At 49.5% G+C, this 71,619-nt stretch overlaps 2 protein-coding genes across 2 annotated transcripts; both read left to right on the top strand.

Moving 5' to 3' along the window:
- The first annotated feature begins 48,537 nt into the window (after positions 1 to 48,537).
- Positions 48,538 to 68,486, top strand: LOC125508908 (DNA polymerase alpha-associated DNA helicase A). Its single transcript, XM_087526025.1, has 8 exons — positions 48,538 to 49,583; positions 49,683 to 50,021; positions 50,173 to 51,188; positions 51,470 to 51,753; positions 52,509 to 53,552; positions 60,444 to 60,612; positions 67,490 to 67,647; positions 67,815 to 68,486. The coding sequence occupies exons 2-8, from the start codon at positions 49,996 to 49,998 to the stop codon at positions 68,061 to 68,063; spliced, it is 2,946 nt and encodes a 981-aa protein (XP_087382151.1). The 5' UTR covers positions 48,538 to 49,583; positions 49,683 to 49,995; the 3' UTR covers positions 68,064 to 68,486.
- On the top strand, positions 53,560 to 56,347 carry LOC147971346 (uncharacterized). The gene is made up of 2 exons (XM_087522407.1): positions 53,560 to 56,206; positions 56,275 to 56,347. Exons 1-2 carry the CDS (start codon positions 55,875 to 55,877, stop codon positions 56,345 to 56,347), a joined length of 405 nt encoding a protein of 134 aa, XP_087378533.1. The 5' UTR covers positions 53,560 to 55,874.
- Positions 68,487 to 71,619: the final 3,133 nt, after the last annotated feature.

The raw sequence follows: 71,619 nt of genomic DNA, 5'->3' as shown, positions 1-71,619 counted from the left end.
TTCAAATTTAAAACTATAGCTCTTTGGAGTTTGGTTAAGATCAGAGTCCGAGAGCAAAGGAGTGTGGTCACTACCACATCTGGGCAGAGCTCTACAACTAGAAAGGGGAAAGAAACTATCTAATTCTGTGTCACAGAAAATTCTGTCAATGGTGGACATAATCCTAGAGCAGCACTTCCAACTTATGTAGCAGAACTGTGGGTTTTCCTTCTGACAGGGCAATTCTCAACTTTTATGGGTAACCATTTTGCAGATAAAATAACTCTTGGGCTTGACACATTTATCCAAATGATGCCCTAGTTCCCCACAGTTGTAGTAGATCACCTCAGAGTATGCCATAAGGCCCGAAGCAGGGGCAGGGGCAGTTTTCTGTATGTCCTATCTCTTCTTTTGTTGATTCTTGCCTTGAGATTTCCCGCTGATCTGAGAGTCAGAACCACCAGCAGATTGATCTTGGGCAATTACAGGAGCCTGCCCAGATTGTGCCCCCATTTGGGGCGGAGATGGGCCGTACCACTGCCCAACCGGCGCTCCCCCCCATTGTGATAGGGGAAATTCATCGGAGTTCCTGGTTCCTTCTCATCCTCCAGCCAGATGTTGTCTCTCAGGAAGTAGAAATAACCACCAGACAGCTCAATTGAAACAGATTGCAAGCCTAATTTCAATCTTCTGCGGGTTTGGGGGAGAGGTAAGGTAGGGGATCCACCTGCTCCGGCTCCGGTGGCGTGCTGGTGGGCAGGAGTCAAGTCAAGCATTCCCATCTCGCAGCACGACGTGGATCTCCCGAATTCACTTATCCTTTTGCCCATCGAACGAACACAATCATCGGCTCACTGGGGTGGGGCATCCTATGCTTCTCCGAGAAATCTCCTTCGAAGTAGATCCACAGGGCTAGATTCAGCAGCTCCCAATCCACATGATCCTTGCACATCCGAGCATACTTGCGCGAGTGAGAGAACGGATTCGGTCCCTCCTCGGCTTCCTCCCTCGCAGCTTCCTCCTCTGCTTCCCTCCATTCGCACGTGCACTAGGTCTATGAGAGAGCGTCGTCACGGATCCGCATCGCCCGCTCCCTCCATCTCCTCCCTCGAGTCTCCCGCAGCACCGGCGGCGCGACGGAGTCGAGCAGCTGGAGCATCCGTGGGAAGGCTTTGTAGACATGTGGGAGATGCATCTTGTACATCTGCCTGTCTTCCAGCCATTCCCCCGTGGATATGGCCGGCGACTCCATGGGGCGCGCGAGCGGACTTGCTGAGGGGGGCAGGCGCGCTCGGAGTCAGGAGGCGGGGGTGGCGGCGAGATCTATTTGCCAATTACTCCCTCCTTTTCGGTTTATAGGGCTCAATTCAAAAATCTCACCAACCAAGGTAGATGATGAATGGTGGAATAATTTTTGTAGTTTGCAAAAGAACCTAATTAATGCACTTGTTTTCCTCAAAAAATTATGTTTATCAATGCATAAATTGCAATGCATGCATGCATAAAGTACATGCATGGGTCAATTTTCTCTTAATACTTGCATGCAATGATTTAATGCACCTTGGAATCTGAACATGTGATGGAAAACAACCAAATTGAGCCTTATAAAATGGAAAAACTAAAATTTTGAGATAAGCCCTATAAACCGAAAAGGAGGGAGTATGTGAACTAAACAGTCAACATATAAAATAATTTAAATATATATAATATAGTTAGAAGGGAAACATAAGTTGGACTTGGCGTTCCTATTCTTATATAGAAAAATAAAACAGGCCTCTACGTTTTCTTCAAAAAAAAATACATAAATTGGGCTACCAAAAATAAAACCTCGGATGGGAGGTCCATAGGCCGGTCGATACATGAAAGCCCTAAGAAAATACAAACAAGCCTATGGACCTCCCATCCGAGGTCGTGGGCTGCGCATGTTAAAAATGAAAGCCTAGACGGGGCATCCCAAAACCACGTCCAACACTTGCCAAAACTTCGTCCCTCGTTTTCTATGTGTTTCGCACACTCGACATTGCGTGGGCATTTTGACTGTGCATCATATGAAGATGTGCTATGCATGAATGTTGATCAGCATGGTGTTAACTGGCTGGTAGTTCCATTTTCGACCATGAATAAAACTTCCAACATGATGTTAACCCTGTTTGAAAAAGGCTGTGTTAATATAAATGCTCTGCCTCTGAAAGTTGCAGTTTCTTATCTGAAATTGAACTTGCAGTTTCTTATCTGAAACTGAAACTTGATATTTCTTCTCTGAGAATCACATTGTCTGCACTTTTATACTCCTATGAAACTACATTTTTTAAGTGCTAAAAATAGATCTCTAAAATTCATAAAATACTATATATGCTCAATACTGCAAATCTGAAATTCAAAAGACATTCATATATGAAAGTACTCTCAAAATACACAACACAAAACACAATTCACAACCTGCAAATACTGACAACCCTAAGCTCCTCCTGACAATTCACAACCTGCCCGACTATTGGGCTGGGGGGGCAGCCCCCTCCTATTCCTCGGTGGCAGACAGCCGCCCCGTGAGACGATGTGAACGGCGAGGGAGACGATGGCGGGGAAGCGTCGTCGGGCCAACTGCTTTTCTCCTCTTGCAGTTGGGTTCGGTCGACGAAGACTCCACCGGCTCGCTCTGGCAGGACACCCTCACAAACGGCACCTATAGATGCTCGATCCTTCAATCTCTGGTGGATGCTCCATCTGGGATCGATACTCCCACCACCGCTCCCTCACGATCAGATTCGGTGAATCTGTTTGCTCCATGGCCCAGAGGAGCAGCTCTATGTACTCCGGCGCGACTCCCTCCGGGAGTATCACCGCCTTTTCGCTCTGTTGCAGATATTTGGCCATGGATGTCGCCATCGCCGCTAGTTGGTCCTTGTTGTCAAACCAAGACTGTATCTCCAACATCCTAGCTAGCTTCACAGGGTCGCCGTCTGCGATCCTCACGTATCGGTTGTACTCCTCCATCGATCTACTTCTCCACATCACCTTCACTCGCCGGCGGTGGTTTTTGAATGGAAGAGGAGAGGAGCAGCGCTGGTTTTGGATTAGAACGGGAGAGGAGCGACGCTGGTTTTGGACTGCAACAGAAGAGGAGGGGTGGTGGTTTTGAAATGGAAGAGGAGAGGAGCGGTGCTGCATTTAGATTGGAACAGGAGAGGAGCGACGGTGGTTTAAGAGGAGAAGAGCGGAAGAGCGGCGCTGGTCTTGGAAGTATTTTTTTGTTGTTTCGTGTATTTTGGGTCAAAGTTTGACCACGTACTGTATTTAACAAGCAAAATGTGAATGCATGTCACCAAAAATTGTATCGTTTGGTTCGTATCTGAATGTACTTTCAAATTATACTCCCTCCATTTTTGCATACAAGGCCACAAACTCATATTACAGGTACCAAGGTAAAAATCAATGCTACGTTTAAGTCAATGTTGCAAGTGTCGGATTTCGGGTTCCGGCAGACCTTTGAGGTTCGAACACTGGGGTGCGCGCGGAGATCTCTCCCCTACCGATCTGCGTCCAATCTCCTCGCATGATCTAAGCTGGAAACAACAAACAACACAAGGGACACAAGGTCTATACTGGTTCGGGCCACCGTTGTGGTGTAATACCCTACTCCAGTGTGTGGTGTGGTGGATTGCCTCAGGGGCTGATGAGGAACAGTACAAGGGAAGAACAGCCTCGCGAGAGGTGTTCTTGAGCTGGTGCGATGAACTGCTTGGGTGAGTTCAATCGCCTCTCTCTCTCTCTCCCTCTATCTCTCTTTTTCGGTCCCCCCTTGTCCCTCCTTTTACTCTATGGTGGCTAGCTCTATTTATAGAGGCCCTGGGACTCTCCCCAAATAATGAGCGGGAAGGGCGCCAACAATTGGCCATTTTGAAGGGGAACATCTAGTACAAGTTATCCTGACCAAAGGTGGTCTTCGGCTGCCAAAAGTACTGATGATGACGCCGTCTTGGGCTCCACGGTGACCTCCGTCGTGCCGCTCTGCTGGTCTTTGTCTCGTTGCACCGGAATGGTAACCTTTGCCCAGTTCCTTGGCCTGTGCTTGCCCCCTTTGCACCAAAGGGGAAACAAGGACACTGTGCAGGCCGGCGCCCGCCTAGTCTCGATCGTCATGGCTTGCGTCACGGGATCCTCGCGAGGTACCCCTGCCTTGATCTCTCTGCCTCCTCGCGAGCCTGCCTGATGAGGCTGCCTCTGAGGAAGCTTCCAGTCGTCCGCCCCACGAGGCTTGGCCCCTCACGAGGGTCTTGAGCTTGAGCTGATGAAGATGGGCCGTGCTGGGCCCCCACTTGAGCCACGCCGCAGTCCACAAGCAGGCAAGTCTGGGGACCCCCGTTCCCAGAATGCTGACAGTAGCCCCCGGGCCCAAGGCGCGCCTGGGCTTGGCCTAGCAGGGAAGCGAAGGGGCAAGTGCGAAGCGCCGTGGGCCCTAACAGCCTGCGGCCTTGGGCGCCGCGTGGCGATTGATCGGACATGGGCGTCTGCGCTTCCCCACGATGCCTCGGCAACCGTGCGACTTAACATGTCCCTGCATGCAGAGAATCCGGTCATGATTACCTGCGATCATGGTGTTTGACGGTTGGCCTCCTTCGGCTATAAGTACGGGGCTGCGCGAATCCCTTCAGTCCATCCCTTGTTGCCGCTCCTTTCCTTCTTCTTCCTCGTTCTTGATTCTCCTTACGCCAATGGCACCAATCCGCCGGTTTTCTGCAGAAGAGAAGGGAAAGGCCCCCCGAGATGGTCCTGACCCACTTCCACCGAAGAAACAGCTGGTCCTCTGCCACCGAGATGTGGGTGCTCAGCTGGAGGCACCGAGGCCCTGGTACGAGCTGCCGCCGCCTGGGTATCCGCTACCCTTGTATGCCCGCGTCGTGGGTCCTGGGGGAGAAGGCGTCGAGCGACATCGACGGTGCCGCCGTCGACGCCGGCGAGTCACGGTGGTGCGTGTCGTTCCTCCTGGAGTCCACGCCGAGCGCTCCTCACGCGAGCTCGTGCTCCACACCGCCATGCCTCTGAGCTCTTGGATTCTCCTTCCCCCCTCCTTCGCCTTCGAGATGCCACCGAGCGGGGCTCTGGAGCTCTGGCTGCAGCATGCTGACTGGGGTACCCTTGCGACCGGAGCGGAGGTCGCGGTCGTCGCTCCGGGCAAGGTCTTCATGACCCGGGGCTGGGGCGAAATCGCCCGGGTCTGCCGGACGGTAGGTGCCCTCGTGATTCATCTTGAATACGATGGCGCCTCCATGATGTTCTTCAAGGTCTTCGATGCTGAAGGATGCCGGCTGGAGTGCTGCCCCAGGGAGAGCGGCAGGGGCGATGAACCGGTGAGGACCTGGCCCGCCCATCGGCCCTCCAGCAGCTCCTCAGGCGGCAGCAGAGGAGCTGGGGAATCCAGCGGCTCCCCCGAGCTCCTCGCGACTCCGGAGACGAGCGACGACAGCTACGAGCCCCCGAGCTCACGCCGTGCTCGGGGCAGGGCTGCTGCGTCCAGCCGCCGACGCCACTGATCTGGATGGGGTTGGCGCCGGCGTTGGGCAGCCCACTGTTGATGATGGCGTCCCTTGCGGAGGTGCGGGCGATTAGCGTTCCTTAGGATTAGTACATTTGTTCCCTGCGAGGAATCGAAGCAACACCCCGTGGGGGTATGTAAGGCGCCTGCCATGTCTTTTGTGAACATTATATCCTTAATATGAATCAAAGCGAGGTGCTTGCTCTGTCCTGGCTCGGCTCCCCCTTTCTATCCTCGCGAGGACTCGGCACTCTACGCTGACAGGTCCCAGTCTCCAGGCAGGCTTCAGCCATCGCTGGTATGCCAGGTCGCGATGTCGTGGTCAAGGCCAGGAGGTGAGCGGCCCGAGGTCCGGTAAGAGCCCCCGAGTCGCGATGCTCGGGAAGTCTCCTTTAGCGCTCAAGCAGCCCTCGCTGGGCGAGAAAGGAAGGCAACGTCGCCATGACAGAGCAGCACTGGGCGAGGGTTTGGCGCTGCGTTGGTCCAACTCTTGTAAGGGCGTGACTTATCTCTTGAGTTTGGTGTAATTCCTCGATGAAGCGCCCGGCCCGAGTGGCAGCTGATGCGCTGCTGGGTTAGGTCCTCGTGAGCTCCTTCCCACTCCCCTGCACTTTCCTTAATGCTCTACGTCCTCAGGTCCCGACCCTCGAGCGAGCTCAGCCTCCGCTGGTATGATAGGTCGCGATGCCGTGGGTCAAGGCCAGGGGGTGAGGACTGGAGAGCCAGTAGGAGCCCATGAGTCGCGATGCTCAGGTACCCCCTCTTTTAACGTGCAAGCGGTCCGCGCCGGAGAGAGGGTGAGGCAGCTCGCGACGTCCCTGACATTGCTCCTGGAGTAGGTCCTGCACACCAATCATGAAGAGAAACAAGACCTGTTGTTACGGTTGCTAGCCAACCTTCGGTCGCTCCGAGGGAGTGATTGGGGCACTGAGGGCCTGGTGAGGTGGTGCCTTGCGGGGCTGCCGCGACCAGAGCTAGACCAGTCAGGTTTATCGGTGTTGCAGGGGCGGACCCGTGCGCAAATGCCGTGCCAGAGCGAGCAGCTCCATAGGTAGGCGTCAATCAAGCAAACGATTAGGTTGGGTGTGTTAAGCACGCAGGAGGAAATTCATTTAAATAGACGCGAGAAAAGAAAACGCCGCTGGGCCAGGCCCGAGCAGCTCGGGGATGATGCAGCCCGACGGGCGCCCCCAATAAGGTAAGTAAAGAGCATAAGCAAAACGGATACTTGCGGCAGGGACGGACCCACACGGCCTGGGAATGATGCGGCCCTGTGGGCGCTCCCAGCTAAAAACGGGACTTAGAAAGATGTCACCTGGTGCCGTTGAAGATGAAGTGATGCTGAAGAAGCGGGCGATGCGCGATGAAGACGTCGATCCTCACGAGCCCCCAGGCCTAGGAGCCTCGGGAGGCTTCGGGGGCACAGGTGGGTTCCCGAGGGCCATCTCCATCTCCGCCAGGACCGCACGATGTCTGACCTCCCGAGCCTCCAGAATGCTCCTCAGTAGGCGCTAATGAGTGGCGACCGCGTTCGGCAGGCCGAAAGGCATGCGAACGTAGCTATGAGGTGGACCCTCGCAACGCCCCACACGTGAAAGCCAGAGGCGCTCCTGAGACACGGCTCGGTTGAGCCCTGGCACGTCGATGCAGACGCGCAGCCCACCATCCTCGCCTGGATGTGGGGCTACGGTGGGCAAGCGGCGGCTGCCGCGCATGACTCTCGACTCCTGTAGCTCCTGGGTGTTTCTTGCGATGAACTCCTGAGGGTTTGGTCTTCCTTGCCTTGTATCTTCCTGAGGGAAACTTACCTGGAAGCACCCCTCCAAGTGGTGCCCGAGCGCCTCCCTCACAACCTTGGCAAAGTCGGTGGCTCTCCAAGAAAGAGCCCCGAGCCCTGCCTGAGGAGGGCGCCAGGCATGCCTTCCTATGCGAGAGAGGGTGGCGCTCCCTGATTGGGCGCAGATCCTGACGCAACACCTCCGGAGGCGCCTGCCTCCTTATGGCTTGGGTCAGGCGAAACCTTCTTCTTCTTAAGGGTCACCTCTGGAAGCCTTCCGTTCCTGTGGTCTGGGTCTTCGATTGCTGCGGCTTGGAACGTGCGCCCAAGTGAACACACTGCGTCCCTTTCTTCATAGGGTACGGTGATGACTCCACCACTTCCTGGCATCTTGAGGACATTGTATCCATGGTGAGTCACCGCCATGAACTTGGCCAGGGCTGGGTACCCGAGAATGGCGTTGTATGGCAGACGGATGTGGGCGACGTCGAAGTTGATGAGCTTCGTGCGGTAGTTGTTGCGCTGTCCGAAGGTGACTGGAAGGCGAACCTGCCCTATGGGAACAGTGGAACCATCAGTGACTCCTGAGAAAGGCTTGGTCGGCTGGAGCTGATCGTACGGCACTTGGAGATTGTCGAACGTCTCGACGCACAGGACGTTGAGTCCTGCTCCGCCGTCAATGAGGGTCCTGGTGACCTGCACGTTGCTGATGACTGGGGAGCAAAGCATCGGGAGGACTACGGCCGTTGCCGTGCACTTGAGCTGATCCGCTGAGCTGAACGTGATAGCGCACGCAGACCACCTGAGAGGGCGCGTGGCCTCAAGCTTGGGGAGGACCGCATTCACCTCGCAAGCAAACTGCTTGAAAATGCGCTGTGAGGCTGGGGCCTGCGCACCACCGAAGATGCAAGCGATTGCGCGCGGCTCCTGGAAGCCCCCAGCCCCCTCGTCTTGACGTTGGTCCTCGTTCCTCCTTGGCAGTGGCGGCAGAGGAGGAAGGCCTGAGTTGCCGTACGGGCGATCCTCACGAGGCTGATCTCTCCAGCCTCCCTCGCGAGGCTGGTCCTGCCAGCGATCCTCACGAGGTCGGTCACGCCACCCTTGCCGAGGGCCACGGTCTTCCCATCGTCCGCCACCTCTTGCTCCTCCTCGGCCATAGCCCCTGTCGTTGCGCTCGGGGCGTCGGCCGACACGTCCATCTCTCACGGCCCTAAGCTCTTGACATTCATTGGTGTTGTGGGTGTGGAGGTCATGGTACTCGCAGTACTGGCTGCCCTTGGATGACTCAGGCTGATCCATGCCTCGCTTGGTGTCTGGTTCCGCTGCAAGCACGGCAGCCCCCTTGCTTCACGTCCTTGGCCTTGGGCTTCTTCTCTTCTGGGTCGGCAGCCGGGAGTTCGAGGAGGGAAAGACGCCCTTCCTCAGCCCTGGCGCACTTGGTCGCCAAGTTGAACAGCTCCAGAGATGTGCACATGTCTTCATGGATTACTAGCTCCTCCTTCATCTTGATGTCACGTACGCCATCGGAGAAGGCCGAGATGATGGCTTCTTTAGTCACCTTGGGGATCTTGAGTCGAGCGTTGTTGAAGCACTGGATGTATTTTTGCAGGGTTTCCCCTTGCTGTTGCTTGATGCAGCGCAGATCGCTCACGGCCGGGGGCCGGTCGCGAGTGCCCTGGAAGTTGGCGATGAAGCGAGTGCGCATCTCGTCCCAGGAGGAGATTGTGCCAGGAGCCAGGTTCAGGAGCCAGGTGCAGGCCCCGTCCTTGAGCGCCATGGGAAACCAGTTCGCCATGACCCTTTCGTCTCCGTTGGCGGCTTCGATGCATAGCTCGTAGAGCTATAGGAACTCCGCGGGGTCCGTCGTGCCATCGTAGCGAGGGGGCAGGTCAGGCTTGAATTTGCCTGGCCATGCGACGCCGCGAAGCTCGGGGGTGAGGGCGTGGCAGCCTGCCGTGGACACCGGTGCCTTTTGCTGGTGCTGGGCTTGTTCCTGGGGATTACCGCGCGCCGCCGCTTGGAGCAGTGCGGGGTCTTGGCGTGGAGGTGCAGGGACGCGATGTTGGCGCGCCGGCGCTGGGAGCACGCGAGCACCTTCTTGGGGATGAGGGATCTCTTGGCAGCTCCGTTCTTGCTGCGCACGCACCGGACGCGGAGGGTCTCGCCCTGGGGCTGCGCGCCTTGGAGCCAGGGCGCCTTCTTGGGGATGAGGTGGTGGAGGCGCCTCCTGATCCCCGCCTCCTGCGTGGATTGGAGGGCGAGGCAGCAAGAGGGACGGCAAGGAGGAGCCCCCTGCAGCGCTGACGAGCTCGGTGATGCGGGCGAGCCAGTCCTCGTAGAGGTCGTCGACGGGGCGGTAGGGCAATAGCTCTCTTGCCAGGAGCAGCGCGGCGTGCGCGTCCGTGGGGGCGCGACGGGCATGGGACGACGAAGCGGCTGGAGTCAGCGGCGGTGTGGCGGTGCGGCCCTCCCGCCGCACCGAAGGATGCTGGGAGGAGGCCTGCTGCTCATTCCCCGCCGGGCCGGTGGCGGCGTTGGTGGCAGGCGACAGGGAACGACAAGGACGTCCGCCGACGGGCGCCGTCTGGGCGATGCAGGTGGCAAGAGCAGCCCGGTGCTCGGCACGAGCCCGACGAGTGTCAGCCATGGACACGACGGAAGATCATACGCGAACAGCGGAAGAAAGATTCTGGCGCCCCACTACCTGGCGCGCCAAATGTCCGATTTCGGGTTCCGGCAGACCCTTGAGGTTCGAACACTGGGGTGCGCATGGAGATCTCTCCCCTACCGATCTACGTCCAATCTCCTCGCGTGATCTAAGCTGGAAACAACGAACAACACAAGGGACACAAGGTTTATACTGGTTCGGGCCACCATTGTGGTGTAATACCCTACTCCAGTGTGTGGTGTGGTGGATTGCCTCAGGGGCTGATGAGGAACTGTACAAGGGAAGAACAGCCTCGCAAGAGGTGTTCTTGAGCTGGTGCGATGAACTTCTTGGGTGAGTTCAATCGCCTCTCTCTCTCTCCCTCTATCTCTCTTTTTCGGTCCCCCCTTGTCCCTCCTTCTACTCTGTGGTGGCTAGCTCTATTTATAGAGGCCCTGGGCCTCTCCCCAAATAATGAGCGGGAAGGGCGCCAACAATTGGCCATTTTGAAGGGGAACATCTAGTACAAGTTATCCTGACCAAAGGTGGTCTTCGGCTTCCAAAAGTACTGGTGATGACGCCGTCTTGGGCTCCACGATGACCTCCGTCCTGCCGCTCTACTGGTCTTGGTCTCGTTGCACCGGAATGGTAACCTTTGCCCGGTGCCTTGGCCTGTGCTTGCCCCCTTTGCACTAAAGGGGAAACAAGGACACTGCGCAGGCCGGCACCCGCCTGGTCTCGATCGTCATGGCTTGCGTCACGGGCTCCTTGCGAGGTACCCCTGCCTTGATCTCTCCTCCTCCTCGTGAGCCTGCCTGATTAGGCTGCCTCTGAGGAAGCTTCCGGTCGTCCGCCCCACGAGGCTTGGCCCCTCGCGAGGGTCTTAAGCTTGAGCTGATGAAGATGGGCCGCGCTGGGCCCCCACTTGAGCCACGCCGCAAGCCGCGGGCAGGCAAATCTGGGGACCCCCGTTCCCAGAACTTCGACAGCAAGCTAGCTTTTCACCTTGATTGTCGTGTTAATTGATGTGGTTTTCTTCTCCCAAGCACAACAAACCAACCCTCTTACTCCTCATTGGTTGATTAATGTTGGGAATGCAAGCTAACCTTCTCACTCCCGCATGCACACAAGGGATATTAATGTCCTCGGGTGCTAGTACGAGGCAAACGCCATCAATTTTGCCTCGATTAATGTTAGTAGCCTTGTATAGTTGCAAATTGTAGTTTTGATAGTGGCCTTGTATACAATGTATAACATATATTTTATGTGCGAAAATCATGGTCAATTATGACCCAGAATAAAAGGGAGACTAGTTAATGTGGGTTCGCTTTCTTAATTGAAGGGTAAATTGATTTTGATTTTGATCCAGTCAGAGCGCGCAGGCCCTCTCGTCCAATCCTAAATCGCTGCCGCATGCTCCTCTCCCTCTTCTCCATTGCAAAACCACCTCCTCTCCTCTCCATCATCTCCATTCCAAAACCACCGTCTCACCTCTCCCTCTTCTCTATTGCAAGACCACCGTCTCTCCTCTGTTTTCTAGACGCTTTGCTCCATGGCGCGGGCGCAATCCGTGGATACAAAATTAGTATACTGTATACTATTTAAAAGTCGAGGGCGGGGATTTTCCTGCTTGGTAGGCAGCGGGGCAGTTCCGCCTAGTCGGTTCGACAGAGAGCGAGAAGACGAGGGAGTAGGCTGCTGTAAACGTAGGGCTGTGTGATTTGACAGCGAGTTACTGCTGGACAGGTGGGGCCCCGTGATTTTACTTGCCATTATCATTTTAACTGCGGCGCTACGACCGGCATGAGTCTCCCAGATTCCTGACCACCTCCATACAGGTGCCTCTCCCAATGCTCCACCATGTAGTAGAGGCTGGCTCTTGCATGAGAGCCCACTTCTCCACTTTTTCCTTGCCTCTCTTTCCTCCACATATGCAAAAATGCCATGTAAAGCACACTATTGTACTTACTTTTACTTGCTCCTACATGTTCTTAAGCTTGCCACATAGGCATAAAGTCTGATGTGGCAAGTTAATCAAGAAGAGAGAGACTAGTTTGGTGACCCGAGGAAGAAACGGTGCTAAGCGCGTGTACCTAGGTGAAAAGACAATTTTGAGTCTATAGCTAATTAAATGAAGCAAACTTAGCAACACCATTTCATTGGAAGAGGTCACTCCTTGGCAAATGCAATAAATACACGTGCTTAGCACCGTTTCTTCCTTGAGTACGAAGAAAGAGATAGAGAGGAGTAAAAAAATACACTTATAGCCAACCTTGTTGTAGTATGAGTGACTAAGTGATGACTATTTATGACATGCCAACATCAGATAGCCTAACGCACCGTGTTAAATCTCTAAGGGCGCGACCGCGCGAGCGACGCGACGGTCGTGGTAGGCGCGACCATGATACGGGCTGCTGGCAGCCCTTGGATCTGAGATCAAACGGTCGCATGCTAAGTTGCTGAAAATTTGTAGAATAACCCTCCAGGATAGGATATTCACCCATAGGTCTAGAATCACGCCATCCAACCGTTCGATCTCAGATCCAAGGGCTCTCAGAAGCCCGTATCATGGGAGAATGGAAAGCCACTACCTTGCCGTTCGCACGCTGGCATTTCGCTCCTACTCGTCCCCGCACGTCCTTCAATACTATGGCGGTTCGCTCCTAGTCGCCTCGTCCATTCACATTACGGCAGTTCCACTAATCCTAACCCTCCTCCCAAATCCATGGCGTCCCAAATCTCCACGATCGACGGTGAGTACAAGGTTAGAACCATCATCGACGATGAGTTCGACGTCATCTACACCCGTTCTTCCGCGACGGTGAAAGGATGCCTTTCTCGCTTCAGCCGCATGTTCGAAAACTCAGATGATGAGTGGGTCGCTGGGCTAGATGTTGAGTACACCACAGTCTTGGGACGAGAGAAGGATCTAAAGGACGAAGAGAGGAAGAAGCCTGCCGTGATCCAGGTTTGCGTAAATAACATGATGCGAAGCATCCTATGGACATCACCATGTCAAGAGTCCATTTGGCAAGTGATATGTGCCACATCTACTTCATACATACAAAGGTGAATCATCTCCTTTACACGTGTCCACTTGTATCTTTCGAGGATGGTATACTACTTGACCCCTCTCTCGTGTGCATACATAGGTGTGAGCGGAGCTACACATTCATCGAGGAGGAGTCGAAGAAGAAGAGAACATCTACACCATCCAAGAGGGAAGCCTGGAAGCGGAGAAGGAAGCGCCAAGAAGAAGGCAGCAGCTCCCAGGCAACCCCGTGCGCACGGGCCCCTCCGACCCCGTGCCCACGGGCCTCCCAGGCTGGCGGTCCTAAAGACCCCATGCGCACGGGTGTGTACCATGCGCACGGGCTCATGCGTCAGGTCTCTGGATACCCCGTGCGCACGGGCTCCACTTACCCCGTGCACACGGGGCCCCTGTGCGTGGCTGTTGGGCTTGGCCCTTGTATCCCCATCTCGTCCCTACTTACCCCTTCATCCCTTGGACCTATATATACTCCCCTTTCTCCTCCATTTAGACTCAGCAAAGAATAGATCTAAACACTAGAGCTTAGCTCCTATATCTCCCCTTGTGGGATTCCTCTTGAGAGAGAAACACTCCATTGGAGTTCAAGGCCTCCATTGGAGAAGATCCCTAGTGGATGAAGCCCCCTCTTGAGGGAAGGATCAATCTAGATCATCAAGCCCTCATCTCCTTCATAGGATTTGGGATGAACTCTACCATGTATCTTATTTCCCTTTGATTGTTCATGTATCTTGTGGATCTTGTGTGTTTGATTGTCTAGTGGATGTGTGATTGGACTTGTTCTTGAGTGTTCCTCTTGTTTTTCCCTCTTGTGTTCATCTTGTTCTTGGGGATTCCCCCTCCAATTCGTGAAAGATCTCCACTTAGGGTTCCACCCTATATCATTTTGGTATCATGAGCCATGGTTTCTCATGAAATTGGAGCCCCCCTCTTTGTTTTCTAGCCTAGTTTTGTTGATTTCGTCGTAAATTCGAAAATCCCCACCAAAAATAGCCCCAATTTTTTTTTGTGATTTGTTGGTTTTGATGATGTTTTGTTGGATTTAATCCATGGATCTGCTTGGTTTCAAGTGGATCTAGCATTCCCCCATCTTTTCCCCACCATCCATCCCCAAAATCTCCCCAATTTTGCCAAAGAAATCTCCATTTTCCGCCACGAAATCGCGAAATTTCCGCCCACCCCGTACCCACAGACCCCATGCGCACGGGCCCCTGAAAACTCTCTGGACACCCCGTGCCCACGGACCTGTACCGTGCGCACGGGACCCCGTGCCCACGGGCTCCTACCCCCGTGCGCACGACCCCCAGGACAGCCGCGAGTGCTTCACCGTTTTGCCCATAACTTCCACATCCGGAGTCCGATTTTCGCGTTCTTTAGCTCGTTGAGTAGCTATTGACATCCCCCATCCACCTAGATAGGTTACATCACCATTTGACTCCATCAAAATTTTCACATTTTGGCAACTTTGCATAGGTCTTCCACCATATCATCCGCAAAACCCACCATAGCCTTCCGCAACCTAACCCATTTTGCTCCATTTAGCATCTGTGGTTGTTTGAGTGGTGACTTGAGTATCCTAAGGTGTTTTGGCTACTTAGTGATGGTTACTTCTTCATCAACCACCACCACCACTTCCGCATTGCCATCCCCGCTACTGTCATTTCACATTTTCCTTTGGAGATTTTGAGTTCGCGGTTTTTCCATTTCCTAAGGTGTTTCAGCTACTTAGGGACGAGTCTCCATCATCTTGGTATCTACATCAAGAACACCGCCACTCACCATCTTCAAGGACGGTAACCTCGACGACACCATTGTACAATCACCCTTGCAATCATTGATAACCCCGAGCCCCTTTTGCGTCACTTGCCTATCGAGACTAGCCATTTGAGTATTGCCGGCAACGTTACTTGTGCACATTAGTGATCTACACCTCCCATTGCATACATGCCATATCATATTGGTATCATATCATCTCTTGTGTCACAAGATTGTTCCCGCATATACACAATTGCTATCTTGGTTTGTGCATTTCGCATAGTGGCCATATCAAAAAAGAAAGAAAGAGAAAAAGCTTTTAAGAAAAAGAAAAGAGAGCAAAGAGCTTGTAAGCAAGTGCCATAGCATCATACCACATTGCACATAAGATTGTCATATCCGATCATCTTTGATCATCTTGAGAAGAACAACGGGAACATCATACATATAGCATACTTGGGATAGAAAGCTCATACATTTTCCATCTTATAGGTTGTGCACAAGTGTCGTACCCGCCTATTGAGCAATCGTGCTAGCGTCTCTCTTGAGTTGTGCAACACGAGCGTTTTCCATGGATTCCACATTTTGTGCTCATTCCTTGGTCGCACGACCCCATTTATCTATTCGTGTGTGTGTTTCCATGTGCCACATATTGCTATTAGTCTACTTGTTTCACTTGCGAATTTGTGAATCTTTTTGTCGGCGTTCTGGGAACGGGGGTCCCCAGACTTGCCTGCCTGCAGCCTGCGGCGTGGCTCAGGTGGGGGCCCAGCACGTCCCATCTTCATCATCCCAAGCTCAAGACCCTCGCGAGGGGCCAAGCCTCACGGGGCGGACGACAGGAAGCTTCCTCAAGAGCGGCCTCATCAGGCAGGCTCCCGAGGAGGCGGAGAGATCAATGCAGGGGTACCTCGCGAGGATCCCGTGACGCAAGCCATGACGATCAAGGCCAGGCGGGCGCCAGCCTGCGCAGGGTCCTTGTTTCCCCTTTGGTGCAAAGGGGGCAAGCACAGGCCAAGGTATCAGGCAAAGGTTACCATTCCGGTGCAACGAGACCAAGACCAGCCGGACGGCCGGACGGAGGTCACCGTGGAGCCCAAGACAACGTCATCACCAATGCTTTTGGCAGCCGAAGACCACCTTTGGTCAGGATAACTTGTACTAGATGTTCCCCTTCAAAATGGCCAATTGTTGGCGCCCTTCCCGCTCAATTATTCGGGGAGAGGCCCAGGGCCTCTATAAATAGAGCTAGCCTCCACAAAGAAAGAGAAAAGAGAGAGGGAGGAAAGAGAGAGAGGGAGATAGAGAGAAGAGAGGAGAAAACCCAGTAGAGACTAAGTAGAACATGCCGCACCAGCTCAAGAACACCCCTCGCGAGGCTGTTCTTCCCTTGTACTGTCCATCATCAGCCCAGAGGCAATCCACCACACCACACACTGGAGTAGGGTATTACACCACAACGGTGGCCCGAACCAATATAAACCTCGTGTCTCTTGTGTTGTTCAACATTTTCATCTTAGTTCGCATGAGAGGATCGGACGTAGATCGGTAGGGGAGAGATCTCCACGCGCACCCCAGTGTTCGAACCTCAAGGGTCTGCTGGAACTCGAAATCCGGCATTTGGCGCGCCAGGTAGGGGTGCGCCGGAATCTTTCTTCCGCTATTCGCGTGTGATCTTCTGTCGTCTCCATGGCTGACGCTCGTCGGGCTCGCGCCGAGCGCCGGGCTGCTTGCGCCCCTCGCGTCGCCCAGATAGCGCCCGTCGGCAGCCCCCCTCGTCATTCCCCGTCGCCCGCCGCCAACGCCGCCACCGGCCCGGTGGGAAATGAGCAGTAGGCCTCGTCCCAGCATCCTTCGGTGCGGTGGGATGGCCGCACCGCCACCCCATCGCTGACTCCAGCTGGCTCATCGTCCCATGCCTGTCGCGCACCCATGGATGCGCACGCCTCACTGCTCTTGGCGCGGGAGCTCCTGCGCTATCGCCCCGTCGACCACCTCTATGAGGACTGGCTGGCCCGCATCACTGAGCTCGTCAGTGCCGCAGGGGGCTCCCCCTTGCGGTCCCTCTCGCTGCCTCGCCCTCCGTCCCGTGCAGGGGGCGAGGACCAGGAGGCGCCTCTGCCGCCTCCTCCCCAAGAAGCTGCCTTGGCTCCAAGGCGCGCAGCCCCAGGGCGGGACCCTCCACGTCCGGCACCTGCGCAGCAAAAAGGGAGCTGCCAAGAGATCCCACATCCCCAGGAAGGTGCTCGCGCGCTCCCAGCGCCTGCGCGCCAAGATCGCGCCCCAGCGCCTCCACGACAAGACCCCGCACTGCTCCCAGTGGCGGCGCGTGGTGACCCGCAAGAACAAGTCCAGCACTAGCAAAGGGCACCGGTGGCCACGGAGGGCTGCCTTGCCTTCACCCCCGAGCTGCGCGGCGTCACATGGCCAGGCAAGTTCAAGCCTGACCTCCCTCCCCGCTATGATGGCACAGCGGACCCCGCGGAGTTCCTGCAGCTCTACGAGCTAGGCATCGTAGCCGCCAACGGAGACGAAAAGGTCATGGCGAATTGGTTCCCCATGGCGCTCAAGGATAGCGCCCGCACCTGGCTCCTGAACCTGGCTCCCAGCACGATCTCCTCCTGGAGCGAGATGCGCACCCACTTCATCGCCAACTTCCAGGGCACTCGCGACTGGCCCCTGGCCGTGAGCGAGCTGCGCCGCATCAAGCAACAGCCAGGAGAAACCCTGCAGAAGTACATCCAGCGCTTCAACTACGCTCGCCTCAAGATCCCCAAGGTGACTGAAGAAGCTATCATCTCAGCCTTCTCCGACGGTGTGCGCGACGTCAAGATGAAGGAAGAACTAGCAATCCATGAAGATCTGTGCACATCCCTGGAGCTGTTCAACTTGGAGACCAAGTGCGCCAGGGCTGAGGAAGGGCGTCTCTCCCTCCTCGAGCTCCCGGCAGCCGACCCGGAAGAAAAGAAGCTCAAGGCCAAAGACGTGAAGCGCAAGGGGGCTGCCGTGCTAGCAGCGGAACCGGACACCAAGCGAGGCAGGGATCAGCCTGAGTCATCCAAGGGCGGACGGTACTGCGTGTACCACGACCTCCACACCCACAACACCAACGAATGTCAAGAGCTCAGAGCCATGCGAGATGGGTGAATCGGCCGACGCCCAGAGCGCAACGACAGGGGCTATGGCCGAGGAGGAGGAAGAGGTGGCGGACAATGGGAAGACCGTGGCCTTCGCCAGGGATGGCGTGACCACCCTCGCGAGGACAAGGCTGGAGGGACCAGTCTCATGAGGGAGGCTGGAGGGACCAGCCTCATGAGGGCCACCCACACGGCAACACAGGCCTCCCTCCTCTGCCGCATCCACCAAGGAGGAACGAAGACCAACACCAACGATGGGGTTGGGGGCTTCCAAGTGCCGCGTGCAATTGCTTGCATCTTGGGTGGCGCCCATGCCCCAGCCTCACAGCGCATCTTCAAGCAGTTTGCTCGCGAGGTGAATGCAGTCCTTCCCAAGCTTGAGGCAATGCACCCTCTCAGGTGGTCTACGTGCGCGATCACGTTCAGTTCTGCAGACCAGCTCAAGTGTGTGGCAACGGCCGGAATCCTCCCGATGCTTTGCTCCCCAGTCATCAGTGCAGGTCACCAGGACCCTCATCGATGGCGGGGCAGGACTCAACGTCCTGTCCGTCGAGACGTTCGACAATCTCCAAGTGCCGTACAACCAGCTTCAGCCGACCAAGCCTTTCTCAGGAGTTACCGATGGTTCCACTGTTCCAATTGGGCAGGTTCGCCTTCCGGTCACCTTCGGGAAACGCAACAACTACCGCACCGAGCTCATCGACTTTGACGTCGCTCACATCCGCCTGCCGTACAACGCCATCCTCGGGTACCCGGCCCTAGCCAAGTTTATGGCAGTGACTCACCATGGTTACAATGTCCTCAAGATGCCAGGAAGCGGTGGAGTCATCACCGTACCCTGTGAAGAAAGGGACGCAGTGTGCTCGCTTGAGCGTGCGTTCCAAGCCGCAGCAATCGAAGACCCAGATCACAGGAGCGGGAGGCCTCCCGAGGCGACCCTCAAGAATAAGAAGACCTCACCTGGCCCGAGCCACAAGGAGGCAGGCACCTCCAGAGGTATTGCGTCAGGATTCGCGCCCGATCAGGGAGCACCACCCTCTCACGCGTAGGAAGGCGCGCCCGGCGCCCTCCTCAGGCAGGGCTCGGGGGCTCTCTCTTGGAGAGCCGCCGACCTTGCCAAGGTCGCGGGGGAGGCACTCGGGCACCACTTGGAGGGGTGCTTTCAAGCACGCTTCCCACAGGAAGGTACAAGTCAAAGGAGACCAAACCCTCAGGAGTTCATCGCAAGGAACACCCATGAGCTACAAGAGTCCAGAGTCATGCGCGGCAGCTGCCGCTTACCTGCCATGGCCCCACATCCAGTCTAGGATGGAGGACTGCGCATCTGCGTCGACGTACCAGGGCTCAACCGAGCTGCGTCCCAGGAGCGCCTATGGCCTTCGGCCGTAGGGCGCTGCGAGGGACCACCTCACAGCTACGTTCGCATGCCCTTCGGCCTGCCGAGCACGGTCGCCGCACATCAGTGCCTGTTGAGGAGCATTCTGGAGGCTCAGGAGGTCAGGCATCGTGCGGTCCTGGCGGAGGTGGCGATGGTCCCCGAAGACCTGCACATGCCACCCGAGCCTCCTGAGGCCCCTGGGCCTGGGGGCTCATGAGGGCCGACGTCTTCACCGCGCATTGCTCGCTTCCTCAGCATCACTTCATCTTCAACAGCACCAGGTGACATCTTTCAGAGTTCTACTTTCAGCTGGGAGCACCCACAGAGCTGCACCATACCCAGGCTGCGTGGGTCCGTCCCCGCGGCATGTATCCATTTTGGTTATGCTCTTTATTTACCTTGTTGGGGGCGCCCCTCGGGCTGCATCATCCTCACGCCGCTCGGGCCCGACCCAGCGGTAGTTGCTTTTCCAGCATTTACCTTAGGATGAAGTTGTTCTTTCACGCTTAATCTGATTCCCATAATTATCACCTACTGCTTGTCGTCATGCAAAGCGCTTTCACGTTAAAAGGGGGGCGCCTGAGCATCGCGACTCATGGGCTCTCACTGGCTCTCCAGCCCTCACCCCCCGGCCTTGACCCACGGCATCGCGACCTGTCATACCAGCGGCGGCTGAGCTCACTCGAGGGCCGGGACCTGAGGACATAGAGCATTTGCATTCTAACAACCCTGCAAGAACACACCAATTGATAAAGGCCCAGAGCCAGGCGCAACCCGCCTCGAGGTAGGGCCTCGTGAGTCCCACGCTGGCTCACGGGTACCTAGATACACCTCTCCTAGCCCTACTGTGCCGGCCACGTATCAGGGCGGGGCTGTACACGCCCCGGGGGCTCCTCCCGGAGGGGAGCCCCCTCCCACGCACCAGTGGAAGCACCATGCTCCGCGCTGGCTGACGACACTGCCGAGGAGCGTCTATGCCCGTACACATACGAAAGCGCTATGCTACGCGCTGGTGAGCCCACGGCCGTACCAACCTCAGGGAGCCCAGAGCTTAGTGTCCGGCACCATCGCAACGCCTCCTCTCGGGAGTGCCGCGCGAGGGGGCTGGACACGGGGGCTACGCCCGGGCCTCGCCCGAGCGCACGCCACCCAGCCAGGTCCCTTGGACCTAGTCGTCGCGCGCCACTCCCCGAGCAGAGCCAAGGTACGAAACCCGTTTGAGCGTCAAGGGGGACTCCTGAGCATCGCGGCTCAGGAGCCTAACTTGCCACGTAGCCCCTCACTCCTTAGTCCCATCCATGGTTTCCGGTCGGGGCTAACGCTGGGTGAGGTACGCGCGGGGCCGGGCCCTGCCGACGTAGAACGATCAATCCACTCCTCGCTCCCCCCTTCCCTACTTGTTGCTCACGCGTCAAGGGGGACTCCTGAGCATCGCGACTCAGGAGCCTAACTTGCCACGTAGCCCCTCACTCCTTAGTCCCGTCCATGGTTTCCGGTCGGGGCTAACGCTAGGTGAGGTACGTGTGGGGCCGGGCCCTGCCGACGCAGAGCGTACGCAAGTAGGAGAGGAAAATGCAAATTCTAGGAAATTCAAAGCAAATATTACAAGCCATAAGATTGTTCCACAACGCCAAACACAAGTTTAAACGCCTCCGCGAGGAATGGTGCATGTGCAGGAATAAAACATGATGGAAGTCGCAAAGGGATCACTCCCCTGTAACGTCGTCACCGGTGGTGGAGTCATGCTGGACGGCTTCGCCTCTCGAGGTCGCGAGGCCGGCGGCACCGCGCCCAGGCAGGACGCTGGGGGAGCGGAACTTCCCCAGCAAAACCTCGGCTCGGCCTCTCACGGCCTCAGCGGCGGCAGCGGCACGGTCGCCGCTCACGGGCTCTAGCAGGCTGTCGAAGTCGACGTTGGGGTCGCGCAGGTAGACATGGCTGAGGACATGCGTCAGCACTGGAGAAGACAGGGCACGCGCCTCGGCCTTGACCGTGGGGCCAAGGCCGTCTGCGACGTCCTCAAGCGCATCAACCAGGAAGGGGAGCAGCTTGGCGGGGCCGTCCTCCGCACCAACCAACGGCTCCTCCAGGCCGCTCTCATACATCGTCTTCAGTATGCCACGAGCCTTCTTCTCCAGCTTCACGAAGGCCACCCGGTCCTCCGTCAGGACCTTCGCCCTAGCGTCCAGCTTGGTCCTCTCCGCCTTCAGCGACCACTCCAGCATCTCCAGTTGGCCGTGGCAGTCATCAAGCTTGGCGTCTCGGTCCTTGGTGGCGGCCTCCCTAGCCTTCATCTCCTTCTCCTTCTCCTGGCGGCTGTGCACCTCCTTGGCGAGCTCGTCGCGCAGGCCTTGCAGCTCGGCCTCAAGCGTCTTGCAGCGGCCCTGGGCAGTTGCAGCGTCGCCCAGGGTAGCGTCGCGAGCGGCCTTGGCTTGGTTAGTGGCCCGCTTCTCCTCATCGGAGGACGACACGGCCTGGCTCAGCACCGCTCGGACGGAAGCAGCAGAACGGGCCCAGCCAGAGGCCAACTCCAGGCGCCCGGCCACCAGACGAGGGTCTGCGCTCAGGAGATCCTCCCGCAGTTGGCTCAGCTCATTGGCAACCTGGTCCAGGACAGTGGCGAAGGGAGCAGAAGAGACGAGAACCTGTGGAGCAGGCAGAGAAGATGGCAGCGTGACCATGGCTTGGCAGGAAGGGACCTCCTGAGCCTGGGCCGCCACGGCCGCAGCATCGGGCACAGTCGACTCCAGGTCCAGCGGGGCCACGCGGGCTGACTCCTTGCCGGGGTGCCCCAGTTGGCCTCGCGAGGGCGGTTGGGTCAGAGAGGTGTGGGCCTCGCCGTCCTCTCCCCCAACAGCCGAAGGCGTCGCCCCAGCAGACGGATTCGCCTCAAGCGGGGCCGTAGAAGTCTCTTTCAACCTCTTGGCTGCAGGTGCCGGCCTGGTAAAAGAGCGCAAACGTCAAGCCTCAGCAGCAGAAACCAAGCAGAGCACGAATCGAGCACTTACTGGATGTCGTCCGTGGACTCAAGCAACCTCCGGCCAAACTTGAAGCCCGAGAGCCTGCAGCGGGGGTCAGCCTTGGGGGGGCCGGAAGCAGAAGGCGCGTCAGGAGGGATGGAGCTGGCCTTGGACCCCCCCAGGGACCAGAACAGACCCTAGGGGAACCAGGCTCTCCCTTCCTCTCCTGGCGCTGGCCTCGTCGTCGTCCGGCATGGAGCGGAGGGCCTGGGAACTGCGCCGAGGGAAGGACTTCCCCCAATCCTCGCCAGTCTCCTCCGAGTCGGACGCTTCCTCCTCCGCCTCTTCTTCCCCCTTTCCCCCGCTGGAGCTGCCGGAGGACAAGTTCACCGTCGCCAGGACCACCAGATCTTCGGGAGCTGCTGCGGGCACCAGCCCCTCACCGTTGAAGGTGGGCATGACCTTCACCACCTGCTCCCAGTCATCATGAAGGAACAGGGGGACGGGGGCGCCCACCGGGCTCGCCACGTCTCCCCCAACCAAGGAATGGAGGGCTACAGTCAGATCGTCGCCGATCAGGGCCTCGAAGCTCAGGCGCAGGGCGGCGTCTGCTCCTCCAAGCCTCCACAGTGGGAGCGAGTGCTCCCGGAGCGGAGCCACCCGGTGCTCCAAGAACTCCCTCGGGAGCGTGGCCCCGGTCAGCTTCGCCGCCCCCAAGTTGCTTGGCCTCAGGTCCGCGTTCATCCTCCTCAACACCGCCTTCACGCGAGGGTCGACGAGCTCCGTGCGGGACCATGCGTCAACGTACTTAGGTTGCCCCGTGGGCAATACCAGACGAGGGTGGAGGCGCCGACATCCATCATGACCTACTTGCTCCGGTAGCCTTCGATCCTCTTCCCAGGCTTCGAGATGGCGTTGGAGATGGAATATGCAATGAAGCTCGTGCATGCGGAGACTTGAGCGCCAGAAACCCGGAGGGAGAAAAAGTGGCGTAGCAAGGCCACCGAGGGCTTCACACCAACATGAGCCTCGCAATAGTAGGCGAAAATCGCTAGGAGAAGGACAGAGTTGGGGTGGAGATGTAGGGCTTGCAAGTTGTATTGGCGGAGAACGGCATGGAAGAACTCAGAGAAAGGAGGCACCAGACCAGCGGCAATGGCGCTCAGGAAGAACGGGTAGAAGGTGCTCCCCTTGCCCTCAGGTTGGTCAGAACCGACCTTGAGCACAGTCGCTCCCTCGCTGCCTTCACTACAGGAATCCAGTACTTTGCCGTCTGCCATGGCGGACGGCAAAGGCAGGGACGACTGACGGCAAAGCACTTTGCCGTCCGCCGCGGACGGCAAACAGTGACGGCAAAGATAGGGTCAGCAAACAGGTCCTTTGCCGTCGGCTTTTTATGGCGGACGGCAAAGAGCCCTTTGCCTACAGCGGCTGACGGCAAAGAGGGGGGACGGAAAAATGTTGCACGTCCGCCAGCGTCACTCCGTTAGGCGGCTAACGGCGGCCTTTGCCGTCCGCCAGACGACGTCAGCTATACGTCAGCGCCCGCTCTTTTTTGCCATCCGCCCGGCGAACGACAAAGGCAAAGTCTTTGCCATCAGCTTGGCTTTGCCGTCCGCCACGGTAGGCAAATTGGCCAAATGGTCCATCCCCAGGAAGCACAGGTGGGCGCCACGTGCCCCCTTTGCCGTCTGCCGCGGATAGCAAAGAGCCTGCACTGCCTCTTTTTTGTTCTGTTTTTCTTATATCCAACAATTATCACAACAAATATTTCACAGCACATATATATCCATCACATAAATATCCAGCACATATATATCCAACATAATAAATATCCAGCACATATATATCCATCCATACATACATAGTAGGTTGCACATAGTTCCATCGATCCATACATATTACAATATGCAAAGTTTCATCATAGCAAGCGAGCAGAATACAAGAAGTGCATCAAAGGAAAAAAACAGGAAAAAGCAAGCAATCCATCATAGGAAGCTGGCTTCCGTGAAGTGAATGAAACCTGCAAAATGACAAATACGAAAGTTAGAAAAAGAAGACTAGAAGAAGAATCAGACTAGAAGAAAAAGAATAGAAGAAGAAGTATATGCCATATATTAGCTAACTTAGGTGAAATGCCACGTTTATGAGCTAACCTAGGTGAAATGGGTAGTTTATGAGCCAACCTAGGTGAAATAGGTTGTTTATGAGCTAACCTAGGTGAAATGGGTCATTTATGAGCTAACCTAGGTTAAATGGGTCGTTTATGAGCTAACCTAGGTGAAATTGATCATTTTGGAGCTAACTTAGTTGAAATGGGTCTTTTATGAGCTAACTAAGGTGAAATGCCATGTTTTTGAGCTAAGTAAGGTAAAATGGATCGTTTTTGAGCTAACTTAGGTGAAATGGGTCGTTTATGAGCTAACCTAGGTGAAATTGATCATTTTGGAGCTAACTTAGTTGAAATGGGTCTTTTATGAGCTAACTAAGGTGAAATGCCACGTTTTTGAGCTAACTAAGGTAAAATGGATCGTTTTTGAGCTAACTTAGGTGAAATGGGTCGTTTATGAGCTAACCTAGGTGAAATTGATCATTTTGGAGCTAACTTAGTTGAAATGGGTCTTTTATGAGCTAACTAAGGTGAAATGCCACGTTTTTGAGCTAACTAAGGTAAAATGGATCGTTTTTGAGCTAACTTAGGTGAAATGGGTCATTTTGGAGCTAACCTAGGTGAAATGGGTCATTTTGGAGATAACCTAGGTGAAATGGGTCATTTTAAAGCTAACGTAGGTAAAATGGATCATTTAGGAGCTAATCTACGTAAAATGGGTCATTTTAGAGCTAACTTGCATAAATTGTATCACTTGTAAGCTAACTAAGGTAAAATAAGTCATTTTAGAGCTAACTTAGGTAGAATGGATGGTTTATGAGGTCAGTAAGCTTATTAAGTCATTTTGGAGGAAAAGAAGCTAACTCTAGGTCATTATGGTAAGCATATTGAAGGAAATAAAGCTAAGTCTAGGTCTTTATGCATTTGTTAAGCAAAACACTAGAGAAACTTACCATGATCACGGAGATGTAGGAGCGGGCTGGCTCGCGCCGGTAGCTGGAGAAGGAGCGGGCTGGCTCGCACCGGTAGCTGGAGAAGGATCGTGCGATGCGTTTCTGGAGTTAAGCTGCACCAAAGATCATTTCCAATGTCTCGTTAGCATTATGACACTCAAATGTTAAGACTAGCAAGTAATGTCCATTCAAATTAAACTCACCGTGCTCCCAGGAGCAATCACTGGCATCAGCGGAGCAGTCTGACTGGACTTCTCGCACACAGACTACACATTTGGTTTTCACAACAGAGTCATACTAGTTAGTAATGAGACTCAAATGTTAAGACTAGCAAGTAATCTGCAGAAGAAACTTACCACAAGGAGCTCGTACATGGCCCTTGCCTGCATGTCATTCCGTGCCCTCTCCTCCTCTAACATCTTTGTCATCCTCTCCTCCAACTCCCGCTGCCTCTCCGCCGCCTCCGCCAGAAGTTTCTCCGTTCTATCTCTCTCACTCTGTATAGCAGCCTGCAACACCACTCACATGACCATTTGTAATCATTGATGGAAGCGCACACAATGTAATGGAGAAGATAGCTGAGTACGTATAACTAACCTTGAAGGCGAGTTCGGCTGGCCGTTGACGAGGCCTTATCTCAGGAGCGGAGCTCGACTGGCGCGCCTTGATCTCCGGGAGAGTGCTAGGACAACGGATAAGTCCATCTCCCATGGCTATGGAGCCATGGGACCTCCCTCCACCAGATATCATGAGCAGCTCTGTATCAATGGGACCCTGGCTCGGGTTAAAGTCCTCCCCTTTCCTCGCCTTCCCCTGATCTCTATATTGCACGAGCTTGTCGTGGGCGGAGATGTTGGTGAAGTTCTTTGGATCATCGAGGTCAGACACAGAGAATGCCTTGACTTTCTTGTAAGGGCCAGTGTGGGCCATGGCATACAGGTCGTACACCTCTGGCACCTTATCTGCCTTATTGTAGCGTGCCTGAAAGAGAGAAACAAAGTAAATTAGTAATTAAAGGGCTAAAGCTAGCATGATGAATGAATTGCATGAATCATGAAGCAAACCACATACCCAGTTCCACCCGTACTGAAATAAGTTGGAGCTGCCTTGGTGGTGTGGCACACCTTCCATTTGGGCACATTTGTCCTTGGCCTCTTTGTGGGTGGCCAGCCATTCTTTTGAGCACCACTCATTGACCAACACCTCCCAACAATCCATCCGATCCGCACACCATCTCGGAGGGGCCTAAGTTAGCAAATAGAAACTTGAGCGCTACGGCTATGAATTACTAAATGAAGGAAGTAAGTATAAGGCCTTAAGAATTACCTTCATGTACTTCTCCTTACTCAAGAACTTATCGCGGCACTCCTGCTTGGGCTTCTTGATACCACGCCCGGCGTAGTAGTCTCGAACAGCCTGCACCCGAACCTCATGCCGTAAGTTCTGAAGTAGGCGCTTGCACTCCTTGTGGATAACATGATCCGCCTCCTCCTCGTATCCCCCCTCACACCTGTAGAATGTCTGCAATCAAATGAGACAATATTGATTAGTACAATTAATAACTAGCTAGTTGAAGATTTTTAATTGTGTAAAGGAGCAATTACCCAGAACTTTCTGATCACGGCGTCTACCCTCGTCTTGCACAAGACACCGTCGATAATCTCACCCGGCGGGGCCGGGGCAGCCAAGTAGTGCTCCCAAGTCAATCCAACCTCTGGAAGCCGACCCTCACCAGGCAACGTGACAAACCTCGGGAAGTTTTGCCAAATCAGAACTCCAAGGACGGAGTTGGGCCAGCGAACACTTTCATGGTGGTCCCAACCCCTGCAGCATGACAAGGCCAACACATCAGTTATTTGAAGAAACGTGAATGCAGAAGGTACAAAAAGATTAAATGCACTTACCTCTCCCCATCAAGGAAAATCAACCACCTCTGCTCACGGGTCGCCGGCACGGACGGGAGCCGTGTAGCACCACGCTGGTAGACGTTGCCCCCCTCCTCCCTCTCCTCATCAGTCGGCTCCCCGCCATCATCAGCATGGCCACTCGGCTCCCCGCCATCATCAGCGTGGCCACTCGGCTCCTCAGGCCAGGTACCCCATCCAGACGTGTGCTCCTCCGGGGTCTCGTGGGTCGAAGGCCCATCAACCCGAGGCTCGTGGGCCGAAGACTCGTGGACCGGAGGCTCATGGACCGGAGTCCATGCAGCCTCCTCCTCAGACGAGTCCACCCTAGCAGTCACGTGCTCGGGTGAAACAGCTGGGGGCGGCGGCGAGGAAGGCGCCGTAAGATTCACCTTACCTCCTCTCCCGCGACCACGTGCTCCACCTCCTCTCTTCTTTTTACCTCGTCCCCTGCTGGGCACCGCGGTCGACGAAGAAGGGCCCGGCGGTGTCGCCATACTGTCCAGCAACGCTCGGCGGAGAGGTGCGTGTGGAATGGAAGACCTCGCACCACGCGCCGACGAAGAAGGGGCCTCGGCGCGCTCCCGACCAGCCCCCACCATCTTTCAACACCTGCCATGACAAAGAATAAACAAAATTAGTACAACATAAAAAAAGTACCGACATGAATAATAATATGTATATCACTTAAGTGTATCATCATGAAGTACAACATAAAAAAATGAATACCTGACACTACTAATAATCTCGATCAGTATCATCAATAAATGCATAATCATCATCATCACTATAATCAATGATGGGCTCATAGGGTTCATTGGCATCAACATGTGCAAGGCCACCTTGACGTAATCGGTCAAGCATTGACAGGTCATCCGCAGCAGTAACCTCTTGTTGTTCCGGCTCTTCTTGTTCCTCCTCCGGGGTGATGTCGGATTCATTGTCGCTGTCTACTTCAATGTTTTGGGGTGAAGTATAGCGGTTCTTGAAACGCTTTTTGGAAAGACGTGTCTCTTGGAAGAATTCTCCTTCATATGTGTCTGGGTTAATGTGAGGTTCATAATCCTCTTCCTTTGGGGGAGAAAGTCTAGTACGTGGCGGCACTTCATAAACGACATCCCAACCTTTCAGATTTGGATTAGTTTGGCAGGCCCACAGTAGATAGAATACTTGGGTCACCTGTTGAGCCGTAATATAGACATCAGGAACATCTAAATGGGTGCTTTGGTTGATTTCAACTAGCCCTATATGTTCATGAGTCCTTCTAGTCTCCTTCGGCTGAAACCAATAACATTTGAAGACTACGACATTCGGTGGGTTTTCACCATAGAACAGAAGTTCATAAATTGCTTCAACTCTCCCATAATACTCGGTACCTCCTTCGCCGATAGAAGATACACAACAATTTGTAGACTTTCGGTCGGCCATAGATAGCTCTTTGCCATAGGTACGAAAGCGATACCCGTTGATGTCGTACTTGTCAAATGAACGGACCTTATAGTCAAAACCATTAGTGACTTGTCTCAATTCGGCGTCCATAGACTCTGAATTAGCAGGTGGTGCAGAGTTTTTGACAACTCTACCCCTGATGAAGTTCTTCTTGTCTTTCCTGAACTTATGGCGAGGATCCAGGAACTGTCTATGCATGTCGAAGCAAGAAAACTTGCGACCGGCCTGAAGCCAACGAAACTCAAGAGCTCCCTTACATGTGGGGCACGGGAACCTTCCATGCACACACCAGCCAACGAATAGCGCATACGCCGGCAAGTCATGCGTCTAGTACATGTACCAGACACGCATTATGAAGTTCCGTTTGCTAAAGGCGTCGTATGTCTTGAACCCATTATCCCAGGCTTCTTGCAATTCGTCCTTAAGCGGCTGCATGTACACATTCATATTTTTCCCCGGATAGTTGGGACCTGGAATTATCAACGTCAGGAAAATGTTCTTTCTTTGCATAATCTGTCCGGGGGGGAGATTGAGTGGAAAGACAAATACGGGCCAACAACTGTATTGGGCTGTCGTCATACCAAACACACTGAACCCATCCGTGCTGATGCCGACTCGAGGATGCCTCGGATCTGCCGCTTTGTCAGCATGTAATTCATCAAACTTTTTCCACGCAACACCATCCGATGTGTGTACCATCATCAGATTCCCATCTGCATCTAGTTCGGTTCTTTTGCCTATTTTGTGCCATGTCATCTGTCTGGCCGTCTCTTCGACCATGAAAAGACGTTGAAATCTTGTTACGATTGGCATATACCGAAGAACACTAACGGGGATTTTGGTCTGTGTCTTCTCACCCATACCGTTGTCTACCACAATATACCTGGAAGACTTGCAAATGGGACAATAGTTCAAGTCCGCATAGTCAAGCCTAAATAAGGCACATCCTTTCTCACAGGCGTGTATCTTCTCATAGGGCATCTTCAGTGCATGGAGGATTTTGTCCGACTGGTACAGGTTTGCAGGCATTACATGGCCTTTGGGTAGAAAGCGTCCAAATACTGTCATAATTGCGTCATAGCATTCTCTGCCCAAGTTGAACTGAGCCTTCAGAGCCATTATTTGTGAGATGGCATCCAACTGACAAAGCTCAGTGTGCTCGTGAAGCGGACGTTTTGAAGACTCCAACATTTCATTGAAGGCCTTTGCAGATTCCTCCATCTCCTCGTCCGAATCCCGAGCATCATCATAGTCTTGCACCATGTTTTCCATCCCGGTACCATGCTCGTCGGTGCGACGACGATCCACCTCAGCTCGGTCACGTTGGGCAGACTCACCATGAAATGTCCACACCGTATAATCGGGCGTAAAACCACTCTTCTGCAGGTGTTTGCCCATTTCAGCCTCTGTCTTCTTTTACCAATTGCCGCACCGGAAACAGGGGCACCAGGTTTTCTTTTGGCCATTTGCAAATGCGGCTTGCACAAACCCCTTGGTTTTTGTGAACCATTCAGCGCTCCATTTGTTCTGACCAGTGTGACCGGTATACATCCACGCACGGTCACTCATCTTGACTTTTAGAGCTACTAGACACACAACAATTATATATGTAATTCACCATGTATATATTCATCAGTTGATCTACTTTGTCAATTTTATTACGTCCATGCAACCTACACTCTAATAGGTAATGATAGGTCCTAATCCCACCCGTGTATGTGTAGATTGGGTTCATTTTCCCATGCTATGCCCCGGATCCGACGCAAAATTTTGGCAGCACCTCCCCGCTGTTCTCCTGATACACGTCTCTGCAATAAACAGAGAGGATGTGTACCCGGAGAACAACAGGGGAGGCACTGACGAAATTTATGCGTCGGATCCGGAGCAAAGCATATGGGAAAACGAACCCAATCTACACATACTCGGGCTGTCCATGGATAACGTTGGACAATTCGAAAGAATCAAGGTTATAAATATGCAAATGCATGCATATTTATAACTATGACGCTTTCGAACGGGAGACACATATTGGTTACGCATACTGATGATTCAAGACACATATATAGCTAGCTATCAAGTTTCATCGGAATAGATCAAATAATTAATGGGGGAGGAGGACTTGTCATTTGTGCTCACCCACGAATGAAGGGGCAGAACTCGTCAAACGCACGGCGAGGTTGTCGAACACCAAACCTCGCAGCGATGAAACAACTACACATTTAAAACTACACGATCAACACAATTATATATGATGTTTTTCATAACAAAATCGAAAAATATATGACCTAACTAATAATTCACAAATATATGACCCCGTCGGCCTCTGGAAGGCCAAAGAACACCTTTTCGGGAGGTGTCGGGGGTCAGGGTGTCCTGTCGGTGTCAGGGTGCCGTGTCGGGGTCGGGGTGCTGTTTCGGGGTCGGGGGTCGGGGTGTCGTGTCGATGTCGGGGTAGTGCCGTGTCGGTGTCGGGGTGTTGTTTCGGGGTCGGGGTGTGGTGTCGGGGTCAGGGTGTCGGGTCAGGCTCGGGGTCGGGGTGTCGGGGTCGGGGTGTCGGGTCAGGCTCGGGGTCGGGGTGTCGGGGTCGGGGTCGGGGTGTCGGGGTCGGGATCTCGGGGTCGGGGTGTCGTGTCGGGGTGCCGGGTCGGGGTCTGGGTACCGTGTCGGGTCGGGGTGTCGTGTCGATGTCGGGGTAGTGCAGTGTCGGTGTCGGGGTGTTGTTTCGGGGTCGGGGTGTGGTGTCGGGGTCAGGGTGTCGGGTTAGGCTCGGGGTCGGGGTGTCGGGTCAGGCTCGGGGGGTCGGGGTGTCGGTGTCGGGGTCGGGGTCGGGGTGTCGGGGTCGGGGTGTCGGGTCAGGCTCGGGGTCGGGGTGTCGGGGTCGGGGTCGGGGTCGGGGTGTCGGGGTCGGGGTCTCGGGGTCGGGGTCGGGGTGTCGGGGTCGGGGTCTCGGGGTCGGGGTCTCGGGGTCGGGGTGTCGTGTCGGGGTGCCGGGTCGGGGTCTGGGTACCGTGTCGGTCGGGTTTTTTTTTCCTTTTTTCCTTTTCTTCTTCTTCCTCTTCTTCCTTTTCTTCCTTTTTTCCCTTCTTCTTCTTCTTCTTCTTCTTCTTCCTTTCCTTTTTCCTCTTCTTCTTCTCCTCCTCTCCTCTTTTTTCTTCTTCTTCCTCTTCTTCTTTTTTCTTCTCCTCCTCCTCTTCTTCTTCTTCTTCTTCTTCTTCTTCTCCTTTCCTCTTTTTCTCTTCTTCTTCTTTCCTAAAACTAAACTAAACCTAAAACTAAAACTAAAAAAACAGAAAAAGGAAAAAACTAAATCTAAACCTAAAACTAAACTAAAACTAAACCTATAAACCTAAAACTAATCCTAAAACTAAAACTAAAACTAAATCTAAACTAAACATAAACCTAAAACTAAAAAAACAGAAAAAAGGAAAGAAAAAAAGGAGGCAGGAGAGCTCACCTGGGTGGAGGAGGGGGGCGGGGCGGCCTGGGGCGGCGGAGGAGGGGGCGGGGCGGCCTGGGGCGGCGGCAGTGGCGACGGGGCCGGGGCGTGGCGGCGCCCAGACGGCAGGGCGGCGGGGGCGACGGGGCGGGGGGGCGCCGGGGCGGCGGCGGGGTGGTGGGGCGACAGGGCGGGGGGGCGCTGGGGCGGCGGCGGGGTGGTGGGGCGACGGGGCGGCGGCGAGGGGAGAGAAAGAGAGAGAGAGAGGGGCGGGGTGGGGCGTCCATTAACGTTAGTGGGGCCCTCCCTCTTTGCCATTCGCCCCCCTTTGCCGTCCGCCTTTTTGCTCTTTGTCGTCCGCTAGAGGACGGCAAAGAGGGGGGCCGTTAGGTTTTTTTTGCAGCTCGTCAGTGGGGCCCCCTCCCTCTTTGCCGTCCGCTAGCCGACGGCAAAGAATCTTTGTCATCTGCTAGCCGACGGCAAATAACTGGCTGATGGAAAATTATGTCTTTGCCATCAGCCAGTTCTTTGCCGTCTGCTTTTTGGTAGCTGATGGCAAAGAGCTTCTTTGCCGTCTGATAGCTGACGGCAAAGAGCTGGCAGATGGTAAAGTAGTTGATTCCAGTAGTGTAACCACATTTGCAATAATTCTCAGGTCTCATAATTACTCATATCAATAGCATAATCAACTAGCAAGCCATAATAATAAATCTCGGATGACAACACTTTCTCAAACAATCATAATATGATACAACAAGATGGTATCTCGCTAGCCCTTTCTGAGACCGCAAAACATAAATGCAGAGCACCTTTAAAGATCAAGGACTGACTAGACATTGTAATTCATGGTAAAAGAGATCCAATCATAGTCACACCCAATATAAATTAATAGTGATGAATGCAAATGACAGTTGTGCTCTCCAGCTAGTGCTTTTTAATAAGAGGGTGATGACTCAACATAAAAGTACATGGATAGGCCCTTCGCAGAGGGAAGCAGGGATTTGTAGAGGTGCCAGAGCTCAGTTTTGCAATAGAGATAAATTGTATTTTGAGCGGTATACTTTCATTGTCAACGTAACAACTAAGAGATGGCGATATCTTCCATGCTAAACACATTATAGGCGGTTCCCAAACAGAATGGTAAAGTTTATACTCCCCCTCCACCAACAAGCATCAATCCATGGCTTGCTCGAAACAACGAGTGCCTCCAACATACATCAGGTCCCAGGGGGAGTTTTGTTTGCAATTAATTTTGATTTAGTTTGCATAAAGCATGGGAGTGGGCATCCCGGTGACCAGCCATTTTCTCGTGAGTGAGGAGCGGGGTCCACTCCTCTTGAGAATAACCCGCCTAACACGGAAGATAAGGACAGCCTTGGTTGATACATGAGCTATTCGATCATACAAAACAGAATGTTTATTTGAAGGTTTAGAGTTTGGCACATACAAATTTACATGGAACGGGAGGTAGATACCGCATATAGGAAGGTATAGTGGACTCATCTGGAATAACTTTGGGGTTTAAGGGATTGGATGCACAAGCAGTATTCCCGCTTAGTACAAGTGAAGGCTAGCAAAAGACTGGGAAGCGACCAACTAGAGAGCGACAACAGCCATGTAAATGCATTAAAATTAATAAACATTGGATGCAAGCATGAGTAGGATATAATCCACCATGAACATAAATATCGTGAAGGCTATGTTGATTTTGTTTCAACTACATGCGTGAACATGTGCCAAGTCAAGTCACTTGAATCATTCAAAGGAGGATACCACCCCATCATACCACATCATAACCATCTCAATAGCATGTTGGCACACAAGGTAAATCATTATAACTCATAGCTAATCAAGCATGGCACAAGCAACTATGATCTCTAATTGTCATTGCAAACATGTTTATTCATAATAAGCTGAATCAAGAACGAGGGACTCATCATATTTACAAAAACAAAAGAGGTCGAGTTCATACCAGCTTTTCTCATCTCAGTCAGCCCATCATATATCTTCATAATTGCCTTTCACTTGCACGACCGAACGGTGTGAATAATAATAAGAGTGTACGTGCATTGGACTAAGCTGGAATCTGCGAGCATTCAATAAACAGGAGAAGACAAGGCAATATGGGCTCTTGATTAAATCAACAATAATGCAAATAAGAGCCATTTCAACAATTTAATTATGGTCTCCTCCTACTGACCCCTAAAGAAAATAAAAGAAATAAAACTATTTACACGGGAAAGCTCCCAACAAGCAAAAGAAGAACGGGAAATATTTTTGGGTTTTCTTTTTAATTATTACTACTACAGTAGAAAAATAAACTACTACTATTTTGTTTGGTTTTTCTTAAGGTTTAGCAAACACACAAGAAGAAAGCAGGAAAAAGAAAATAAACTAGCATGGATATTACAGTGAAAAAGTATGAGCACCGACATCTAGCAATGAGTGTGTGTGAACATAAATGTAATGTCGGTGATAAATACGTACTCCCCCAAGCTTAGGCTTTTGGCCTAAGTTGGTCTATGGCCACGGATGGCCTGGCTAATATCCATAATAATAGTTGTTGGGGTCGTACTGTGATGAGGAAGAAGAATGCTCCGATTGCCACTGGCTGGCAATCATCTCCGGATCCCACTGATAGTTAGACTGCCGTGAAGGATCAAATTGTGGTTCCGGTTCTGGCTCCTCGGCTGGTGCAGGGTTCCGGTAGGCGTGAATAGCCATCAACGGAACAAGGTACGTGCCTACAGTCAAATCAAACAAAGAAGGAGCAGGCAGGATAATAGTCTCAGGATGATGTTTGTTAAAGAACAATTGATATTTAAGCTCTCCTGCCCTATTCTTAACAATAAAATCATGTGCCAGCATACTTTTATGATCTAGATAAACACGGGGCGGCACCTTTTCTTCCTTCTCAGCATGACTAATAGGTATGTTAAAATGTATGGCTAGGCGTGTAGCATAGATGCCTCCAAAGATGGGGCCTTTGGTACGGTTCATACTTAACCGTCTATCAATAATACCGCCCATACTAAAAGTGTTATCACTGTATAAACCGTGGAGCAGAATAATTATATCAGGGATACTAAGGTTCCCACAGTTTCCGCGTCCAATTAAACAACGACTAGCAAATAATGCAAAGTAACGTAAAACAGGAAAATGTATGCTAGTGATTCGTGCATCGGAAACCTTCCTAGTTTCTCCTATAGTGATAGTATCAATAAACCCAACCACATCATCATGATGTGGTTCTCTTGTCTTGCCCTCAAAAGGGACTAAACAAATCCGACAAAAATCATAAAGTGACATCTCCTTATGCTCATCATATAAATGAAACTCCACCGTAGGTGGTGAGTTCCTAGAATGAAAATGAAAGTTTTGCACAAAGGTATTTGTGAGTAAGAGATACTGATCGCATTGGTCATGGAGGAAAGCGGTGAGGCCTGCATTGTGAGCCAATTCATGAAAATCTTCATAGATATCGGCTGCTCTCAAGAGATCATCAGAAGGCCATTCACACGCCCGAATCTTCGTGGTGCGCGGCAAATTATACTTAGGCTTTGGTGCCTTTTCCTTCGAGCTTTGGCTCGATGAGCCCCTCAATAATCTCCTCATCATTTTCTGAAAAATTCTGAAATTTTTAGTAACTTCAAACAAAAGTGAACCAACTTCAATAATATTGATAGCAACTACTCCTACAAGTGCCTAGGGCCTATATCAAGCATTAGAACTACTTGGAACCATATAAATTTGACATGCAAGCTCAAGAACATGTTCACCTATGCAGCACAAATTTGCAAAGAATAAAGCACTAGAACAAAAACTAATTGGACCAATGGAGGAGTCACATACCAAGGAACAATCTCCCCAAGCAGTTTTGCGAGAGGTGCTTTGAGCAAGGAGATCGAAAATCACAGCAAAAGTGGCTGGAACTCGTGCTTGAGTTGGTTTTTCAGGTTTGTGTGAGACAGAGGAAGAAGATGGGTGCTGGGATAAGTGGAGGAGGGCCACCGTGGGCCCACGAGGCAGAGGGCGCGCCCACCACCCTCGTGGCCAGGTGGCAGCTCCTCCCGCGGTAATTTTTGCACAGTAAATCCTCAAATATTCCCGAAAAAATCATATTAAATTGGCATGGCATTCTGAGGACTTTTATTTTCGGGATATTTTTATATTGCACGGATAAGTCAGGAAACAGACAGAAAAATACTATTTTTACTTTATTTCTACTAATTAACAGAAAGTATAGAAAGGGTACAGAAGTTTGTGCTTCTAGTTTCATCCATCTCATGCTCATCAAAAAGAATCCACTAACAAGGTTGATCAAGTCTTGTTAACAAACTCATTCCGATAATCATGAAACCGGAGAAATTTCGAATAACACTAAGTTATCTCAACGGGGATATGCACATCCCCTATAATAAGTATATCATATTTCTTTTTGACAGTAGGAAGAGGAAATTCAAAACCTCCAATTATAATCGATGGAATTTTTCCAATGGAGTTGATACTATGAACTTGAGGTTGTTTCCTCGGAAAGTGTACCGTATGCTCATTACCATTAACATAAAAAGTGACATTGCCTTTGTTGCAATCAATAACAGCCCCTACAGTATTAAGAAAAGGTCTTCCAAGAATAATAGACATACTATCATTCTCGGGAATATCAAGAATAACAAAGTCCGTTAAAATAGTAACGTTTGCAACCACAACAGGCACATCCTCACATACACCGACAGGTATAGCAGTTGATTTATCAGCCATTTGCAAAGATATTTTAGTAGGTGTCAGCTTATTCAAGTCAAGTCTACGATATAAAGAGAGAGGCATAACACTGACACCGGCTCCAAGATCACATAAAGCAGTTTTAATATAATTTCTTTTAATGGAGCAAGGTATAGTAGGTACTCCGGGATCTCCAAGTTTCTTTGGTATTCCACCCTTAAAAGTATAATTAGCAAGCATGGTGGAAATTTCAGCTTCCGGTATCTTTCTTTTATTAGTAATGATATCCTTCATATATTTAGCATAAGGATTTGTTTTGAGCACATAAGTTAATCGCATACGCAAAAAGATAGGCCTAATCATTTCAGCAAAGCGCTCAAAATCCTCATCATCCTTTTTCTTGGATGGTTTTGGAGGAAAAGGCATGGGTTTCTGAACCCAAGGTTCCCTTTCTTTACCATGTTTCCTAGCAACAAAGTCTCTTTTATCATAACGTTGATTCTTTGATTGTGGGTTATCAAGATCAACAGCAGGTTCAATTTCTACATCATTGCAATTACTAGGTGGAGCATCATCATGAACATCATTGTTAATATTTTCATTATGTTCGTGTTCATTACCAGATTGTGTTTCAGCATCAGACATAGAGATATCATTTGGATTATCAGGTGGTTCAATAATAGGTTCACTAGAAGTTTGCACAGTTCTATCATTTTTCTTCTTCTTCTTTTTAGAAGAACTAGGAACATCAATATTATTTCTTTGAGAATCTTGCTCGATTCTCTTAGGGTGGCCTTCAGGATACAAAGGTTCCTGAGTCATTCTACCAGTTCTAGTAGCCACTCTAACAGCATAATCATTTTTCTTACTATTCATTTCATCAAGCACTTGTTTTTGAGCCTTAAGTACTTGTTCTACTTGAGTGGTAACCATAGAAGCATGTTTGCTAACAAGTTTAAGTTCACCCTTAATATTAGCCATATAATCACCCAAGCGTCTAATCATATAAGCATTTTCTTTTAATTGTCTACCAAAATAAGCATTGAAGTCGTCTTGCTTAAACATAAAGTTATCAAACTCATCCAAGCACTGACTAGCAATTTTAGTAGGAGGGACTTCAGCTTTATCATATCTATAGAGAGAATTTACCTTTACTACCTGTGTCGAGATATCGGGATCAGGAGGTTCTTCAGTAAATAAATAATTGAGATCATATGTTTCTTCAACAGGCGGTATATTAAGACCATGTATTTCTTCAATAGGAGGTAAATTCTTAACGTCTTCAGCTTTAATACCTTTCTCTTTCATAGATTTCTTTGCCTCTTGCATATCTTCGGGATTGAGGAATAGAACACCTCTCTTCTTCGGAGTTGGTTTAAGAATAGGCTCAGTAATTGGAGCAAGAGCTGGCTCAGGAGGTGGCTCAGGAGGTGCCCAATTATTTTCATTTGTCAACATATTATTCAATATAATTTCAGCTTCATCTGGTGTTCTTTCCTTGAAAAGAGAACCAGCACAACTATCCAGGTAATCTCTGGAAGCATCGGTTAGTCCATTATAAAAGATATCAAGTATTTCAGGTTTCTTAAGAGGATGATCAGGCAAATCATTAAGTAACTTGAGAAGCCTCCCCCAAGCTTGTGGGAGACTCTCTTCTTTAATTTGCACGAAGTTGTATATTTCCCTCAAAGCAGCTTGTTTCTTATGAGCAGGGAAGTATTTAGTAGAGAAGTAATAAATCATATCCTGGGGACTACGCACACAACTAGGATCAAGAGAATTAAACCATATCTTAGCATCACCCTTTAATGAGAATGGAAATATTTTGAGTATATAAAAGTAACGCGATCTCTCATCATTAGTGAATAGGGTAGCTATATCATTTAACTTAGTAAGATGTGCCACAGCAGTTTCAGATTCATAGCCATAAAACGGATCAGATTCAACCAAAGTAATTATATCAGGATCAACAGAGAATTCATAATCCTTATCAGGAACTCATATAGGTGAAGTAGCAAAAGCAGGGTCGGGTTTCATTTTATCTCTAAGTGATTCTTTGTTCCATTTAACTAGTAACCTCTTAATCTCATATCTATCCCTGCAAGCTAAAATAGTGGCAGAAGATTCCATATCAAAAGGATAGCCCTCAGGAATAATAGGCATATTTTCATCATCACTATCATCATCATATTCAGATTCAATAATTTCTTTTTCTCTAGCCCTAGCAATTTGTTTATCAAGAAATTCACCAAGGGGCATAGTGGTATCACGCATAGAAGTAGTTTCATCATAAGTATCATGCATAGCAGAAGTGGCATCATCAATAACATGCGACATATCAGAACGAATAGTAGAAGCAGGTGTAGGTGTCGCAAACTTACTCATAACAGAAGGTGAATCAAGTGCAGAGCTAGATGGCAGTTCCTTACCTCCCCTCGTAGTTGAGGGATAGATCTTGGTTTTTGGATCTCTCAAGTTCTTCATAGTGTCCAGCAGATATAAATCCCAAGTGACTCAAAGAATAGAGCTATGCTCCCCGGCAACGGTGCCAGAAATTTGTCTTGATAACCCACAAGTATAGGGGATCGCAACAGCTTTTGAGGGTAGAGTATTCAACCCAAATTTATTGATTCGACACAAGCAGAGCCAAAGAATATTCTCAAGTATTAGCAGCTGAGTTGTCAATTCAACCACACCTAGAAACTTAGTATCTGCAGCAAAGTGTTTAGTATCAAAGTAATATGATAGTGGTGGTAGCGGCAACAAAAGTAAAGACATCAAAAGTAATGTTTTTGGTATTTTGTAGTGATTGTAACAGTAGCAGCGGGAAAGTAAATAAGTGAGAACCAGTATATGGAAAACTCGTAGGCACCGGAACAGTGATGGGTAATTATGCCGGATGCGGTTCATCATGTAACAGTCATAACATAGGGTGACACAGAACTAGCTCCAATTCATCAATGTAATGTAGGCATGTATTCCGTATATATTCATACGTGCTTATGGAAAAGAACTTGCATGACATCTTTTGTCCTACCCTCCCGTGGCAGCGGGGTCCTATTGGAAACTAAGGGATATTAAGGCCTCCTTCTAATAGAGAACCAGAACAAAGCATTAGCACATAGTGAATACATGAACTCCTCAAACTATGGTCATTACCGTGAGTGGTCCCGATTATTGTCACTTCGGGGTTGCCGGATCATAACACATAGTAGGTGACTATAGACTTGCAAGATAGGATCAAGAACTCACATATATTCATGAAAACATAATAGGTTCAGATCTGAAATCATGGCACTCGGGCCCTAGTGACAAGCATTAAGCATAGCAAAGTCATAGCAACATCAATCTCAGAACATAATGGATACTAGGGATCAAACCCTAACAAAACTAACTCGATTACATGATAAATCTCATCTAACCCATCACCGTCCAGCAAGCCTACGATGGAATTACTCACGCACGGCGGTGAGCATCATGAAATTGGTGATGGAGGATGGTTGATGATGATGACGGCGACGAATCCCCCTCTCCGGAGCCCCGAACGGACTCCAGATCAGCCCTCTCGAGAGGTTTTAGGGCTTGGCGGCGGCTCCATATCGTAAAACGCGATGATTTCTTCTCTCTGATTTTTTTCTCTTCAAAAGCAAATATATAGAGTTGGAGTTGGCGTCGGAGGGCATCCAGGGGGCCCACAAGGTAGGGGGGCATGCCCTAGGGGGCCGCCCCCCCACCCTCGTGGACAGCGTGTGGGCCCCCTGGTCTTCATCTTTGGCGAGGATTTTTTATTATTTTTTCTAAGATGTTCCGTGGAGTTTCAGGTCATTCCGAGAATATTTGTTTTCTGCACATAAAACAACACCATGGCAATTCTGCTGAAAACAGCGTCAGTCCGGGTTAGTTCCATTCAAACCATACAAGTTAGAGTCCAAAACAAGGGCAAAAGTGTTTGGAAAAGTAGATACGACGGAGACGTATCAAATACCCATGGTGACATTGGGTAATCTAGATGACATACGAGTTGAATGATACGTATCACATGGTGTTGTCGTAGTACGATCTCTAGGGCTATCCATGACACTTTGGCGGTGGTTCAATATATTTTTTGGAAAAACAACTTTGAGGTGGTTTGCTACCTATGCGACTGTGTCCTACCTTCTCCAATAGAAATAGAAACTTTGGAGTGATTCTTTGTCGCACTCTGATGACTTATCATATGATTCAATTATGTTAATGATGTGGAGAGATTGCACTCACTACAGGAATCAAGCACTTTGCCGTCCGTCAGCAGACGGCAACAGGTCTGGCTGAATAGGCTATGGCGAAGCCTTCTTTGCTGTCGGCTGGCAGACGACAAAGATGAAATGGTCTTTGCCGTCAGCCGGCTGATGGCAAAGGTCCTGAACGGCACATGTGGCAGCTTACGGCCGTTAGGGGGCTAACGGTGCGCTTCGCCGTCGGCTGGCAAACGGGAAAGTCCATTGCACCTTTGCCGTCAACCAGCAGACGACAAAGTAACCAAATAGGCCAGCCCCCAGGTTGCACATGTAGATGCCACGTGGCATCTTTGCCGTCTGCTGGCTTATGGCAAATCTATTTGCCGTCTGCCAGCGGGCGGCAAAGATCCTGTATAGCCCCTGTTTTTTCTATTTTTTTTCTTAAATTCATTCAATTTGAACACACAAGTTTCAACACACAAATTTCACAGAAGACATATCCAACACACAAGTTTCATCATATATACATACATAACCAACACATAGTTCCATCCATACATATTACAAAAGTTTCACATTGTTCATCCAACACCGTTATCCATCCATCCATCCATATAACAAGTTCCATCCATGCAAGTTCATCGATACAAAATAAAAGCAGAAAGGGAAAAGAAGCACTCCATCCATGCAAGCTTCCGTGAATTAGATGAAATCTGCAAAATGGGAAACAAGAATGTTAGAAGAAGAAGAAGAAAATGAAGAAAAAGACTAGAAGAAGAAGTAAGCATACTTAGGTAAAATGGAGCTAACCTAGCTAATTATGCCATCTTTGAGTGAACTAAGCATATTATGTCATTTTTGATATAAAGCAGCTAAGTATAGGTCTTTATTGAGCTAACCTAGGTAACTAAGCATATTAGAGCTAACTTAGAGCTAACTTAGGTCATTTTGGAGAAGAAGAAGAAGAAGAAGGAGGAGGAGGAGGAGGAGGAGAAGAAGAACAAGAAGAAGAAGACTAGAAGAAGAAGAAGGTTTTTACCCTTTTCCTTTTCCTTCTCATTCTTCTTCTTTTATTCTTTCTTTTTCTTCTCTTTCTTCTTCTATTCTTTCTTTTTCTCCTCTTCCTTGTTTTTCTTCTTCTTATTCCTTATTTGTGTCATTTTAGAGCTTACATAGGTAATTATGCCATTTTTAGCTAACTAAGTTTATTATGTCAATTTGGAGGAAAATAAGGTAAGTATAGGTCATTCTTGTGCTAACATAAGAAATTTCGGAGCCAACCTAGCTAAAATGGATCATATTGGAGCTAACCTAGGTAAACTTGGTCATTTTGGAGCTAACCTAGGTAAAATGGATCATATTGGAGCTAACCTAGGTTAAATGGGTCATTTTGGAGCTAACTTAACTAATTATGCCATTTTTGAGTTAACCAAGCATAATTATGCCATTTTTTACACAAGTAAGCCAAGTGTATGTCATTATTGAGCAAACCTATGAAACTAAGCATATTGGAGATAACTTAGCATATTAGAGCTAACTTATGTCATTTCGGAGGAAACAAAGCTAAGTATAGATCATTTTGGAGATCTAACATACCTGACATAGTTCACTCCTCCTTCTTCCTCTCCTTCTCCTTCCTCACCCTGATGCGCCAAGAGCGGCGAGGCGGTGGAGGCAGTGGGATGTAGTCTTCTACCACAATTGGCATGGTCATGTAGCCCGGCTGTGGAATCGTCGGCGCCACCACCATCGCGAGGTCATTGTCAGGCACCACCACCATCGCGAGGCCATCTTCAGGCATCACCATCGCTAGGTCATCCTTAGCCACCACCATCTCTTGCCCATCGTCAGCCACCACCATCGCTAGGTCATCATCAGCCACCACCATCACGAGGTCATCGTCACACAGAATAGGCTGCACCTCCTCATCCCACTCTGATCCTCTTCTTCCCCACTCCATTCCGGATCATCCTCGCTGCTGCTTTCACTGTAGCCAGACTCGTTGATGCTTTTGTTGTAGCCAGAGTCGCCGCCGCTGCTCCGATTGCCTGAAAAAATGCAACAAAGTTTTTTAAACAATCAGTGTGAGACAAAGCCAAATGGAGAGGAAGAAGAGGCAGAGCGTACTAACATCGTCGTCATCCTGGTAGCGCATGCGGCACATAGTCGTGTTGAACACCTTCACGGTGAGCATGGCGTCGCCATCATACCGGAAGACAAGGAAGTACCCGTGCCTCAGGTCATAGGCACGGATGAACTTCTCCCAGCCATGACACAGGTACATGTGGTGGTTCCTGATCACCACCTCCACGTCCCAAATCTTGCAAAGCCCGCTACCGGCCTATCGCAGCTTCACATTCTTTGGCCGATGGCCGTCCAGCATCTCCATAAAAGTGTCAGGCAGCCTCTACAACATGGGTCAAGGAGTGATGTAGCAAACAACAGAGTTATGATAAAGAGATGGGTGAAGGGGGGATCTCTCCTTTTATATACCTGCCTCTTGGAGGAATTCTCAAGTACGATCGTGAAGAACTCGAAACCTTCCAACTCGTACCCCGGTGTGGCAGAGCGTAGCCTGTGGTGGTAGCCTCTCCCATCTCTAATAATCAACAACAGCAACAACACTTAATTAATTCCGTAGGTTAGTTGGCAATGGCAATTGGCACCCTTCAAAACTAGGGATTCTTTAGACATGAAAGAAAACTGAAAATGTTGAAAAAACAGAGCATAGTAATCTAAAAAACACAACCAAAATTAATTAGTGTTCTAAAATCAATAAAAGCACAACCAAAATAACAACCCAAAACTCCTAATACGTACAGAATGCACAAGTTGTTCTGAAATTTTGCACTCATTAACAACCACTTCAGATAACACGAAGCAGCACCATTTATATCCAATCACAGAAAGGCCTCAACAATGTTTCCAAATCAGTGGGTTTTTGGACCACCAGAACACAACTTAACATAAAACAACAACTTATAAGAAATAACCCTACCATCTAAAACCCTAAAAATGATAGGATCCTAAAAGCGCCTTTGGCTTCCACTCCGGGAGTCCGATTGGTCAAAACTAAAAAACACCGAGTTAGGTTAGCGTCAACTTTGGCGCCATGGATACAAATGGAAATCCAAAGCCTATCGATGTTCCTACTTGCAGACCAGACAGTGAAGTGATAGGGTGTGAGTTCCTCGTGACTGGGACCTCTCGGACAGTGAGTGAGTTTGTGCTCAGTGCTCACGCAGGGGCACGGCTGGGAGAATATGACGCAGCAGGCCATTAGCATCAAATCTGCATCAGTTCTTGAAAATACAACATCATTGCACAACAATTTACTTGCACAGTTTCTTCACTCACGTGTTTTAGCATCATTGCACAACATCATTGAACCTAAACCTAAACCTAAACACACAAAGAGAGAGAAGAGGGAGGGAAGAGGGAGGGGTGGCGCACCTCGGTGTTGGGGACAGCCGGGGTCGGGGGAGGGGCCGGGCCGGGGGGTCGACGGTGACGGCGTCAGGGTCTGGTGTGGCGTCGGAGGGGCCGGAGCTCGGGCGGCGATGGTCGACGACGGGACTCGGGCGGCAAGGCAGGGGCGACGGCGTCGGTGAGGCGAGGCAGAGGGGGCGAAGAAAGGGCGAGGCGCGGGGGCGAAGGAGGGGCGAGGAGGAGGTGGTGACAGGCGGGGCGGAGCTCGGGGCGGCGGGGGCGGGGGGTCGGGGTTGCGGCGGGGGTGGAGGCGACGGCACGGGGGCGAAGGAGGGGCGATGAGGCGATGAGCGAGGTGAGGAGGAGGCGGTGACGGGGCGGGGCGGAGCTCAGGGCGGCGGCGGCAGGGGGGTTCGGGGCGGCGACGGGGGCGGGGGTTCGGGGCGGCGGCGGGGCGGGGGGTCGGGGCGGCGGCGGGGGCGGGGAGTCGAGGGTGGGGACGGCAGCGCGGGTGAGGTGTGGTTTGAGAGAGAGAGGGGGAGGATGAGGTGAGGTGGAGCCGGGGGGAAACGGCCATTAAACCGGCCAGTTTCTTTGCCGTCTGCTGGCTGACTGCAAAGAAACTTTGTCGTCCGCTAGCAGACGACAAAGAAACTGGCCGTTAGGTCGTTCTTACAGTCCACCATCCACCATCTTTGCCGTCTGCTAGCAGATGACAAAGACTCTATGCCGTCAGCTAGCAAACGGCAAAGAGAAGGCTGACGGCAAACACCTTCTTTGTCGTCCGCTCATTCTTTGCCGTCAGCTATATTTAAGCTGATGGCAAAGAACTTCTTTGCTGTCAGCTAGCCGACGGCAAAGAGCTGGCTGACGGTAAAGATCCGGATTCTAGTAGTGACTAGCAAAAGTAGGAACACTTAGCTTATTTTCAAGCATTGAGACACTGTTTTGCTCGCTTTTGCTACTTGCTACCTTGCTGCTTTTATTTATTCAGGTTACAAAAACCCATTTCCACCATCCATATTACACATCTATCATCATCTCTTCGCTGAACTAGTGCACCTATACAAATAAAAATTATATTACGTGTGTTGGGGACACAAGAGAACACTTGTGTTTGATTACAGGGTTGCTTGAGAAAAAACCACCTTCATCCTACACATCTCGCGGATTGATAAATTTTAGGTCATCCACTTGAGAAAAAATTGTTGTTGTTCTACAAAACTCTGCGCTTAGAGGCCCCCAAAAGTCTACAAGAATAAAATTGTATAGTAGACATCAAGTTATTTCTGGCACTGTTGTCGTGGAGGTGAATGCTTGAAGGTATCTCTTTAGATATTGCAATTGAATCTTTAGTTTCTTGTTTATTCAGTATTTTGGTTTACAAAAAAAAACTAAAAAAAAGAAGTGACCTTGCATCAAATTCTTTATCTTTGTGAAGTCTTTCTCGAAAATATGGATTTTGATAATTGCTATGAAGTGTTAAAAGAAGAATTTAACATGATGTTTGATGTGAGTTCATTAAATGATTGCAATGTTGTTAGCAGTGCTCGAGAGTGACGAGCAGCTAGGGGGGGGGGGATTTTTCAAACTAAAATAAAAGTATGCATGGAAAGTCAAAAATAGGCGTGTCTCGCAACGTAAAATTACAAAAATAAATAAATCTTACCTGAAAAGATAATTCAATAATCATTCTTACTTCTCATATTTGACTTTGTTTAATTGATATAACTAGAATGTGGTTGATTGATTTGCAGGAGCAGCACCAAATAACCGGCGCTAGAAATTTGCAGTCCCAACCACATCGTATTGTTACTCCCCTTCTTCATCACTCGTCAAAATTAGGATTTTGTCTTGTTGGACTGGCCGGCCTATCAGAAATTAAAGATCGAATGGCCATGCAGGCTCATCTCTTTCTAAGCTAGTGGCACAGAGATAGCTCTCATTTCCAGCTGGAGACCGTAGCTTGCTCATTTTTCGTGTCCTGTTACGATCGATCGAGTTGAATGAATGTTAACTGCATTCTTTGCAAAACTTAAACGGTCGATCGAGGCTTAGATTGACCGTGTGTTGAAAGAAGAGACAACGTGAAAATCTGAGAGGTGTATCACTGCATTGGGCTGGGGAGTAAAGTTTTCTATTCATGTGCTGGGCACCTAGGTCATGATGCTTAGTAGTAGAAAATTTTGTTTTTGACTTTTGGAAGGGGGCCGTGGCCCCCTTTGGCCTCCACAAGGCTTCGCCAGTGATTGTTGGTATGCTTTTTATGAATATTCATAAAATTAATGATAATTGCACTAGTCATGATAAAATTTTTGAAGAAAAAATCTCTGATAAACATGTCAATTTTTGTGGAGAGCATAGACCTGGTAAAAATTTGCCAATTAGGGATACTAATGAAAGAAAAATATTTCTCAATTCTCTTCTATTGTTCCTCATGATGAATCAGGTGATGAGGGGGAGCTTACTTTCCAACCACTCTCTTTAATAAGAAGCTTGGAAAAATTAATTAAACCCACACCTAGTATGGTGAAGAAGAAGAAAAAGTAAATATAAAAATGTATCTCTCCCAATTTATTTTTTGCAATTCTCTTTCAAATAATGTTGCTCCTACCCCAGGAATGGTTTGGACTGAAACTATAGTTTCAGTTTGGTTTTCTATTGGTTTGTTTTGGATTGGATTGAATGGGTTGACCCCCGTGGTAATCTGGTTTGGCATGGGCTTTATCAATGATATTAGATCGGCTTGATTTGGTCTGGATGAAGACCAAACAGTCATAGCCCGTTTCAACCCGTAGATAAAAACTGGATCGAGCGACCAAATTCGGCCATCACAAGCGCCGCCGGCGGCTAAAGCTCCAACCCCCGCCTCCAAGCACTCATGACTAGATTATAGAGTTCCTCTTTAGGGGCGGCCCTTCCCCTCTCCTCCTCTCTCTCTCTCTCCTGCCTCCTCTCTCTCCCCTCTCCATCCTCTCTCTCCTATGGTTCTGTCTTTGTCCATGGTTTGAAAAGTTTGGGTTCAAACTGTATGTGAGGAATGAGTTGGATTGGTTTGGCTTAAACAATATGATAATTTGGATTTGTTTGGACTCTAGCACCTACAGTTTGGAATGAATTGGTTTGATAGATGGGTATGTACTAGTATAGATTGGACTGAATTTGGTTTGGATTACTAAGGCTTTGTTCGGAATGCCTCTGACTCCACAACCCCGCTTCCGGAGCAGGCGGAGCTGTAGTTGAAAATTAGGGAGCAGTCGTTTCCTCGCTCCGTAGATCCTTGGATTTTCAGGAGTTGGTGGACTGCCGAACATGGTAAGTTGACCCTGACTCCGAAAAAACGACGATTGGAGTGTTACGGTCTCGAGATTTGTGTAGGTCAAAATTCCATCGCAACTTGTATATAGGCAACCAAACCGCCATAGATGTTCCTAATATCGTTCCACACAGCCACATCTTAAGTTCTCGACCAACTGAAGCACGGCAAATTTGACAAATTTGGCACGGTAAATTTGACAAATTTGACCTGTAGACGAAATCAAATCAATAATGAACTGTCCGTGAAACTATTTCACGTGGCTGACCTTTTTGTGTGACGCCCGACACGAAGGCGCCACACTACATTATGCAACGCCTCACACATAGGCGCTATACGTCTGGCCAGCGTTGCGCCCCAGACTGCCTAAAAATTGCTAAGTCATTGTGCAGAGCCTAAGAGCTAGGCGCTGCACTGTATAGTGTGGCGCCTAGCTCTCAGGCGCTGCACTAGTGGTTGCACTACAAAATGAAGCAACCACTAGTGAACGCCTAGAAGCTAGGCGCTACACTGTATAGTGTGGCGCCTAGCTCTCAGGCGCTGCACACTGACTTAGTAATTTTCGAATCACACGGGTGCGACGCTGGCCATACGTATAGCGCCTACTGTGAAGCGTTGCACAGTGTAGTGTGGCGCTTTCGTGTCGGGCGTCACATAAAAAGGTTAGCCGCGTGAAATAACTTCACGAGCAGTTCATTCTGTGATTTGATTTCGTTCATAGGTTAAATTTGTTATTTTTGCCCTGAAGCACCACCCAAAAAAAAAAAGAGACCAACTGAAGCACTCCGGCATCGTTAAGCTCCGCAGGCACGCGCACGCCCACCCTATCGGAACAAGGTATCGGCGACACGCCGACCGCCTGACCACATCCGTGCCTCGCCGACATTTTGGCGTCGCCGCCACCGCCGTATCCCGCGGCAGCACAATGCGTGACATGCACGCGCACCACCTGCTCGACTGCCGCGCCGTCGCGGCTCAGTGCGGCCAACACCTCTACTGCTTCCCGGCCCTCAAGGGGGATCCATGCACCTCTCCCGCAAGCGGCACGCGTCTGCGGCGACCCTGATGTGTGCGCCTGCGGTGAACGTATGCACCCATGCCTTCTCCGACTTCGCGCTCCACCTGCTCGACGAAATGCGCAGGCCGTGCAACCACCCCGCATGTCAGACCTTTCAAGGCCGGAGCTTCGTTGCCCACAACCGCCGCACTGCTCAGGAAGGCTGGGGTGGATCAGGCAGACACTGGACTGTCTTCCTGACCCTGCCATGGTTTGGCTTGGCTTGGTAGTTCCTAGAAAGCTGAAGTGGCATCGGCTAGCTTTCCTGGAGCTGATGGCTGTACACCAACTTGGGATCCCAAACCTGCTATCTGGTGCTCTTGTCAAACGGACTGGTCCAGGCTGGCCGGTTTGAAGAGTGGATGAGAAAAAGGGAACCACTAAAGAGAGGGACAAGTAGAGAGGGTCAGAGCCACACAAGCAAAATTATGCAATCTGCCCGGTGGTGCCTACAGGATGGAAAAGAATCAGACGTGTTAACCATCAGCAGATATATATGTGTTGGGCCAGAAGGCAACGTAGCATCATCATCTCCACAAGTACACAAGCCAAGCTAAGGCACCAAATTCACAGAATATCAGTGAAGTCTTGGCTTTACTTGTACATATACCTCTGTTTGCTAATATTTTCATTCAAATATCAGAGTCCTGTCCTGGTTCTTTGCATGGTGGGGATGGGCCAGCAAGCTGCAGAGGCAGCTAAGAACAAACTTGACATGGAAATGAAGCTGCCCCTGTCCGGTATTGAGATTCTGCAGACTTTGCTTGATGCCATGGTGAGAGGGCTGTAGCAGGAACTTGTTACCTGTTCAGATTCAGAAAGACAAGTTTGTATCTGAAAAAATCGAATGCTAAGTGATTTATAAATTCAGCAGGTATAGAAGGATATATGTGGTCTTCTAACATGTGGTGCTAGTTTTTCCAATTGGGTAGAGTGGATAATTGAAAAAAGAAAAGTGGGGAAGTTGGTGGATCAGAACTGAACTTTTTGGAGCTTCAGAGGCCATGGGAGTAATATGTGCATTTGAGGAGTAGCTGGAAACAAAGTGTACATCAGAGATGTGCAACATAGCAGGGCGAATAGACACGGAAGTGGTTAAAATCTGGAGTAATAGTCTGATATATGTATGGCTTCAAGCCTTGAAGGTCACGTAGCACTGGCTTCACCACAACTCGCAGGTCACTAGCATGGCCATGAAGCAGGCTAAATATCAGTGAGCAACCTGCAGTCCTGACCTCGCATATTGCTTGTTAATATCTGCATAATCAGTTCTTCTGCTGGCAGTGATTTCTTTTCTTCTTTCGTGTTGCCTCCATTGCTGGTTTTCCTGGGCTGAGCATGTCTCTTCATATTCTGTCTTTTAGGTTCTTATTTTCTTCTTCTGCTACCGTGCTACACCTAAGGAGGAGTGAACTGAAGCTACTTTCATCGCCATCTTTCCTGTCCAGCACTAGTTCTGCTCCTATCTCTTCTTTACATCAAGGTCATCTCCGATTGGTCCCATCTGCAAGCCCTACAGAACAAGTACTATTACCAGATGATTCTCATTCAACAACTCCTAATGGCACCAGCAGTAATGGAAACAGAAACAAGGGAAGGAGGAGAAGCAGGAGAAAGAGCAAGGAGACAGCAAAAGAAGAAAAGGAACGTGTACCATCTGCAGAAGAAGTGTCCATCAGAATAGCTGAGGCCTATGAAAGTGGTGACCCCCTTGGGCGGAAGGAGCTGGGCCGGTGTGTGATGCAATGGCTAAAGCTGGGCATGTGCTCAATGGCCTCCACATTTGCTTCCACGGAAGTGCAGAATGATGGAGCAGCATTCTCATTGGATGGGGGGTCATCTGAAGGCACCCTGGAGTTTATGATTCTGGCACAGCCTTACCTCGCTGCCACTCCCATGCCCAAGGGACATGAAGCTCTCTGCCTGAAAGCCTCCACCCACTACCCCACCCTCTTTGACCACTTCCAACGTGAACTCCGGGAGGTCTTGTTGAAACACCAGAACCAGGGCCTTATTTCTGATTGGCGCTCCACAGAATCCTGGATGCTTCTGAAAAAATCAGCAAAGTCTGCCCAGCACCGACAAGGTGCCCGCAAACCTAAAGCTCCTGCGATGCACAATCTCCTTGGCATAAGCCTCGACAAGACAAGGCTGATGCAGACCAAAATTGAAGACTTTGTCAAGAAAATGTCAGACCTTCTAAACATCGAGCGCGATGCAGAGCTGGAATTCACCCAGGAAGAGTTGAATGCCACCCCAACAATGGATAGTGCAGCAAAGCAGCCACTCAAGCCAGTCGAGTATTTGGTGAGTCATGGTCAGGCAGAACAAGAGCAGTGTGACACTGTTTGCAATTTGAATGTTATCAGTACCTCAACTGGTTAGTGTGCTTATGTCTTTTTTATGTTCTTAGTTGGGTTAGTAATTTCAATTATGCATCATTAGGGGCACGATGTTTGTCTCAACGAGTGTTCCCCTAATTGGTTAAGACTGTATTAAGATATGCTTTTGATGGTCCTTATGTATTTAAGCATGCAGGTAAAGATAAATAATGTATATTCTTCTAGCTTGAAGTTTCTGATACTTGAAGTTGCTACATGATGTGAAAAATGAACAATTGATAAGGCCTGCTCATCGAACTAAATATCTTATTGCGTGCAGGCTTGGGAGGCCTACGTTTGGTTCTGTTTAGAGTGGAAGGTACCCATAAACTGCCTCCATCAACACTTTCCCCTGGGGACATGGTTTGTGTGAGGACATGCAATAGCCAGGGCGAGGTTGGCACTTCTTGCGTGCAAGGCTTTATACATAATCTTGGTGAGGATGGCTGTAGTATTACTGTTTCTTTGAAATCCCGCCCTGGTGATCCTACCTTCTCCAAGTTTTCTGGAAAAAGTGTGCGGATCGACAGGATACAAGCATTGGCTGATGGACTTACATACGAGGTAATGCAGTTTTGCTCATGCACCGGATAGTATTCTGTTTTCAAGATAATTTACATTTCCTCATGTTGGTGGCACATCATACACATGCAATTTCTTAACGCAGCTCTGAGTCACTTATACTTTGATGATATCCCTCGAAGACATGTTCGGACGTTTGCCATGTTCGTGCCTTCACAGAGAAGTATCAATCTAAGTATCAACCTATTTTTTACTTAACAGTAAACTGGCACACATCACCCCATCCGTTTGATACTTTATTATTAGCACAAGATTTCCCTTTTGAAATAAAATTTCATGATATTGAACATAACATGGAGTATAAAAATGCATAAGTGGAAATGAATCCTTATTGGCATAAACTTTATTCTTTGGTATGCAAAACTTATACGTCAATCCTTGTAGGAAGGGTATATGTGATGGCAATGTAAGTCCTTTTAATTTCTATATTTTAACCCTGTAAAACTATGTTGCTGTTTCAGCATCACTATTGTGATTCAAAGGAATTTCATAGGATTTTTGGAGGTTTTGTATCCTTAGGAATTTTGCCTACATATGCTGTTTAAATTCATAGGATTGGAATCCTTAGGAACATTTCGTAAGGATTGGTTTGCACTTTATTTTGGAGGAAATTTTCCATCCACTCAAACCACTTGGTACAATTCCTTTTTTTTCCTGTGCCATCAAACACTTCTGTTCCATCTAGGATCTTGAAAACCGGAATTTTAGCTCATTCATCTATGCTTATGATTTGGCAGCGGAATTGTGAAGCACTGATACTTCTGCAGAGGAAAGGTTTGCAGAAAACAAATGCTTGTATTGGGGTAGTAGCCACTCTGTTTGGGGACAAGGAAGACATGACGATGCTGGAGCAGAGTAACCTGACTGATTGGGGTGCATCAGCAATACAGGACAATGGTTTACTGGGGAAGTATAAGTATGACTTCGATGCCTCGCAGTCACAGGCTATTGCACTAGGGTTGAACAAGAAAAGGCCTGTCCTAGTTATCCAAGGGCCACCTGGTACAGGCAAGACTGGTTTGCTTAGTTATCTCATCGACTGTGCTGTCCGACAGGGTGAGCGTGTTCTTGTAACAGCTCCAAGCAATGCAGCAGTTGATAACATGGTGGAGAAATTGTCAGGTACTGGGCTTAACATTGTCCGAGTTGGAAATCCTGCTAGGATATCCCCGTCCGTTTCATCAAGGTCCTTGGGAGAGCTTGTGAAGAGGAGGCTTGCAAAGTTCACACAAGAGTTTCAGAGGAAAAAATCTAACTTAAGAAAGGACCTAAAGCAGTGTATACAGGACGATTCTTTAGCTGCAGGAATACGGCAACTACTGAAAAAACTTGGGAAGAACTTCAGAAAGAAGGAGAATGAAATAATCAAGGAGGTACTTTCAAATGCTGATGTTGTCCTATCAACTAATATAGGGGCAGCTGATCCGCTTATCAAGGAAATTGGTTTTTTTGACCTCGTCATTATAGATGAAGCTGGACAAGCAATTGAACCCTCATGCTGGATCCCTATACTACGGGGAAAGAGATGCATTCTTGCTGGTGATCAACACCAACTTGCACCTGTAATATTATCAAGGGAGGCTATGCAAGGTGGCCTAGGGATGTCTTTATTGGAGAGGGCTTCATCATTGCACGATGAACTACTGACTACAAAGTTAACAATGCAATACAGAATGCACGAGTCAATAGCCAATTGGGCATCGAACGAGATGTATTTTGGGTTGCTCAAATCTTCATCATCCGTTGCTTCTCGCCTTCTTGTTGATTATCCATCTATCCAGGTATAGATGCCCTGTTCCTCTTGCTACAAAACTATAACCAATATTCTTACACATGCCAAAGCTATGGATCACTATGCTTCTAGATGTTCTACCCCACTATGTGCCATGCCGCAATTTGGCACCCTGAGAAATTTTGTAGTCATGTTATGTACCAAATTTCCGTTTATTTTGTATCTCCTGACGGCACGTGTGAACTGCACGGCGGAGAATTCATCATACCTTCACTTGTACAAAATATGCTGGAAATGTGTGTTGGCTGCAATTCTTCATGTTCACCTCTATACATATAAGGGGGACTGGTGCAAACTACTTCCAGTTAAGCATGTGTAGTTTGAATTTGGATTTGAAATTTTGTGGGATTGTAACCATATATCTTGTCGACACACATAAGTGTTTCAGGAAAAGTTTATAATTTTTTAAGGTGCTACCATTGGTAGCACGGTAGCACCCAGTGTGCTTGTAGCACTAGTGCTACAGAATTTTCAGAACTCTGTAGGAGTGCTATTGTGCATTAGCAGCACAGTAGCACCCATTGTGTTTCTAGCACTAGGACTTCTTTCTGTTTATTACACCATTTAGATTGTCTAAATCGTGCTAATATAAGTTCATGAAGAGGAAGCTATATGGTTCCTATGTCTATGGGTTGGTAGATGGTACTGCAAAGAGTGTTTAGTCTAACGAGGTGCAAAGTAGTTTGTGTTAGGTTGATCTCCTCTACATAGGCCCAACGGCCTATCGGGCCCTTGATTACGCGCCCTGATCGGGGGCGCCCAACCTCCTATGGTTGACGGGCCCCCGTCGCGCTGCGCAATATAAAGAGGTGGGGGGCCGGGGCACGCAGAACAAGGTTCGTCTCGCAGCCGCCAACCCCAACAATATTCCCTACCGATCTAGGGTGCCGCAGTAGCAACGGGAAGCACCGCCATCGCCGCTGCACACTCACCGCCGCCACAGCTCCACCATGGCCACCTCGATGGGTTCATCGAGTCAAAGAGAAGGTATACTACCGATCTAATCTAGCCTACCCGATCCGAAGGTTCCATCAATGGTTTCAGAGCCTGCTAGGCTTAGATGGTTTTTGGTAGAAAAGAAAAACAGAGAAAGAAAGATCCCCTCCCGAGAGAAACAATAACCCTAAACAAAAAAAAGAGGGGAGAAGGAAAAGCAACAGCTCGCCGGCAAAGAGCGCCACCACAAGGCCGCGCCGTTCCTCTCGATCCGGATGGGCATCGGCAAGCCGAACCGTTCGGAAGAAGAACACGGGCAGTGGGGGGCACTACGCCTTTGCCACCGCCGAAAGGATGGGTCCCACTTATCGGACGGCCACGCGGTCGCCGGTAGGGCGCCGCCATTGAACCGCTTGACGGCGGTGCGCCCACCTACGGGTGCACGCAAGCGCTGACAAGGGGGACAAGGGGGGCGCCGCCGCATCGGAAAGCCGCCGTCGGGCGCACAGGGGAGCAGAGGAGGGCTCAGCTCGCCTCTCTCTGCCACGGGTGGTGAGGAAAGGAGGGGGAGGGCAAGAGAAGCTGGCGCGGCGCGGTGGCATTAGCCGCCATCGCTGGCGGCCGGACGGAGCCTCGCCGGTGGCAAGGCGTTGCCCTTGCGGGAGAGAAACGAAGCGGGGCAGAGAAAGGGGAAATGGACTAGGGTCTCCCCGAGCGGCACGGTGGGGTGGGTTTTGTTCGACCGGAACGCGCGGGTGATCGTCCAATCAAAACCAACGGCCATGCTTAGTAACCTAACGCGCCGTAGGCCTTTTGGGCTGAAAGTGGAAGGAGAGGCCGACAACGATGGCGCGCGCACCGGCGCTGGGCCGAGGTCGCAGCTGCGGGCGTAGGGCCGAGGCCGGCTGAGCTGCCGTTTTCTTTTTTATTTGTTTTTCTGTCCATTTTTGGGCAATTTTCACACAGTTTTTTTTTCTATTCAAAATTACCCAACGGAGATTTTGTTTTAGAAAATAGAAAAGTAAAAGAAATGCTTTTGAAAAGTAAAAAATTCATGAATTTTTTATTCATATTTTTTCCGCTACAACTAAATAAAAGTGCTCTTTTAAAAAGTAAATAGAACTGAAGTGAAATTAAATTTTAAAAAGCATGTTTAAAGTGATTATGATTCTGTTATTTTATGACCAACGTTGTTAATAACATGATCATGATTTGTTATTGTTATAAAAGGTGTGTTTATTTCTACTTTTGCCCAACGGTGATATAGATTTAATTGCATAAACAGTTGTATGTTTAATTTTGACCAACGTTGGATTAAAGCATGCAACTGTTGTCATGATCTCACTTCATTGTGGTTTCAGGAGGGTACCACTTGATGAGTTGCCTCAAAGATGTTCCAACCCTTAGAGGTGATAACTACACTGAATGGAGAAAGAAAGTTGACTTGGCTTTTGTCTGTGCTGAGGTGGACTGGGTTGTGGACACTCAACAGCCGGTCAAACCAACAGAGCCAGTCAGACGTGCAAAAGATGATGATGCTGCTTGGGAGAAAAAGAAAAGGGATCATGCTCCAGTGGAGATGTCATATTCCCTCGAAAACCAAAAGTGTCTCAACGCCAATAAAAAGTACATGGCTTTCATAAAGAACACAATTGAGAACGCCATTGTGGGCTCAATTGCAGAGTGTACTTCCGTAGGGGAGTTTCTTGAAAAGATAAAGAGCCAGTTCACTGGTTCTTCAAAGATATATTCTACCTAGTTGCTAAAGCAGCTGGTGACAGAAGAGCACACGGGCGGTGGACATGGCATAAGAGAGCGCATCCTCAGGATGAGCAACATGGCAGCTAAGCTTAAACCCATGGATGAGGATTTGGAGCTCAAGCCTGCACTCCTTGTTCACCTGGTCATGGCTTCACTGCCAAAAGACTAGTCTTTTCAATGTCCCATTTTCCAGGCGACATGTTGTAGTTGACAACAACAGTGTCAAACTCTTTTGGCAGTGAAGCCATGACCAGGTGAACAAGGAGTGCAGGCTTGAGCTCCAAATCCTCATCCATGGGTTTAAGCTTAGCTGCCATGTTGCTCATCCTGAGGATGTGCTCTCTTATGCCATGTCCACCGCCTGTGTGCTTTTCTGTCACCAGCTGCTTTAGCAACTGGGTAGAATATATCTTTGAAGAACCAGTGAACTGGCTCTTCATCTTTTCAAGAAACTCCCCTACGGAAGTATACTCTGCAATTGAGCCCACAATAGCGTTCTCAATTGTGTTCTTTATGAAAGCCATGCACTTTTTATTGGCGTTAGACACTTTTGGTTTTCGAGGGAATATGACATCTCCACTAGAGCATGATCCCTTTTCTTTTTCTCCCAAGCAGCATCATCATCTTTTGCACGTCTGACTGGCTCTGTTGGTTTGACCGGCTGTGGAGTGTCCACAACCCAGTCCACCTCAGCAGTGGCGGAGCCAGGATTCGAGTATAGGGGGGGCCGAGTACGTATATTGATCAAAATTGTTGATCGTTGGGGGGGGGGGGGGGGGACGAGCAGGCCCCTGCTCGTCCCCCTGGCTCCGCCCCTGCACCTCAGCACAGCCAAAAGTCAAGCAACTTTCTTTCTCCATTCAGTGTAGTTATCACCTCTGAGGGTTGGAACATCCTTGAGGCAACTCATCAAGTGGTACCCTCCTGAAACCACAATGAAGTGAGATCATGACAACAATTGCATGCTTTAATCTAACGTTGGTCAAAATTAAACATACAACTGTTTATGCAATTAAATATATATCACCGTTGGGCAAAAGTAGAAATAAATGCACCTTTTATAACAATAACAAATCATGATCATGTTATTAACAACGTTGGTCATAAAATAACAGAATCATAATCACTTTAAACATGCTTTTTAAAATTTAATTTCACTTTAGTTCTATTTACTTTTTAAAAGAGCACTTTTAATTATTTGCAGCGGAAAAAAACATGAATAAAAAATTCATGAACTTTTTACTTTTCAGAAGCATTTCTTTTACTTTTCTATTTTCTAAAACAAAATTTTCGTTGGACAATTTTGAATAGAAAAAACATTGTGTGAAAATTGGCCAAAAAACTGGACAGAAAAACAAATAAAAAAGAAAATGACAGCTCAGCCCGGTCTCGGCCCAGCGCATGTGCGTGCGCCGCCGCTGCCGGCCTCTCCTTCCACTTTCGACCCAGAAGGCCCATGCCACGTTAGGTTACTGATCGTGGCCGTTGGTTTTGATCGGACGATCACCCGCTCGTTCCGGTCGAACAAAACCACCGCGCCGCTCGGGGAAACCCTAGTCCATTTCCCCTTTCTCTGCCCTGCTTCGTTTTTCTCCCGCAAGGGCAATGCCCGGCCGCCGGCGGCGAATGCCACCGTGCTGCGCCAGCTTCTCTTGCCCTCCCCCTCCTTTCCTCCCCACCCGTGGCAGAGAGAGAGGCGAGCTGAGCCCTCCTCTGCTCCCCTGTGCGCCCGACAACGGCTTTCCGATGCGGCGGCGCCCGGCCTTGTCCCCCTTGCCGGCGCGTGCGTGCACCCGTAGGTGGGTGCACCGCCGTCAAGCGGTTCAACGGCGGCGCCCTTTGCCGGCGACCGCGTGGCCGTCCGGTAAGTGGGACCCGTCCTTTCGGCGGTGGCGAAGGCGTAGTGCCCCCCACTGCCTGTGTTCTTCTTCCGAACGGCTCGACTTGCCGATGCCCATCCGGATCGAGAGGAACGGCGCGGCCTTGCGGCGGCGCTCTTTGCCAGCGAGCTGTTGCTTTTCCCTTCTCCCCTCTTTTTTTCTCTTTACAGCCTGTTTGGTTCGGGGGAAGTTGGAGTAGGGAATGGGAATTGAGAGGGTGGGAGACTAAAAATCACTTGTATGGTTGGAGGGTATGGGAATTGAGAAAGAAAAGGGATGGGGAGTTGAGGGGGCGAACTCCCGCTAATCTCTTCCCAGGGGAGGGCTGGTAATTCAGCCAGGGAATGGGAATTGGCAAAGAAAAAACAGTTTGTTTGTTGCGCCAAACAAGGGCTGGTTCAGTTTTGTACATAAACAAACGTGTCCTCGGCATCTTCTATTACTTTGACTCGTGAACTAAAGAGAGGAATTATTTTTTCTGTTAAATTCCCACAAGTAATTCCCAACAGTAGCCAAACGTGGGACTGGGACTAACAGTCCACTTCCCAAGCCTAATCACCCAACAAACTCCCTCTTGAAAACTCCCATTCCGTTTCCTTTAAACTACCAAACAGGCTGTTAGGGTTATTGTTTCTCTCGGGAGGGGATCTTTCTTTCTCTGTTTTTCTTTTCTACCGAAAACCATCTAAGCCTAGCAGGCTCTGAAACCATTGATGGAACCTTCGGATCGGGTAGGCTAGATTAGATCGGTAGTATACCTTCTCCTTGACTCGATGAACCCGTCGAGGTGGCCATGGTGGAGTTGTGGCGTCGGTGAGTGTGCAGCGGCGGTGGCGGTGCTTCCCGTCGCTACTGCGGCACGCTAGATCGGTAGGGAATATTGGTGGGGTTCGCGGCTGCGAGACGAACCTTGTTTTGCGTGTGGCGTCGGTGAGTGTGCAGCAGCGGTGGCGGTGCTTCCCGTCGCTACTGCGGCACCCTAGATCGGTAGGCAGCGCGACGGGGGCCTGTCAACCATAGGAGGTTGGGCGCCCCTGATCAGGGCGCGTAATCAAGGGCCCGATAGGCCATTGGGCCTATGCAGAGGAGATCAACCTAACAGTTTGAAACTGCTGGGTGAGCTATATATTATGGCAGCTGATGATGGTACTGTGCATGTGTTACAATATCACCCACATACTGTTCACCAACTTGCTCAGTACTAGTTGGGAAGTACAAATAAGAATAATTAGTTTCTTCATTAGCCAGTTTTTTTATATAATTTCTGTACAGATACGTCACACGTATCAGAGGAAAAATTCTGAGATAAGATATTTTTTATCGGGGGTCAAAACCAGATCCTTGCAGAAGGATAGCAAGCACCCATTACCAGTGAAGCGAAAATATGAACTAATCTTTTCTCTCCTGAAAGTTCTCACGTCCCAGTTTTTTCCTATCATTTTCATCTAAAACTCGAAAGTGTCTCTATACATGCTCTTTCGCTTATCGTCTACATGATTTTTATCCTCATCCTGACACCATTTTCTGTGAAAGCCAAACGTCATGGTTCTCTCTGCTGAGAAGACTTCAGACATCCTAACTCCTGTCCAACAATATGCTCACTACCCAGACTATTCCACCACCACCAGCATCCACATTGCCTGGATAGTAACCGTTGTTCATCTTCGTAGACGACTATTGCTGGAGTCTTGCTGATCTCTCAGAAGACTCCCAAGTTAAGGTGCTGGCATCGAGCCTCCTGTTCTCGTGGTGCCACAAAGAACTCCTGTCCTTGCTAGTCCTTTAGCTCAAGGACAAGATGCTTGTTAGAGAGGAATGTAATGCTGTATTGCTGTTTAGAGGAACTGTAGTAAGTAGTTATGTGATACCACTGCAACGAGTATGACTATGAGTACTGTAGCACACAATATTGTTCAGTCAGGCACACTATAGATAAGATTAGTTAGTTTTCTTGTTAATTGGGTTTGTTTCCTTAGACATATTACATGTGTTTCATCAGCGATATAGCTTATTTATCAGACGTCAAGTTTTCATTATAATAGGAGATATCATGTATCCATTACTAAGAAAGCAAGGGTCTTAGTCTTTTCTCTCCAAAATCTCCGAGAATGCCAGAGCTATAGACCGAAAAGACCAAACCTAAAAGCCCTCCCTAGTTTCTATTATGAGATTCATTTGGAATTATTGGTGAACTAGATACTATTGCAGTTATTATTTGCTTCATATTTCAATAGTCGCTTAAACTCTTGAACCAAAATGATTACCTTGTAAGTGGTGGGAAATTATCATTTTCTTTCTTTCAGGAAACTTGGATAACTCGGTGTGCCTTGCTTTTACTTGACACCCGAATGCCATATGGAAGCCTAAATATTGACTGCGAGGAGCATTTAGACCTGGCTGGAACAGGCTCATTTTATAACAGCGGCGAGGCAGATATAGTTGCACAACATGTCGTCAATCTTGTACTGTGTGGTACGTTTCAGTATATCTTCTTTAATATGTACTGCTGCTATATTTACATGTTTGTATATTACTTGCCATTGTATTTGTTCTTAAGATGTTATGACCCCATATTTACAGCCAATATGAAATCCTTAATATTTTTGGCTGCTCTTGGGTGAGGAATATAATTGGCCTTTGTCACTTTAGTGTTCTTAGGAGAAAGATAAGACCATAGACTTAATTTTGAAGGGTATGATCCTCTGTTTATATAGTAGTTAGCCCCATTGAATTGCCCGCCCTTCACCACCCTTAGTGTTCTACGGGTTGGTGCATGAAACTTAATATGGTGTCAGAGCCAAGAGGTCTTGGGTCAATTCTTGGCTTTCCCGATTTAAATAAAAAATTGCTTGCCCTCTTTCTGTTTACGTTTATGCCTTATCAAGCCAGCCACACGTGAGAGGCATGGTTGAAGTATATATGGGTTGTTCAACCTTCTCCATCAATTCAAACATGTGCATGAAACTTAATATGATGTCAAAATCAAGGCCGAGGTCTTCGGTAGCTGGCTCGGCTCTCTAGTTTAGGACCTTTCCTTGTCCCTCTGCGCCTCCCTCTTGTTGTACACTTTTGCTCTCTCTTTGCACATTCGTTTCTCCTTGTACATATGTTTCTTATTTGATATAAATTTACTATCAGGGCCTCCCCTACAACTTTCTGGACAAAAAGAAAAGAGGAAAGAAGTTTTGTGTTCAAGTCTCAGCTTTTGCCATTTAAATAAAAGAATTGCTTCCCCTCTTTCTGTCCACATTTAGGCCTTATCAAGCCACACATGAAAGGGGGTGTTGAATTATATGTAGATTGCCCAACCTTGTCCGTCAATTTGGACTTTTATTTCTAAGGGTTGGTGCATGAAACTTAATGTGTTGAAGTATATGTGGATTCCCCAATCCGTATATGGTATCAGAGCCAAGTGGCCTTGGGTTGAAGTTTCGGCTTTCACAATTTAAATAGATTTTTTGCTGACCTGTTTTTGCTCATGTTTAGGCCTTATAGAGCCACGCGTGAGACTTGAACCCAAGACCTCTTGGCTCTGATACCATATTAAGTTTCATGCACCAACCAGTAGAATAAAAAATATGAATTGATGAAGGAAGTTACTTCAACACACCCTCTGATGAAGAAAGTTACTTCAGTAATGCTTTCCCTATTTAAGAAAAATAAACAAGACCAACGGTGGAGGAGCCCGATTGTATTTCGATTAAGAAAGTTGTGGGACACTGAATTCAATCCGCGAAATAATCAAGATGATATCCACCCACAAGATTTGAACTGGGTTCTGTGTAGGGACACCATCACGCTCTTGCCACTGGGCCAAGAGCCTATCTATTGCTTCCACAGTTTAAATAAAAATTGCTTGCCCTCTTTCTGTTCACGTCTAGGCCTTATTGAACCACACATGACACGGGTTGTTGAAGTATATGTGGATGTCCAACCTCTTAGTCAGTTCAGACTTATGGCTCTACTGGTTGGTGCATGAAACTTAATAAGCCTCTAAGAAGAGTATCTAACAAAAAACTAATAGAATGTTAGCCAAATAATGTCTCAACATCCAAATAATTCCTTCGTCTAACAGTATCTTATCTTATCTCATCTCAGCTAATTATAAGTACAACAATGCAATGGAATACAACCATCTAAAACCCATGAGTTACACTACTGTGGTTACTATTCAGGGCATCCGAATGGCACTTGAACAGTAATTTTCCAGATGAATACCTCTCTCCTTTGCGGCAGCTCATCCTCATGCTTTTGTGGCAGCTAATTGCCCCACGATTGGAGGGCATTAGAACTCGAGAGGTAGTTGACGACCATGGGCAGCCATTAGCGTGACTTGACGTTGTTGAGGCTGGTGTGTGTGTGTGTGGGGGGGGGGTGGGTGGGGTTGTTAGGAAATATGCAACTTGTATTCCCCGAGGGCCAATGGCCAATATATATACATGTACAAATGGTAAATATGCAGGAAACCCCTCATACAACAAGGAAAATATACATGCTACAATTAACTCTTAACACCCCCCCCCCTCAAACACATGGTGGATAAACAACACTAAGTTTTGAGAGATAGAAGACATGTTGCGCTCTAGTCTGGGTCTTCGTAAAGAAATCCGCCAACTGTAACTCGGAAGGCACATACTGAAGAGCAATAACCTGATCCTGCACACCAGCGCCCACATACAAAGCATCAACACCAATATGCTTGGAGGTCAGGCTTCACAAGGCCGCGCACAATGCTAATAGCACCTGTGCTGTCAGACAATAGTAGAGTAGGTGTAGTGACATAAATACGAAAGTCCTGAAGTAACCACCGTAACCAAGTCACCTCTGTCGTCAAAAGAGCCATAGCTCACAACTCAGCCTATGCACTCGAACGGGAAACTGCAGTCTGCTTCTTCGTCTTCCATGCAATGAGAGAACCATCAAGAAAAACACAATAAGAAGGAAGTGAACGGGGATCCGAGGGATCTATAGCCCATATAGCATCCGAATAGGCTTGAAGCTATAAGGAACCAGAGCGAGGAAAGAACATGTAGTGAGAGGTCGTGCCCCGAAGATATCGGAGAACACAAAGGAGGTGGCTATAGTGAAACGAAGTGGGAGCAGAGACAAACTGACTCAAAATATGGACCGGATAACAGATATCCGGACAAGTGACAGCTAGATAGACAAGATTCCCAACAAGATGATGATAACACGTCGGATCAAACAAGGGGCCATCATCAGTATCACGGAGGTGAACATTGAGCTCCATGGGAGTCTCAATAGTGCGCATTAGTAAGAGCAGCACGAGCAAGAAGATCCTGGATATACTTTTCCTGGGAAATAGAAAAGCCATTAGAGGTAGAAGAGACCTCGATCCCAAGAAAGTAGCGAAGAGGGCCAAGATCAAACATAAGAAACTGCTCACCAAGACGAGCCTTCACAAAGCCTATATACTCGGGGTCGTCGCCAGTGATAATCATGTCATCAATGTATACAAGAAGAGTCCGACCACGAGTATAATGGTGGACAAACATCGCTGTATCATGAGCACTCGCTGAAAAACCAGCGGCAATCACCACAAAGGTAAAACACTCAAACCAGGCGTGGGGGGCCTTGCTTAAGGCCATAGAGAGAGCAATGAAGACGTCATACCATGCCATCAGGAACCAAATACTCAAGTGGGGGCTGCATGTAAACCTTCTCACGCAACTCACCATTAAGAAAGGCTCTTAACATCAAGCTGAGACACTGACCAGTGGAGACCAGAGGTCACGACAAGTGTGCGAATAGTGGTCATATGGGCCACAGGAGCTAAAGTCTCATAACTGCCATGCTCCTGTTGAAAGCCACGAGCCACAAGACGAGCTTTGTAACGCTCAAGAGAACCATCGGAGCCAGTCTTAACCTTGTAGACCCACTTACAACTGATGGGACGAACACCGGGAGGAAGAGAAACAAGATCCCACATGCCGGTATGCTCAAGAGCAGCAAGCTCCTCTGCCATCGCAAACTGCCATTCTGGAAGTAGCAAATGCCTCTCCGTCACGTGGTGCCACACGGATGGAGCAAACATAACAACACCCCAGCTTAACCAGAGGCACTTATCTGAAGCCACACCTCGGATAGAACAGTTCTTGGTCACAAAGATGCTTAACAATTGTGCAAGATCACAACCTTTGTCATCGGTGGTGAGCAAGGTGTTGTTGGTGGTGGAGGCACAACCATAACAATCACATCATGACCACTCTCGCTGTCTCGTTGCCCTTCCTCTAGTGCTAACACTACAATATTCTCCAATCATCCAATGTGGTTTAGAAGCTGGCATGGCAGAGATAGCTTCCAATATGAATCTAAGGCTCTTACCATGAGATTGATCTCACTTTGCTGCTTCTCTAACTTCAATAATGCTTTTTGCACGCTTAAGAAAGCAAACATTGCACATTCACTGGTTACTAGATAATGCATGTTCATGTTGAGTAGTTTGTGTCCTCTAATTATGGACTTTAAGTGAAGGACCCTTGTGTCTATGGGCCCCGAACCCGAACAAATACATACACTTTATTGGTATTTAGTTTATTGGTTTTATCCTGAACCAACAGAATCCCTTAAGTTGATTTGCATGCCCGGGGTAAATTGATATTTTGGCTAAAGTTAATCTTCATCGGAGTAGCTTACCATACCTCCTTTGTCATGTAATCCCTTCAGTTAATCTAATGGTGTACTTAGGAACCATGATTTTAGTGGATGAAGATGGTGACTTGCATTCGTAAGGTGGCCTAAGAGAAATTTGGAGTGTCTAGGGGAAGTAGAAGTGAAGTTAAAGGTACCTGGTGGTGGAATGATGCTGTCCAGAAGGCTATTAAGGAGAAGAAAGACTGTTTCAGACGCCTATACCTAGATAGGAGTGTAGACAACATAGAGAACTACAGGATGGCAAAGAAGGCCGCAAAGCGAGCTGTGAGTGAAGCAAGGGGTCGGGCGTATGAGGACCTCTACCAACGGTTAGACACGAAGAAAGGCGAAAGGGACATCTATAAGATGACCAAGATCCAAGAGAGGAAGACAAAGCAGACCAGCTCGTGGTGAAGGACGAGGAGATTAAGCATAGATGATGGGAGTACTTCGACAAGTTGTTCAATGGGGAGAATGAGAGCTCTACCATTGAATTGGACGACTCCTTTGATGATAGCAACAGACGTTTTGTGCAGCAAATCCAGGAGATGAGATCAAGGAGGCTTTAAAAAGGACAAGAGGAGGCAAGGAACGGGCCCTGATTGTATCCCCATTGAGGTGTGGGGAGGCCTCGGGGGCATAGCGACAGTATGGCTAACCAAGCTTTTCAACCTCATTTTTCGGGCAACCGCAATTGAGACGGAGTATATTAGTACCAATCTTCAAGAAGAAGGGGGGGGGGGTGTTCAGAGTTGTACTAATTACCGTGCAATGAAGCTGATGAACCATACAATGAAGCTATGGGAGAGAGTCATTGAGCGTCGCTTAATAAGAATGACAAGCATGACCAAAAATCAGTTTGGTTTCATGCTTGGGAGGTTGACTATGGAAGCCATTTTCTTGGTTCGACGACTTATGGAGAGATACAGGGAGCAAAAGGACCTGCATATGGTGTTCATTGACTTGGAGAAGGCCTATGATAAGATACCGTGGAATGTCATGTGGTGGGCCTTGGAGAAACATAGAGTACTAGCAAAGTACATTACCCTCATCAAGGACATGTACGATAATGTTGTGACAAGTGCTAGAACAAGTGATGGCGACACTGATGACTTCCCGATTAAAATAAGACTACACCAGGCCCTTGTCTTTTTCCTTTGGGATGGATGGCCACAAGGGATATACAAGGAGATATCCCATGGTGTATGCTCTTTGCGGATAGTGTGGTGCTAGTCAATGACAGTCAGACAAGGGTCAATAGGAAGTTAGAACTATGGAGACAAACCTTGGAATCGAAAGGTTTTGGACTTAGTATAACTAAAACCGAGTACATGAGGTGCGGTTTCAGTACTACTAGGCACGAGGAGGAGGAGGAGGTTAGCCTTGATGGGCAGGTGGTGCCTCAGAAGGATACCTTTCGATATTTGGGGTCAATGTTGTAGAAGGATGGGGATATCGATGAAGATGTGAATCATCGAACCAAAGCCGGATGGTTGAAGTGGTGCCAAGCTTACGGCATTCTCTGTGACAAGAGAGTGCAACAAAAGCTAAAAGGCAAGTTCTATTGGACGGTGATTCGACCCGCAATGCTATATGGCGCTGAGTGTTGGCCGACTAAAAGGCGATATGTTCAACAGTTAGGTGTGGCGGAGATGTGCATGTTGAGATGGATGTGTGGCCACACAAGGAAGGACCGAGTCCGGAATGATGATATACGAGATAGATTTGGGGTAGCACCGATTGAAGAGAAGCTTGTCCAACATCGTCTGAGATGGTTTGGGCATATTCAACACAGGCCTTCAGAAGCTCCAGTGCATAGCGGACGGCTAAAGTGTGCTGATAATGTCAAGAGAGGTCGGGGTAGACCGAACTTGATATGGGAGGAGTCCGTAAAGAGAGATCTGAAGGACTGGAGTATCACCAAAGAACTAGCCATGGATAGGGCTGCGTGGAAGCTTGCTATCCATGTGCCAGAACCATGAGTTAGTCGCGAGATCTTATGGTTTTTATCTTTAGCCTACCCAATTTGTTTGGGACTAAAGGCTTTGTTGTTGTTGTTGTGGTCTCCCACTCCACTCTGTCATTTAAACCAGTGCAGCAGAAGTAGAAGCCATGGTGTTGTAGCTTGGATTCCAAATGTTATAAACATTAGTTCATAATGCGGATAAACAATGCATGAAGGCCTGACAGGTGACAGGGATTGTGAGATTTAGATGTGAGAGAGACTAATTAATTATTCTTGCCTAATAAAAGGTACTGCTCCCTCCAGTTCCCTATATGTTGTCCTTTTGGACATTCAAATACTCTGAAACACAACTTTGACAGATAATTTCCACCTATGTCCAAAACGATAATTTTCAGGGAATCAGAGGAAATAAACGATGTTAACCATTAACAATATTATCTAAGAAAAAAATCCACTCCAGTCTTGCCAATTTTGTTTCAATATAACCGTAATAATGCAAACACACTAACTTACATCCTTGGTATTTGTCTTCTAGTAGTGCATATTAGTATATTTTAAATCATCATTCACTGCAAAGTGCACATAACTTAGCCTTAGATAAGGCCTTCCTTTCTTGATTCTGCATTTGCACTGGGGCAATCTGTTAGCACTTGTCTTATCCACCGAACCATTTGATCTTAACTACGCCTGAGTCTTGCTCTACATAACTGCCGAAACCAATCTTTGCAGGGGTCTCTCCAACTTCCATTGCTGTTCAGTCGCCTTACATTGCTCAGGTACAACTTTTAAGAGATAGACTAGAAGAATATCCAGAGGCTTTGGGTGTTGAGGTGTCAACCATAGATAGCTTCCAGGGGAGGGAGGCAGATGCGGTGGTCATATCAATGGTAAGAACAACAGTTTTGTGCTGTTCTCTTTCTAATTCGTTGAGGTGTCCTTGAACTGCATAAATCATACGTAGATAAAGTAACAGGACACTCCTTTTCCTCTTATCTGGACCCGACAGTATATCAAAGGCAGAAATGAAATGACGTTTGTTTCTCAATCCTGCTAGGTTCGGTCAAACTCCTTGGGAGCGGTAGGGTTCCTTGGCGACAACAGGCGCATGAACGTAGCCATTACCAGGGCACGGAGGCATGTCGCACTTGTGTGCGATAGTTCTACGATTTGCAACAATGAGTTCCTGGCCAGGCTCCTTCACCATATCCGTCAGCATGGCCAAGTAAGGCATGTTGAACCTGGTTCCTACGGTGGTGATTATGGCCTTGGCTTCAGCCCACCTGCTTTGCCTTCCATCAATTAGTGCTCCGCTCACTTGCCAGCAAATCGGCAATGCTTCAGTATTCTGTTTCTCCGCAAATCGGCAATGCTTCAGTGTTCTGTTACTCCATGGCTCCATGCATATGTCACCGCAGTTCTTGAGTGGTAAAACTGGGAGGTCCATCATTTACTACGGTTCTGAGGCTGGTACTTTTGGCGATTGGCTGTCCTGAATGAACTGTGTGGCCAGACCAAGTTGTTTATCATGCAGTTTTTGCGTTTAGCAGCAGAAACAATTAACTGGCCTGGGGTTTGTTTTTTTTAACTTAACTGGCCTGGGTTGTAATATACGTACTGCTTACCTGACGATGGTTGAATATTATCGAGTGTTGCACACTGGAATATTCGATTACAAAGATGTACACTAACTTGAAATCTCAGGATTAAGAGCTATTTCAACCCAGAATCTGCCCCCTCCCCAGCTTCTAGAACCTGCCCCTCCAAAATCTCCCACAATCTTAACTGGCCCTATGTTAAGGCCCTGTTCGGATCCTCTCCGCTCCACAATGCAGCTCTCAGAGCGGAGGGAGCGGCAGCACAACTGCGGAGAGTGGCTCAAACCGAGCTCCACGCGCGGAGCGGAGTTTCGTGACGGGAGAGGTTCTGAACAGGCACTAAAAGTATAGTAGGAGCTCACAGCCGTACATTACGGTGGAGCAGCGCTGAGGAGGCTGTGGACACTCGTTGCATCTATGGGTAACCACTGCTGCAACCCCTGAGTCGCCTCCTTGCCCCCCCCCCCCCCCCCCCCACTTCTCTCTCCCTTCGCCACCACTAGAGGTACTCACCGGCGCAGAAGCGCGACACCTCTAAAGATGGCGGCGGGGATCAGGCAGCTTATCTCCCGATTCGTGTCGGCTCTGGTCCCTGGTGGCTCTGGTTGTCGTCCCCGAGGCGCTGACAGCGGATCTGGTGGTTGGGCATGATTCCGGGGGAAACCCTTGGCCAATGTGGCGGACACTCTAAAGGTGACGCCTTCCGGCCCCGTTCTCCTTCCTTGAGGCTCTGGTGTGGATCCCCCCCCCGGTCAAGCATAGGTGAAAGCTTGCCCTCCCTGCTTGGGCGACAATGGCACATGGTCTCGTGTTCCTTCCTGAAGGCATCATCCGGGGATTGCTCTTGCGGTGGTGGAGCTATTGGGAGTTCGGTGAAGGACTGAGGTGGCCTGGTCTTCTCTGTGACAGCCGGCGTGGCTCCTGGTGTGGAGGGTCCCTACCACCGGTGCGGATTGCCCACGTGCGTGTCCGAGGGGATCGGTGTCCCCTTTACTGATGTTGGTGGTACACTGCCTAGTGGGAGCCCTGGCTCCGACGATTCTAATCCACGACCGTCACATTGTGTTGCCCCTCTTTGGCCTTATATGTGGTTCTTCGCCTTCGATCAACGACTCTTGGCTGACGTCTTGTCTTTGCAGTTGTCGACAACGATAGTGGTCGGTCTCCGTTGCTTGTGGGTCTGTTGTTGTTGTGCCGCTATGGCAACTTGGGCTCCTTGGTCGGGGTTCTAGTGGAACCTCACCGTTTGTCGCCGATGCAGCACCCGTCGAGTGTGGGTGAAAAGATAGTGGCCCATTGCAGCGTCGAAGATAGATCTTGTGTTGCTCATCCTTGGCCATTTGGTTGCAGTCACCGGCACGATACATGCCCGGTGTGTGCCCTCTTTGTGCGGCCTTAGTTGGGTTAGTTGGTTTTGGCTTCGCCGTGGTCGATGCCAGCGGTGTTTGTTGTTGCCTTTGAGTCGTTTCTCATAGCTTTTTGTATCTTTATTTCGCTTTGCTTTCAATTCTCTATACTATGGTGTCCTTGTCATCCTTGTCAATGAATGACTTTGTTAATTTAAAATCAGGCTAGGTTGGAGCATTCTCTCGGGCTCAGTCGATGCATTTTTTCTAAAAGCACGTAGAGGAGCTAAATGCATTTTTTCTAAAAGCACGTAGAGGAGCTAAATAGACATGTGCCGCGGATAGAACGGCTACGACCTATGAAGGTATGCGTGGATGCATGGATGACTCGTAATAAAATGGTGATTGAGAAGGTCTTCCCGCGGAAGGCATCTGGCTCCTTTAAATTCCTTGCTTTTCTGCAGCACTGGCACCCGTTGTCGAGGCAGCGTGATCGCGACCGTCTCGACCTCATACTGGATGCGCCCCTGGCTATAGCACGTCGGCTTTCGTTATCTTAGTGCCGCTTGGCGGCCGCCATTAGGTGGTTTCTTATGATTTTTTTATGCTTTTTTGGACATGTTTATGTTGTAGCCCTAGCCGTCGTTTCTCGATTGAGATTTCGATACTTGTTGTATGAATCAGTGCTTTATTTATAAAACGAGACGAAAGACTATTTCAAGCTGAGCCAACAACATATTTCTCAGAAAAGCCTAAATGTATGCACAGGTGTCCACGGGTTCGAGGTGCATCAGTCCAAGCACGGTATCACCATTGACCAGGTAGCATACGCCGCTAAGATGCCAGACAAAGCAGGCATGGCTGGTTGCAACCCCTATCACGTTCTTCCTGAGGCGAACTACAAGCTGAGCAAGGCAAGCTCAACACCGCGCGCTGACGCCTATCGGACTATTTTTTTTAAACGAGACAAAAGGCTTGCCATTTTTATTGATTAAGAAGAGAATTGACCGGTTAATTAACGAAAAACCGGGCTAAAACCGGTACAACACAGCCTACATGATATGGGCACCACCGGCCAACCTGGCCATCAATATAGCACAAAAGCCACGACCGCACATGCCAACAGATGGCCACACACGCAAGCAACCGACAACTTTAACTTTGACGACGAGCAACGCAAGAAAAAAATGCAGGACTTGCGCCGACCGTGCCCCCCGCAAACGACCACTGAGTGCCTCTCATCTGTCACCACCTGGACTCGTTCCAACGCAGCTCCGACTTCAAAGCAACCAGCAACCACGGGAGAGCACCTCGGACACGCCGGGAAGAACCGACTACCGAAGACCACGCCGCGACCCAAGCTTCACTCGACGCCATCATCGTTGCCAAACAGAAACCAGCGCCCCGCCTCAGCAAACCGCGCAGCGAAGATGCTGCCCTCCACGGCGAAGATGCCGTCATCCACCAGTCTCTCGGTCGTAGCCTGCTCCAAGACGATACCCCCAAGGAGGAGAAAGACGCGAAGACGCCTCCATCGCCCGATCCAGCGGATCTAAGGTTTCCCTCCAGAGCCAAAGCCGTGGGGAGGAGGAGCGCACCTCCACGACGACGCTTCCAAGAAAGATCGCGGCACCCGCGGGCGCCGCCGTCGCCGGCTCCGGTGGAGACCGGAGTAAGGATTTCTCCCGGGGATGTGCCAACAGCCCGCCACCACCGACCGCCGCCAACTAACTACCACCCTTGCCGAGGCCGACCTCACTCTGGCCACGGGATCCCACGATCCAGCGCGACCAGAAACGCACCGCCCCCCCGGCCGAAGCCGCCGTCCACCACCGTAGCACCACCGCAGCCACCACCACCGCAACAACCAACACCACATCGCGAAGAGCAGCACCAGATCGAAGAAACAGCTCACGCC

This window comes from Triticum urartu, chromosome 5A (assembly GCF_056163025.1).
Source record: "Triticum urartu cultivar PI428250 chromosome 5A, HENAU_Tu73, whole genome shotgun sequence".
Classification (NCBI taxonomy): domain Eukaryota; kingdom Viridiplantae; phylum Streptophyta; class Magnoliopsida; order Poales; family Poaceae; genus Triticum; species Triticum urartu.
The sequence above is the reverse complement of the archived record's forward strand: the minus strand, read 5'-3'. Positions and strand labels throughout refer to the sequence as shown.

Bases quoted from the DNA above. Each gene is read 5' to 3' on its own strand.
- LOC147971346 (XM_087522407.1), top strand. From the start codon at position 55,875: ATGAGTTGCCTCAAAGATGTTCCAACCCTTAGAGGTGATAACTACACT. The intron at 56,207-56,274 runs TGAAAAGATAAA...TAAAGCAGCTGG, and splicing joins ACTTCCGTAGGGGAGTTTCT to TGACAGAAGAGCACACGGGC.
- LOC125508908 (XM_087526025.1), top strand. From the start codon at position 49,996: ATGGCCATGAAGCAGGCTAAATATCA. The intron at 50,022-50,172 runs GTGAGCAACCTG...TCTGTCTTTTAG, and splicing joins ATGAAGCAGGCTAAATATCA to GTTCTTATTTTCTTCTTCTG. The intron at 51,189-51,469 runs GTTAGTGTGCTT...TATTGCGTGCAG, and splicing joins TGTTATCAGTACCTCAACTG to GCTTGGGAGGCCTACGTTTG.